Source organism: Vulpes lagopus, chromosome 6 (assembly GCF_018345385.1).
Source record: "Vulpes lagopus strain Blue_001 chromosome 6, ASM1834538v1, whole genome shotgun sequence".
In the NCBI taxonomy this organism is placed as follows: Eukaryota; Metazoa; Chordata; class Mammalia; order Carnivora; family Canidae; genus Vulpes; species Vulpes lagopus.
Genome location: NC_054829.1, coordinates 9,919,023 through 9,990,261, shown reverse-complemented (window position 1 = coordinate 9,990,261; position 71,239 = coordinate 9,919,023). Strand labels below are relative to the sequence as shown.

The window sequence follows — 71,239 nt, the reverse complement described above, 5'->3', positions numbered from 1 at the left end:
CCTGCTTCTCCCTCTGCCTGTGTCTCTGCCTCTCTCTGTGTGTCTCTCATGAATAAATAAATCTTTTTAAAAAATGCTGATTCCTGTTCTCTTCTTTCCCTCTTCTGTCTCGGTCTTTTGGTTTGTTTTGATCACAAAGAAGTAAGAGAAAAATGACATTCAGAGTATACTGTATACAGTAAGAGATTACACATGTAGAAACCAGGCATAGAAGCTTCTAGAAGGAGACAAACCAGTGATTATTCTGGAACACACACCTCCCAGCTGGAGTGACTTTTACTTCCTTCTATATATTCTTATGTGTTTATGTTTTCACGGAAAGAATGGGTTGCGTTTATGGAAAAGAACATCTTTAATTCCTTCTAACTTAACGACACCACAGAAAGATGTTATGTTTATATATGTGACAGTTTCTGGGAGGGGTTTTTTTTAAAGGTAACTTCCCCAGAATTTCTCTTTCCCTCTTTGTCTTTCCTCCAGATGCCCTCACCCCTGGACGTCAGCTGATGGAGTGGAAAAGCTTCCACGGTGAAGTCAGACAGAGTGCAAGGCTCAGATCTTAGTTGTTTACTAGCTGTGGGGCCTTGTGAAAATGACTTAATCTCTCTGTGAGCCCAGCCATAAAATAGAGATCGTATCTACCTTATGGTGTTTGGGGGAAGGCTGAATGAGATGACTGTATATGGTCCAAGCATATAGAAGCTTCTTAAGGAATGGAATGGCGGTTTTCCTCCTGGGCAATGTGTTAGATCACTGTCTTCATGGAGATGGCCTCTGGCAACCCCACAGCAGGCCTGGGCAGTAGTCACTGCTGGCTATCCTCATGTCTGCAGACGCGCAACCGAAACTCAGAATTTATTATTATTTTTTAAAGATTTTATTTATTTATCATGAAAGACACACACACACACACACACACACACACACACACATACAGAGGCAGAAACACAGGCAGGGGGTATGGGAAACTCGATCCCAGGACCTTGGGATCACAACCTGAGCCAAAGGCAGATGCTCAACCACTAAGCCACCCAGGCAGCCCTGAAACTCAGAGAATTTAAATAACTTGCCCAGTATGACCCTGGGAAACCAGCAGTGTTCCTTCTTCCCTGTATAATACAACAGTAACATTATATATATATATTATGCCTGTGTCATATTTTGACTTTGACTATGATGCTTGGACAGGCCTTAAGGTCTGTATTTGTCACACATTTGTCCTCATTTGGTTTGTACCATGTGTGTACCCTCTAACTGTAGATTGGAGACCTCCCTGGGGATAGGAATCTGGATTTCAAGATTTTCCTGTTAGCCTCATTAACAAGGAAAAACTCTGGAAAATCCAACTGTTTTGACATCTAAAGAACATTTTCCAGATGCAAAACCGTCACCCAGCAAGGTGCTTGTTCAGATCTTTTGTCATACTAATTAATTGTGTGTTGGTCATTGGGTCAAGGAGGGCAGGTTGGAGCAGTTCTGATCCAGGGGCAGCCATAATTCACAACTACCTGTGTTACAAAGGCTTTAATCATCCTAATAGGCTGATGCATCTCTATTAGGAAACTTCAAAAAACAGTACCTCCAAATATGTTATTTATAAATGATATACATGTGCAACTGTCCTGATGCATTATTTGCCTTAATAAAACAAATAAAAATAAACATTTTTAAAAGGAGACAAAAAATGAATTTCACAATATTTTCTCCTGTACTCTAATAGACCCAATGGATTCCTCTGGGCACCCCTGGATTAGGTAGGGAAGCCATGTAAGTTTGCAGAAGTCTATGGCATCAAAGAATATGGGTGGACATTGCTGGAAATCCATATGGATGTTAACACAAACGATATAAAATGTGAGTTCAATAAGCTCTATTTCCTCAAAAATGTATGGACAGAGCTTAAAGCCAGAGTGTAAGATTGGTCAAATCAATGCTTTGATTTGAGAGTAAATTATGTCCAGGAGTGTGAGTTGGTCAGGATCCACCTCAGCCTGGCCACAGCTTCCTGGCTATTGGTGGAAGAATATTCTAGCCATTTCTCAGAGTTTAGTCATGGAGCCCAACCTACCAGGACAGCTCTGGTACTTGTCTTTGCTGGCCCTTTTGCCTGGAATATTCTCCTCTTCCAGGCTATTCTCATGGATGATCCTGATTGCATTCAGCTCATGCCTCAAATAGGCCTTACAGAGAATGCTTTTTTGGTCACCTCATCTGAAATATCTGTCCTTCCACACCATGACACAATGTCCTTGACCTGCTTTGCTTTTCCTCATGACACTTGTCACTACCCAACACTATGTGGTATGTCTATATTTACATTATATGTTACTATCTATTTGTTAATTTGTTTATGTCTGTCTCTCCCACTAGACTACGTTGGCACGAACATTGTTTTTTCATCACACCCCCAGGTCCTGAAACAAAAACTGGTATACAGTAGGAGCTCAACAAATATTTATTGCATGACTGTATGAGTGGGATGAAATCAGGCATAATTTGTTTTCAGTTTCATCCTCTCCCCTTAAAACTGAGTTTGATAATTTTGGCAAAATCTAAGATCTGAACCCCAAAGACAGTTGCAAACACTCAGGGCATCTTTCTTGCCAGAGTGTAGCCTCCATGAGAGCAAGAACCATGTCTGGTTGTTCTATGCCAAGTCCCCAGCCAAGATCAGCTGCTGTTGCAACAACTTGTAAATCCCAGGGGCTTACCACAACAGCATTAGGGGGTCCTTCTCCATCTTGTAGCAATGGCTTCTGGAACATATGGCTTCCAAGGATCAAGGAAAGAGAGAATTGGAGAGGACACACTGGTTCTTTTTTTTTTCTTCCATTTTTTTTTATAAATTTATTTTTTATTGGTGTTCAATTTGCCAACATATAGAATAACACCCAGTGCTCACCCCATCAAGTGCCCCCCTCAGTGCCCATCACCCAGTCGCCCCCATCCCCGCCCACCTCCCCTTCCACCACCCCTAGTTTGTTTCCCAGAGTTAGGAGTCTTTCATGTTCTGTCTCCCTTTCTGATATTTCCCACTGGTTCTTAGTGGCACTGACCTGGAAGTCACACACTATTCTGCTTACTGTCCATTGGCCCCCATCCTGAACATGACCTTTACCTAATTGCAAGGGAAGCTGGGAGATGAAAGGGAGCATGGAGGTTCCTGTAAGTGTTCATCTTCACAGCCACATCCAACCTCTAGTACAATGCCTGGCATACATGTCTATATATAACAGCCATTGAATAAATATTTGATGAACATATTTAAAATCTCTAAATTTCATGCATAAATTCTTCTAAAATCTCTAAATTTCATGCATAAATTCTTCTGAATTAGGACTTATTTTCTAACAAATAGTTTCATAAATTCTTTTTTTAAATTGTAGTTTATTCTTTTTATATTTGAGTATAGTCGATGCATAATTTTACATTAATTTCAGGTATATGACTTAGTGATTTGACAAGTCTGTACATTAGGGTATGTTCACAGCAAATGTGGTGACCATATTACTGTTACAACAATATGGTATATTGTTGAATATATACCTCATGCTATGCTTTTAATTCCCTGTGACTTGTTGGTCCCATAACTGGAAGCCTGTATCTTTCTCTCCTCTTCACCCATTTGCCTATCCCCTACCTCCTTCCCTCTGGCAACCATCAGTTTGTTCTCTGTGTGTATAGGTCCAATTCTGCTTTTTGTTTGTTTATTCATTTTTTTAGAGTGGGATCCACTTATGAGTGGGATTATATGGTACGTGTCTTTATCAGTCTGACATATCCCACTTAGCACAATATCCTCTAGGCACACCCATGTTGTCATAAATGGCAAGATCTCATTCTTTTTATGGCTGCATAATATTCCAGTGTGTATATATACAACATTTCCCTTATCCATTCATCTACTGATAGACACTTAGGTTGCTTCCATATCTTGATTAACTATAAATAACACTGCAATAAACACAGGGATTTGGTAATTCTTGAGGATTTTCAATTCTCCTGAGCTCAGGGCAGTTTGGAAATAGGTCTCCGGGTATGATTTTCTAAGTCATGATTCCAGACTAACTGTGAGTCCCTGCATACCTGAACTTTGTTCCTATGTTCAAAAAAACGCTCTTGGTATTTTTGCCCTGCAACTTCAAGTGTAGCATGTTAAAAACCATCAAATCCAGAAGGAACTACCTGTCTGTGAGTCCTAGGACCCCCAGAGCCCTGAGATTACCAGGTCTCTGATTTGAAGAAGTTGCTGAATGAATGCCTTCAATCCACAACCCAAAATTTCTACTTTTTGCCCCAATTTCTTCCCTTTTTTTTTTGCTTAAAATTGGGGCTTGTAAGGGGCTCTTGTAGGAAACCAGTTTATATTCTTGACCGCTTGCCTCCCACACTATGCAGGAAGTCTGATAGTAGACCTCTCAGCATATCTTTTCTGACAGATTTTTCCCTTGGAGCCCAGGAGTACCATCTTGATCCTGTGACTTGCATGAACTTTTTGAAAATTATTTTACCACTTTCAAGTGTCCTGATGGGTTTTGTTTTATCAGTTGTGCACACATGATCATTTGAAATATCCACTTGCCCTTAGTTTTATGGATTATCTCATGCTTTAATGGTCTGTGAGACATTAGAGAAGGTTTCATACACTTAGTGTGTGAGTGCACACATGCATGCACATGAGTTTAGCACCTGGCATTCTGAGTGCCTTGGGAATCACAGCACTCTGCCTTGTAACTGGGGAAAATGGACCTGCTTCCCAGTAGGGATGGCAGAGAAGTGTGTAATGGAAGAAGAAGAACAGTGACATAGTGTTCTCCTAAATTCCCTACATCTGATTTCATGTTGAGAAGCTTAGCAACCACATCATGTTAAGTAAAACAAGCAAGATAGGAAAAGACAAATAAGGGATGACTGGGTGGCTCAGTGGTTGAATGTCTGCCTTTGGCTCAGGGCATGATCCCAGGATCTAGGATCAAGTCCCACACTGGGCTCCTTGCAAGATATCTGCTTCTCCCTCTGCCTGTGTCTCTGCCTCTCTCTGTGTGTGTCTCTCATGAATAAAGAAATAAAATCTTTTTTAAAATACAAGTACTGCACGAACTCACTTATCTATGTAATCATAAAAGGTCAAACTCATAGATCCAGGGGATATAACTGTAGCTACGAGGGTCTGGGGGTGCAGGAAATGGGGAGAGGTCAGTCAAAGAGTACCAACTTCCAGTCACAAGATTGCTAAATCCTGGGCTGTGGTGTATAACATAGTAACTATAGTTAAGATGCTGTATTGTATACTTGAAATTTGCTGAGAGAATAGACTGTAAATGTTCTCACCAACCCCTGACACCCCACAAAAAGGTAACTACAACTAAGTGAAGTGATGGATGCAGTAATCATTTCACATTTCAAATTGTGGTGTATTTCAAGCCATCACATTGTACAGCTTAATTATATAATTCTTATTTGCAATTATACCTCAATAAAGCTGGAAAATTAAATTTTAAGAAAGACGGGGCCATTTCAATGAGTCTTGCCTCTTGCAGAGACTATAAACTGACCCTAACAAAGAAACTATTAGTTATTCACAATCAGAGGACCAGCACCTTTTCATTGGAGTGTTCTAGAGTCCCAGTGTCAGTCCACAGATGACTGAGTAGAAATTTCCAGAAGAGGGAGGACTAAATTGAGTGTGGAGACTATACTATTGTGGCCAATGTCTGGTCTTCTTTTCTTCTAGGGGGCAACACCTTTCAGCCAACTTGTAGTTTGGTGGGTTCACATTCTGGCTGAAGAAATGCTGGTAGAAGAAATGCTGAATATCACATCTGGACTGAAGGGATACAAAGCCTCTGAGTGATTCTGTCTTTTCCTCACAATGGTCCACGTGGGGGCCTTGTGCTGAGATGTGAAGCCATGACAGAGGGTGGCCTGGATCACTGGACCACTTCATGAAGGACAGATGCCCTGGAGAGTGACTTAATCCTGGATCCAAGTGGCATGAAAGAGAACTTTTTTTTTTTTTTTTTAGTTTGTACATTTTATTTTATTATTTTTTATTTATTTTTTATACATTTATATTTTATTGGTGTTCAATTTGCCAACATATAGAATAACACCCAGTGCTCATCCCATCAAGTGCCCCCCTCAGTGCCCGTCACCCAGTCACCTCCACCCCTCGCCCACCTCCCCTTCCACCACCCCTAGTTCGTTTCCAGAATTAAGAGTCTCTCATGTTCTGTCTCCCTTCCCGATATTTCCCACTCATTTTTTCTCCTTTCCTCTTTATTCCCCATGAAAGAGAACTTTTGCCAGTAAGTCATCAACATTGTAGAGGCTATTTGTTACTGAAGCATAACTTAATCTACCTTGACTAATACAGTAAGACATAGACACTTTGTTGATGCTGTTTCATGCTACAGCCCAGTTCTTCTTTTGACCATAGAATTCCTGTTATAAAAAGTATCATGTTAAAATAATAAATCTCCTTTTTACCGGGAGGTGAGTGGGGTTATTACTTTGGTTCTCAGCAAACTCAAAATGAGCATAATGATTCCCCCTGTTTGATGTAAGATGAGACCCTAGGTCTCATTGGTCTGCTCATGGATGTAGACATTCAGCTTTTACATTTTTAGATAAAACTCAACATTATGGCATCTGAAGGTGAGATGTTTCAACTCTCCTGCATGCAGGCTTATTAATTTATTTTTCCTAAAAATTCTCAGGCATATCAGACTTGGGGTTAGGTGCCCTCTGTGAAAGTCATGTAGGACCTATTTTAACAACTCTCCAGCTGAGGCTGGTGGCCATGCATCTGGGCCAGGAGCAAATGTTTAAGAAGAATGAACCTGGACAATCTGGCTGGACAAAGTTAAGTGAGGACTGGATTCAATGGCCAGCTGTTGATTCTTGATTCGTACTGCAGTCTGTTGATCTACACTTCCATCCAAGACAACTGTTTTTCCTCTCTGCCTTCCCCATTCCTGGGAACAATGCCAGTGATATTCATCAACTTACCCCCTACACAGTTCTTATGTGCGCGTCATGGTATGTTAACCATGGGCCAACTAGATTAAGTGACCCTATAAGAGGGATAATTGCCATTTCTCCATCAATTTTCTCAATTATTTTACAAGTATCAAGTCAGGGGCTGCCACCCAATATCTACAACTGGACATCCGCTTATGAGTTGGTCCTGAATTCAGAAGTGATGGCCTCTGGCCAAATCTGCCTCCAGGTACTAGCTACCCAGCTGGAGTCTGAGCTCTGGGGGTGGGAGGAGCACAACTTAGTTCTTAGATGTGCAGAGAAAACACATCGTGCCTGGAACGGAGTTGTCCGGATCAAAAAATAACCAAGGCAGGTTTCTCAACACCAATTAGCAAAATCTATGTCTTAGACATAAGTGAGGCCTGAGGAGTATTACAATGCTTGGATTCCAGCAACTGGGGACCTTAATCAATGACTTTGGATAGCAATTGCCATGGAAATAAATGTAAACAACAGTTTCCTCCAAGCCTTGCCTTGAGAAATGCCTGAAACTCCACATATACCAACTCGGTACTGACCTTCTGTGTCACACCATGCTCTAGGTATTTAGGATATTGATCCTGGTAGCCCTTAATGGCCCCAGTGAGAATCCATGCCTTTCTTCTCTACTTTAATCCCTATCACTGCCTTGTTGGCATTCTCTCGTGCCTGGGTATAATGTTAACTCCTCCATGTTTCCTCATCTAGAAGTGATCACACCAGTCCCTGAACGCCCAGAGCATCTCATTTCATGATGTTTATGTACAATCTGAGATCAGGGACAAGATTTGGTACCAATCCCCTGGCAGACGACCCACAGCAACCCCATCTCTTCCAGGTGTCTTGGGTCTTTGGTATGTTTGCACTCAAGTCCCTGGATGCCCACCCCTCTTCCCAAGATTGGTTCCTTATTTATCTGAACAGGCTCACTTTCCATATGAGGGGTCTCCAGCTACTGAGGGAACAATGGAGATTCAAAAAAACAAAAACAAAAACAAAAACAAATGGAGAGGCCAGAGATTCAAATTGCTCAGACTTTTCAGCCATGTCGTCTGTGTTCCAGTGTGTGGCTCTGCACAGAGATGCCAACTGCCCCTCCCATCATCCCACAGAGAGAAAAAGGATCTTCTTGGTCTCATATCACAAAATACATTATCAGTACATATGGGGAAAGGGCAAAATCTGAAACCTGCTTATTCCCATCTTTGGGCATCTCAGGGCTCCTGATGCTGGGTTTGGTGGGAATATGCTGTGCTTGTTAGCAGAGGGGAATGATCAAGTAGAGAGACAATCATTGGTGGCACAGAAGTGAGAGGAGAATCACTGGGACATTGTCTTTGACATTGTCATCTCTTTGGTAAAAGAGATGGGTCTCATACATAGGAGAGTTGTTGGCCTTTGTTGGAGGCATGAATGCTTCATCCCTAGTACAAAGGGAAGGAAGAGTTTAAGGATGTACTTGCAGGAAAGTAGAAACACGTTGAGCTGAAATCTTGTAAAAGTTCTCTTTTGGTTGTTTCAACTTTCTCTGTGCAGCAAGAAGCAAAGCCATCAGCTGAGAATAAGAATGGGGAGACAGTTTTGGAAGTCTAAGGAGAGAGGAGAAGGTATGAAATTGTCATGGGAAATGGGAAAGAATGGGTTAGGGACGTATGGTGTGATGTCTGAGCAGCATTAAGGGCCCCTTGATGACAGATGATGGTGATCATAAGGTTAAAGTATGGTCACTATGACCATGTGTTCTCTCCATTGCCTTCAGCTATATGGCTATATAGGCAAGAATAGATGAACTATGGGATTCTTAAAAATATTTTATTTATTTATTCAAGAGAGATACAGAGAGAGAAGCAGAGATACAGAGGGAGAAGCAGGCTCCATGCAAGGAACCTGAGTGGGACTCGATCCCCGGACCCCGGGTGACACCCTGGGCCAAAGGCAGGCACTAAACTGCTGAGCCACCCAGAGATCCCCGAACTATGGGATTTAATTGGAGCTTGGTTTTGCTGGTAGAACAAACGGAGAATAGAGCATGTTAGCAGAGTGACTGTAAGGATGGATCACCTGGTCACTGGTACAAGACCCAGGGTGTGACAAAGTGACCTTAGTGGAGAAGGAAACATCATAAAGTTCTGTTTGTGCAGATACTGAAATTGCTAAGAATTCGGAAAGGAGGAATGTTGGAGAGAGGGACAATGAACTAGTGGCTAAAAATCTTCAAGAAAGATAAACAAATAAGTGAAATGTTATGAAGGAAACTAATAAAGTCCTAAGACAGACAATCACGGTGTGTATGGGAACCTACTTTAGGTGGAGTGGTCAGGGAAATCACCTATGAAGATGAAGTCTAGTGGACACTTACAGGACAAAGACTGAGGCTGAAAACACGCCAGGCAAGGGAAACAACAGCAAGTGTAAAGGCCCTGAGGCAGGATGGAGCTTATTCCAGGACCTACAGGAAATGTGTGTGACCAGAAGATAACAGCGAGTAGGAATATGGGGGGAGGTATTCGTTAGAACGAGGGGAAGCAGAGGATAGAGTACACATCATGAACCTCAAATACCAAAGTGATTTCTTTAAACTCGCCCACAAAGCTTAACCGAGCACTGGACCATCATTTTTGTGGCAGGTGGTTCAGGGTTCAGCAACTTGTCTTTTACCTTGGAGAGGATATCACAAAATGGCCCAGATCACCAAATCCCCAGAAGCTCCAGTGGGGTGGCAGGCCGGTGAATACCTCTGCTATGCTAACAGGCTTGCTATTGCCTGCTCATCAGATGGCAACGTGCATGTCATCCCTGCTGTGGACCAGTATGATCATATTTACAATAGTCCAGTTATGGTCCAAATTCTATCTGACTTCTGTACAGGCCAGGCAGGTGAGGGACTGGGCCTGGAATCAGAAAGTGAGGATCCCTGTTCAGCTCTGACATTAGTCTGTGGGTATCCACAGCCAGATGCTTTCCCATGCTGGACCTCAGGGTAGAATTGGCGGAGGCTTCAGTGGTCACCTCCAACTTTGCCTGCATGGAACAGCGTCCTCTGCTGGAGAGATGAGGGAAGCAGAAGGTAAATACTGCAGGAACCTGACTGGGCAAAGATCAAGATATCTGGATTTTAGCAAGACAAAAAACCAACCAAACAACAACAACAACAACAACAACAACAACAACAAAAACCCCAAACCCACAAAAACCAAAAAACCACTTGCACCCACGTCTGGTCACCATTTCCTGAATTCTGTCCTTTACCAGGAGGGTCTTCTTTTCCAGTGTCATTCCTTTTCTCCCCAGCTCCCTGCAAACCACCAGGATTCTCTGCCTTCTTGTGTCATGGACTGTTACCAGGAGAAGATCTGACCATGTGTCACACAGCAAGAAAGGCTGCAAAGACTGAAGACCCCACTGCCCCGGGTTCCGCATCCCTGGTGGCGAAATGTCAGGCATTAGTGACAAGATAAGAGGAAGGTTTTGAGCAGTAGGTGTCCTCCCAAAACAAATCTTCATAATTCCCACAAAAAAAAATATTGCCTGGTTCTTTTACATTCACTTCACTTAACCATTTGTGGACGGGGTGGATGGGGTGGGCAAGGACCCTAAAGAAAGGCTAATGGACAATATCACCCTCTGCCCAGAGAAAGACATATACATAAATGCCCATGAGTAATGCAGATGCCAGATGGGGTGTTTCTGTCCCTTGGGGGCTGTGGACAGCTGTAAAAATGAAGGTTTGAATTTGGTGAGATTAGCACATATCCTCAGAGTAAAAAGAAGCAGCTTTTAGGTTTGCTTATTCCTCTGGGTTCTTGGTTTCTTATCCTTTTGTCCTAGGAATTAATTTATCATTTATTTGGTACTTTTGAGATTTTTGTTCAAGACCAGGTTTTCTGGCTGTTATTAACAACAGGGTTGATTCAAATAAACAAGCTGACCACTACCTAGCAACAGGTGTGTATGGTATCAGTCATCTGTTCCCCAGTGAATTCGTTTCCCTTCAGTTACCAGCCCTGTGGAAGCAGGTGGCTTGCTCTTGTACTCCTCATCCCACCAGGGTATCCAGAGAACAGCCCTTCTACCAAAGCTCGCTCTCTGCTCGTTCTGAGGCAAAGCCTGGCCCATAACTGTGTGTGTGTGTGTGTGTGTCTATGTGTGTGTGTTCCTCCAGGCAGGCATTATTTTTTATTTTTAAAAAATATTTTATTTATTTATGCATGAAAGTCAGAGACAGAGAGAGAGAGACAGAGACAGAGACACAAGCAGAGGGAGAAGCGGGTTCCATGCAGGGAGCCCGATGTGGGACTCAATCCCAGGACCTGGGGATCACGCCCTGGGCCGAAGGCAGATGCTCAACAACTGAGCCAGCCAGGTGCCCCACCTTGCAGGCTTTAAATAATCTTTTTATCTTTGAATAGTTTTAGACTTACAGAGAAGTTACAAAAGTTGAGTTCCTATAGACCCAGTTTCTCCTACTGTTTAATTCTTGCAGGAGCATGACATATTTTTCAAACTGAGAAACCAATGTGGTCATATCATGGTTAACTCAATCCCAGGGTTTATTTGAATGTCCACAGGTTTTTTTTTTTTAAACTAGTCACCAATATTTAAAAATCAAGAGATTTTTCATTTTCACTTCTAAAATTAGAAGAACTGACAAATGGGTGTAGCCCACCTGACAATGGCTGGCTGAGCCAAATTAATAATAATGACAGCCATCACTAGAGCAAACATTTATTGAGCACTTATTATGTGCCAAGTTTTCTCCCAAGTGATTTGCACGTATTAACGCATTTCACCTCACTAGAAGTCTTTGGGTGATTCACAGTTTTACAGAAGAGGAAGCTAGCACTGAGGGGCTAAGGAGAATGCCCAAGGTCACCCAGCTGGGCTGCAGGTGAGCAGGTGTGCAGGGCAAGCAGTCCCGTGTTCCCTGCCACCACTGGCTACTGCCCCCTGGCCCTTTTAGACTACCGTCCCCCATCTGACTATTTCTCCAGTTACGTTTCTTTCTGGGATGCTGTGGACAACTGATTTCAAAATATCTGCTTTTTGGAACCATCTCAGGCAGCCCTTCCCAGTTGATAAAGTATGCTCACGTCAATGACCTCACCTGATCCCCAGCAGTGAGGTGACCCTATATTGGGCATCTCCCTCGCATCTGAGGGGCTGGGGTAGGTGGAGGAGTAGAGAGACTGGAACTATTACTATAATAGTTGGTGGGGTGCCCCAAACATCCCACTCCCTCTCGTTGGGGCTGAGGATCATTTTCCTGCTGCAGACTGGCAAGCCTCTGAGTGGAGAGAATATTTATTCAGAGGCATGCCTGGCCTCTTGCAAGAGCCTCCTGAGTCATGAGTAGTAGTTGTAGGAGTCGCCCGTCACAGGAGGAAGGCCAGGCCTGCACACATGCACAGGAAGCTCACCTTCACCCCAAATACCCTCCATTCTGCACAACAGGACTACCGCCCACCACACAGAATGCACCTGACCCTACTGCTTCTATGTTGGTGGAGCCACACCAGTTTCCTGGGCAGCACTGGCACAGCTGCAGGAGACTCACACCAGCCTCAGTACCTTGGTGAGCTTCGTCCCCCCGCTTCTGCACCCTGGGCATCACTCAGACACCCTGGGCTCAAGATGGGTCCAGGAAAAGAGAAAATTTCAGACAAACCAAGTTGGATTCCTACTGACCAACTCTTAAGCTGGGTGCAAGGCAGAGAAAGATCCCTATCGGAGGGCAAGGAAGACACCTTTGGCTGAATTTAAACTCTACTATGAATTTGGATGAATACCAGTTGTCCTGTTCTTGCCGTGTGTCTTTGTTATAAAAAGAACCATGAGCTGACCATTTCGGGTGGTGTTTGTTCATGGACTCCCTCAGAAGCAGCTAGAAGTGCCAGTAAATAATCTCATCTTCTCAAGGAGGACGCTGAGATCCCCTCTGTATGGTCTGTAGAGGGTTTGGCTGAAGGGGAGCTTGGTATTGAGACCACCACACACCCCCTCACGGCGCAGCTGCCTGCTTTTTTCTGTGTATTTTTGGAAACTGTTCTTGAACTTTAAAGCAGCTCTGCAGGCTCATAAGCTCTTCCTTTATGAGGCCATCTGTTCTGTCCATTCTGCTAAGAATGTGCTCCCTTATGAGTTCTACTCCTGTTGCTTTTTTCCTAGCTTGCATAGAAGAATAGATTTATAAGTGGGAGCAGAAGATTGAAAAGTTCTGGAGAAAAGAATAGAAACTGTGCCGGGAACTGGAAGGGGTGTGCGGGACACCTGGGCACACACAGTATGTGGAGTGAGTCCAAGAGGGTGCTGTGGCGCAATGGCCAGCCACGGGTCCGGAGGGGAAAATCAAGGGTTGGCTCAGCCCTCCATTACCTGGCAGGTGATGCAACTGGGTGGCTCCACTGGCTTGTGAGAGGGAGGGACACCACTGAGTAATGAAGGTGACCATGAACAAAGGAAGAATAAAAGAAAAGGACCGCCTGTAGCATGAGAAAGGTGGAGAGAAAGGAGGGTGGTGTCTCTCGTCTTTAAGCCAATTGTCTCCACTATGTTGATTGCCTTGGCCCTGGTGATGACTTCCCTTGAGTAGTAAGTTTTAAATAAATGTTTAAATGGTATTTATTCATGACTAGGAATGTGGGATGGCCAGAAATTGTGCCCGCCAGCCCACTCAGATTTAGTATCTAAAACTTGATGGTTCGAGGCGGTGAGGTCTGTGGCAAGAACACATCAGTGAGGGTCCACCAAGGATTGGTGATGTAAGGTTGCTATGGATTGTTCTAGCTCTAAAAGAAAGAAATAGAAATGTTGACCTGACACCTGTCTCATCCAGCAGAAGATTAACCATGGATGCTGGGCTGAGAACAATTTAGGTCTGCCAGGAGAATCCCTTCTTCCATGTTTGCTTGGCTGGACTTTGCTCAGAGCTACCTAGGTCCACGCTTTTCAGACTGTCATCAAATTCCCCAAGCTGGAGAGGGAAGTGGGCATATTTCCCTGGGGTCTGGAGTAGGATGGGGCTCCAGAAGCATGAGTTCCTTTGAAAATTTAGCAAATCTTACTTTTTGCTCTGTAATGTCAGTATTTTTTTTTTTTTAACATGAAAACAATGTTCTTAATCAATTCCTATTGGGCAAACTGAGGCTCTGATGATCTCAAAGCTTTTTAGGACTTGGCACACACAGTGGGCACACTGATTTTTCTGTCACAGTGCCATCCCCTGGTCTCCAACCCACTTTCTTTTTCCAGAGAATCCTTGGTTACCTCCACAGACAACTAATAGGATAGAAAGGAAAATAGAGGCAGTCTTCCCAAAGTGCTGGATTTGCAGAGGTTTTCCCAAAGAGATTATTGGCTGTGAAACCCTGTCCTCTATTGAAACCCTGGTAAAACTGCTATACACTCAGCACCAGGACAAACGTCCAGCCCCCAGCCTCTGCCATTCATTCAGTCCTTCCCAGCTAACCTTTCTTTTCCGTGCTCTCAAGCAGCTTGTTAAAGCTCTCTGTGCTCTCTTGAGGCTGCCCTCATCCTGTCTGCTTGATCTTGGCAGTCAGTGTCACCTGCCACTCCCCTGACAGACTTGCGTAGAGGGGACAGGATTGATCTTGTTTTCCCACTCACGTTCTTCCTAATGTCACTACATTCCTTCCCCTTTCTCCCCAGTGAAGACCTCTGTATTCTTGAAGGATATTTTCTTTAACTCTGTAATTCTGGGTTGAAAATTTTCTTTCAGTTGTTTAAAGATACCATTCCACAGTCTTCTGGCCTTCATGGTTCTGGTGAGATGTTTGTGGGAATTATGATGTATCATTTTATTTCTGGGGACTTTCAAGATTTTCTTTCAAAAAAGACAAAAGAGGGAGCCTGGGTGGCTCAGTGGTTGAGCGTCTGCCGTCAGCTCAGGGCATGATCCTGGGGTCTTGGGATCGAGTCTCTCATTGGGCTCCCCATAGGGAGCCTGCTTATGTCATTTCTGATTTGCCTTAAGGTCATTTGGTGTATTTTTATTTTTATTTTAAGGAGTGCATTTTTTTCAGTACCAAAATTTCACAATTGATTGATTGATTGTAATCTCTCCCTCTTGAAATTTCTATTTCCATTCATGGTGGGCAAATTTTCATTTTCCTCATTGAGCGTTATTGTTCTAGTTGCTTTAAAGTCATTGGCTCTATGCATTGTGAGTGACTTTGGGTTGCATCCTGGACATTGTGAATGCTGTGGTGTGGAGACTTTGGATTTTTTTATATTTCACTGAGGATTGTCGATGAGCTTGTTTTGACAAGCAATCAACTTGGTTAGACTTATAACAACATAGATGAACCTCACACATATAATATTGAGTAAAAGTAGCTTGACACAAAAGATTAAAAACTGTGTTACCCCATTTGTGTAAAGCTCAAAATTAGCCTAGATTATCTATGCTCAAAAGTTAGGATGCTGGTTACCTTTGAGGGTGCTTTAGTGGTTTAAATGAAACAACATGGGCTGAGACAAGACTTCTGGTTATATTCTGTTTATATATATATATTTTTTGAGACAGAGAGAAAAAGAGAGAGTGCACACAGGGATGCACACAGGGAGAGAGAGAATCTCAAGCACACTCCACACCCAGTGTGTAGCCTGATGTGGGGCTTTATCTCACAACCTTGGGATCATAACCCAAGCCAAAATCAAGAGTTGGATGCTTAATCAACTAAGCCACCCAGATGCCCCTATATACTGTTTCTTTTTAAGCAGCTTTATTGAGGTATAATTGACATATAATATCTACATTTTAAAGCGTACAATTTGATAATTTGGGGCATATGTATATACCCATGAAATCATAATCACAATTAGTGTAATGGACACATACATAATCCCTCTGCACAAGTGGTGTAATCCAGGTGTAATCCCCTCTCATTCCAAACCCTCCATATTTCCAGTTACCACTGATCTGCTCTCTGTCACTATGGATGGATCACTCTTTGCTTTCTAGAATTTTTATAAATGGCATTGTACATAATATACTCTATTTTTTTCTGATTTCTATCACTTAGCATCTGTGTATCTGCTTTGGTGAAATGCCTTAAAATATGTTTTGCTTATTTTTTTAAATTGGGATTTTTTTCTCACTATTCAGTGTTGAGTGTTGTTATACGTTCAGGAAGGTCCTTTATCAGATATGTGATTTGCAAATAATTTATTCCAAATGTGGTCTTGTTTTTTTTTTTTTTTTTTTTTTAGCCTATTAACAGTATCTTTCAAAGAGAAAAAGTTCTTGATTTTGATGAACTTTGACTGAATTTATTGTTTTGTGGATTGTGCTTTTGGTGTCATAGCTAAGAAATTTTTGCCTAATTCAAGGTTATCAAAGATTTTATTCTTTGTTTTCTCATTGAAGTTGGTGGTTAAAGTTTTAGTTTTACTTCGGCAAATAGATTTTGAGTTAATTTTTGTATAAACGCTAAGATATAGATCAAAGGGTTTTGTTTTGTTTGTTCTTGCTATCAAGTTGTTTCAGCACCATTAGTTGAAAAGAATATCCTTTGGCCCATTGAATTGCTGGTGCAACTTTGTCAAAAATCAATTAAGCATATCTGTGGGTTTATTTCTATGCTTTCTGTTCTGTTCCTTTGATCTATTTATGTATATTTCTGCTTATACCACATTGCTACTATAACTGTGTGTTGTAGCTTCGCCCTGTTGCTTTATAGTAAGTCTTGAAATCAGGTAGTGTAAATCCTCCAACTTTGTTCTTTTCTTTCCAAGTTGTTTTATCACTTCAAGGTCCTATGCATTTCCATATGGATTTTAGAATCAGCCTCTCAATTTATTCATTAAAGCGGAGTGGGATATTTATTGCAATTGCACTGAATCTTAGATCTATTTGGGAGAATAGACATGTTAACAATATTGAGTCTTCTGATATATGTAGTTCCTTCTGAGAAAAAAAGAAATAGAGTGAAACATGAAAAGACAAAGTCTGAGTATGGGTTTTTCAATGGCCTTGAGCATGTTACTTCCCCCACTCTGAGCCTCTGTCTGTTTCTTTTCTGTAATTAAGGGGAGAATATGCTTTGTGAGATCAAGCCAGATAATGAGAGAGAAGCAGACAATGTTTTGGGGTAACTAAGAGTTTTTGTTACAGTGGATGTTATCATCAGGCATCTGGTGGGTTTGTCCATATAAATGTCCAATCTAGAGGGCACGGCACTATTTGCATATCAGATTTTATTATCTTTCTCCTCTTCATTATAATCACAATGAACATCACTGTCAGCCAGTACTAAGCCTTCCAAGTGAGGCCCCACGTACTCATGAAGACAGCTATCACCCTGGTTTGGTGATTACCCCCATCCGATGTCCGTTAATTGGCATTCACAGCATCTTCTCTCTCATTCGAAGTGCTCACTGTTTTTTCAGTATGATTCCCAAGTCTGACAATTTCCTTCTACCTGCTGCCAATTTTCAGGCTGCTTCTGTGGACTCTGGTTTCTGTCTTGTCTCCTTCCCTGGTCATGGTTTTTTTTTTTTTTTTTCCTACTTGACTTGTTGTTTCCAGGGCCCACTTAGTCTAGCCCCACTCTTATCCTTTATTCATCAGCCTGGGTTCAGTGCCACTCACTGGCTGCTGGGACCAGAGAATCCTGGAACAAGCGTTCTGGCCACTACCTGTGACCAAGCTCTGACCAAGTCCTAGCACCTGTCTCAGGTGTCAATGGATCCTTTCTCCTTGCTCACCTCAGCCAGTGCCAGCTGCTAATGTGAAACAATCTGTTCCTGGCTGACTTTGAAAGATCTGGTAAAAAACATTCTCATTTCTCTATCACTACCAGGGCTTAGGTCTCAGATCCCAGATGTACCAAAACCCAGCCCAGATTCTTCTATTTACATTTCATGAACCTTGCTATGTTAGGATTGACATTTACATTTTCATGTGCTTTTTAATTTTTCTATTTAATGGTCCTTTTAGTCTCCTTTCTTGTCCTGTCTAGGATTGATATTTTTATTATTCCATTTTTTTCCTTGCTGGGGGAAGATAAACACTTTGACTACTCTATTAGTGCATATCCTAAAACCTACACCCTGCCACCTTTGATTTTTCAAGGTACAAAACTAATTAGTACTTTAACTCTCCTCCTGGACAATGCAAGGACCTTAGAACACCTTAATTTCATGTACCTGTGTCTTAACGTACAAGCTGTGGTGGTGGTTGTGCATTTTCAATTCCATATAAATGATGCAATTATATTATTATTGTCAGGTAAGCCCACGTGTTTGCTGGTTTGTATTCTTCACTCCTTCCTGCATTTGACCTTCCTCGACCTTCCTTCTTTCTTATTCTTTCTCTTAGTGAGTTTGCTGTTGGCAAATTCTCTTTGCTTCTCCTCCTCTGAAAACACTTGATTTCACCTTCATCCTAGGAGGTTAGTTTTGCCAATTGAGAGAATTCTACTTTCTCTATCAGCACTTACTTTCATATCATCTTATATCTGTTCCCATTGCCTTTTGGTTTGCATCCTTGACCTTGAAACATTAGAGGTTAGGGTCCTCCCCCTTTGAAGATAATGTAAACTAACTACCTGGGCTGCTTGAAAAATTGGCTTTGTTTTTTATTGTCTGCAGCTCAAAAAGATGTGCATCTGTGTTTGGATTTCCTTTTTTAAAAATTTGATTCCCCTTGGGATTTATTAGGTATCTTAAATTTCACAAGAGCTATTTTTGCTCAGTTCTGGAAAATTCTTGGCCATTATTAGAAAGTGCTTCTGTACATTCTTTCTTTTCTGTCTTTCTGACATCAGTTATGTATATCTTAGGCTTTCTCATGACACTGTTTATGCTCATTGACCCCTCTTTGTATTTTTATCCTTATCTCTCATCCTGCACCCTCGAGAATTTCTTCTGATCTATTTTCCAGTTCACTTAATTTCCTCTCCTCTTTTTTTCAGTGCCATAAAATTACTTTAGTATCATCCTCCTGAGATTGAACACATAGTAAAAAAAAAAAATAAAGGGAATAACATAACATCTCTTACAATCTCAAGTGAAAAGCATCAAAATATACTAATTAAACTTTCTTTAAATAACCCTCTCAAGCAACTGGCTAAAGAACAGAGGATGAGCTGCATTTACAAGAACACTTTTGTGGGAGGACCTAGGATGAGTTAGATGAGTTTGTGCTTAGATGCTATGTCAGAGAATACATTCCTCATATTCTAAATATTCTAAAACTAGTTCTGCAGAAAATTTGCTTGTGAAATATCACACAATCTCCAAGTATCCAGAGAAAAAGGTCTTTCTCCTATCACGAGGACAGTGAGCTACTCTCCAGCAGGTGGCAATGCTTTCTGCTTTTACTTGATTCTCTATGTGATCTGCATGATGGTCTTTGGTATCCATTTTCTCTTGCACAGGGATTCTTCCCAAGAGCCAACCCCACTAAATTTCTTGCATGCCAATCTCCGAGTCTCAGGGTGAGTTCGCTAGGAACCCTGAACTGCAACCATAAGTTATAGAGCTGCCCTGAGCTTCTGTTCTTTCACCTGTAAAGCAGAGATGATTATTGCAACTATGTCAGAAATTAGTGTGGAGATTAAATGAGATAGTGCATGCAAGGTGCCCGACACACTTAGCACTCAGAGAAGTTCGTTATGAAGATTATTAATAAAATGGAGATATTATTGTCTGCATTTTACACATGAGGAAATAGGCGTAGAAAGGTTAAGTAACTTGCCAAGGTCCCATAGCAAAGAGTGGAGCTGGGGTTTAAGTGTTAGGTATGTACGTGTGTGGTTATATATATGTAAGTGAATATATATGTGCTTATAGTTATATATGTATGTAGGGGTATATGTACATATGTGGGTTTTTTCCTTTTTTAAAAAACATTTTATTTACTTATTTATTTTAGGGAGAGAGAGAGAAAGCATGTGTGGCAAAGGGAGAGGAAGAGAGAGATCTCAAACTCTATGCTGAGTGCAGAGCCCCCTAAGATCATGATCTGAGCTGAAACCAGGAGTCAGAAGCTCGACCGACTGAGCCACCCAGGCACCTCTGTTTTTCTTTTTCTCTGCTCCTACTTTATGATGCCTATTGTTCTATGGAGCCAACACAGAAGTTTGAGTAGAAGTTTAGATAGAATAAACAGTTTGTGGAGGAAGTTGGCAAGGGCAGAGAGAAGCTTGTCTTTTGGGGCTTTTGAAAAATGTGTGACAATCAGCTTCAAAGAGGTAGAAAGAAGACCCAGGTATACAATAGATCTGTGATAAAGGGATTAAACTAAAAGGATAATAAAGCATGGGAGTGAAAGGAAACTATTGTTTGAGATTGCCATTCATATTGCAGAAATTGAAAAGTTGAAGCAGTGTATTTCCCAGAAATTTTGATGGTTTTCAGAGTTATTTTAAACTAATTGTCAAATTCTTAAAACTGGGGGAGAAAACCATTAGAGTTTATGTTCTCTAGGCACTTTGCACAATCCACATGCAGTTTTTATTTTTCTTGTTCCATTCCAGAATAATGGAAATAATACTTTTTATGAAGGATTCTCCAGAGCACCCTGGAGGAGAATAGAAGGAATATAAAATGAAAAGTAAAATGAATAAGAAGTCCTGGCTATAGAATTGGGAATCAACAGAAAGAAGCGGATGAGGAGACAGTATTTAAAACATCAGTCATGCCAGCTCTCAACATCCACCCTTCTGAGCATTTTATTCTCCCAAGATGCTTATTGTGGCCTGAAATCTTGCCATTGGTTTGGGATAGAGTGAGATCCAAGAGAAAATTGGTGAAAGCCTCTTGGTCTTTTATAACTCTTTCTATTCTGTCAGATCTCCCACAGACCTTTTAAAGAAAGCAACGCTTCACAGTAACAGAGCACATGGTAGAAACACAACTGTCCTGAGATACACCCCAGGGACAGGAGAGGTTGGGCAGTGCAGTGGAGCACAGATGGCCATCTTCCATCTAGAGGAGAGGATGGCTCTCTCCGGCAGAAGCAAGCAGGCTCAGAACCTACCAGAGTTCATGTGATAGAGGAATAAAAGGGAACTCTTAATCAGGAGCTGTACTGTGCACAAAAATCATGTGTCTGTAGGTGCAGATAAATCATGGCTTCTACAGCTAGAGAATTGGAAGCTTTGGGTCAAGAAAGTAAAAATCTAATCTTAGAACTTCCCAGGCAAGGCTACCTTTTGTGGAGATAACTGCTCAGCTCTGCCCACCCCCTGCCCTGTTGACAAATCCAACTTTCAAGATTCTTACATCTCTGGCCCTGAGTGGAATAAACGTTCTGAGCAACAAAATAATCATTATATGTAGATGGCAATAGTAGATGTAGATGGTAATGGCAATGGAAAAGTGGAGAAAACCTGAAAAATTGTTAGACACAATCATCCTGTTCAAAATGTTCATTGAGATGGTCAGTTAAGATGTGAGCCTTACTTTTCCTGTATGTGTAAAAAGCAGCCAGCCAATGGAAGAAAAGATTGTATGCACAAAAACAACAAAATGCACAATATGCCCTGAATGATGTTAACAAGAAATGTGCAGGAGCTCTAGGAAAAAAAAAAAAAGAAATAACAAAAAGAAAGCCTGGTGAGGGCTGCATAAAGATAAGGGTAAGAAGAGATTCATCTTGTTCTTAGATGGGAAGACTCTACGTGTTATAGGGTATAAATTTCCTTGTGATTGATTTATGCATTCAGGATAATTCGTATCAACATTCCAGCAGAGCTTTTATTGGGCTCTGACAAACAGTTTCTAAAATTCATCCAGAAGGCTCATTTTACTTTTTAAAAATTCTAGAAAAGTCTTTCCAAAAGTAAGAATCAAACGGGACACTTGTTCCATGCAGTCAAACCACAGTATTAACAAGTATGGTACCCGGGCACAGAAACATAGACACTTTGCTCTACCCAAGAAAATCGAGAAACAGATCCATGTGTATATGAGAATTCGATTTACAAAAGATCACAGTTCAAATACTATGGCTATCTTGTTGATCCAATATAACTTTTGGGGAAGATAACTTGCAAGAAAATGCTTCAATATCCTGTAATCTGCATATCCTTTGAGTGAACAATTTGAATTCTACTTACAGAGTTAAAGGATATGCATTGTAGTATTTTTAAAATTTGATGACAACCGAGAAGCCCATTCAAAGAGAATTTTAACACTAAAAATGTATGGCGCACCTCAAATATGGAATATGATACGGTCATTAAAACAATGCATTATTACATCCAAAAAAATATTTAAAAAGCAGTGTGTTGAGAAGGATTCCATTTTGGCAAGAGTGTATTTGTGAGTGTGTGTATGTGTATGTGTGTGCGTGCACATGTGCACGCATGTGTCTATTTCAGCATGGATGTATTAACATAAAATAATAAAAGGCTAATAGGATTCACTCTGGGTGGTGGATTGTTGAGTGACTACATTTTATTTTTCATATTGCTTTTATGGCTTTTATGAAGTGTGTATAATGATCGTGTAAGACTCATGTAACCAAACAATAAAGGCAACTTTTGTAGAGGGGATTGAAAAGCTGCCATTGGTAGAATAGTTCTGTCTCCTTCGCTAAACCCTACAACTGACGACATCAAGTGTCTCACTCATCTAGCCATGGAGCACATTAGTCCCCAGGAGCAGAAGTGTCTTGGAGGGCAAGCGAAAAATCTGCACCCTGATTTAGCTATTTGTCTCACTTATCCGGACTTGAAATTCAAAGCCCAATTGTTCACATGGTCTTATCTCATTCAGCTAAGTCAGACATCTATGGACTTGACCTTTTTAAGCGATTGTAGGTGCCACTCATTTGAACAATACAGTGTCTTTTAAATCAGAGCAGAAAGAATTGTGCTAATGTAAAGCCCGGCTGGAGCCGGATTCCAGGAAGAGACAATAAAAGCATTTTATACCCACAAACATCCGTGCTGTCTCTTGTCACTAAAAGCTCTGTAGGTTACAGATTTCCCTTTGCTTCAAAAGCCGAGATCTTATAACTGAGTTCAGTGTCCAGTGTACGTGATATAAATGATGGGCAACATCGATTTCTGCATTTTTTCATAAAAGGCCTTCCTGGTAATTAGTTTTAATCTTGAGATACATTCTTTCATATCATTGCATTCTGTAAACAGCCTCAAATCTTTTGGGAAGGAGCTTAGATTTGAAACCCCTTTCCAAGGAGGCCAAGATGACAAGGACATGGTGACCTTTGGAGACATGTATAGCCTCCACCTTGTAGGAGGCCCGGTGTCGCAGGTCCAGATTCAGCCCCTAGGACTAGTGGGGATCTGGGGGTGGGGGTCTTCCTAGCAGAGACATTGGCCTATGCAGTGGAGTCTCTCTGGTTTCTCTCATGCATGATGCCTGAGGGGAACTTTCCTGAGTACCCCTAGCCTCAGAGACTCAGGCACCAGCCTAGGGGGGTTGACCTCAGAGAGGGGGCCCTCCAGTGGGTGGAGGCGGCCGAGCCAAGGATGATGTTTCCTGAGGCTCATGGAGGATTGCAGCCACAGACAGCAAGGCTCAGTGGTGGTGGCCACAATGGGGGCTCTCACTCCATCACTCAACGACAGTAGACCTGGCACTACAGCCTATCCTTGGGTCCCAGTCTTCTGGCTCCAGGGGCTCTGATTCTCCATCAATACCCCTGGCACTCCCTGCCCATCTGCCAATTCATTCAACCTGTTGTGGCTTGAGGGCGCCCCGGCCTCTGTGTCCTGGGTGTAGAGCCTCACATGAGTGCATGCACAGGGGGTCTGGCCAGGTGCAGAGCTGAACCTCCCAAGGAAGAGACTCTGTCCCTCTTGGATTTCACTTTTTTTTCAACCTGGAGGTTTCTCTCACCTGCCTCTCAACCCCCATAAGATCTCAAACCAGTGCCTTTCACTTAATGCTGGGCAGCGGTGACTGGTGCTCCGGGTCTTCTCTACACAGAGTCAGTGTTGCTAATGCCGCCTAGTAGTGTATGCTGGTAGGGCACCAGGCTTGCCCCTCCGGGATTGGGTGACGTCGGGCAGGACAACCATGTCTTTTGGCCTCAGGTGCTTCCTTAATAAAAGGGGTAAGGGGAAGAAAAAAGGGAAGAAGAAGGAAGAAAGGACTCTAGATGTTGACATAGGGCAGACCACCAAGTGCTGTTCCTTAGAGTGAGTCAGACAGAGCACGGATCTGTGGGTACTAAGAAATTTTATATGAAAAATTTTTTTCAGTGATCAAATGACCTTGAAAAATACTGGATTCAAAAAAGCAAAGCAAGTTTCTTCCTGAAGGACTTATCTGTGCCTTCCACATGATTATGCATTTGAAATCTCTCAGAAGGAAGTGCCTAGTGCTGTGTCCTGAAGTTATTTAGATCTAAGCCTTGCATAGAGCCCCTTGAGGGCCTTCTGTGCACACGATCCCTTTTGGGAACATGACAGCAGTGGCCCTATTTTGTTCCCCCCTACAACCTCAGTGCCTCGAGCACCACCCAACATCAACGAATGAATGACCACGGTGTTTATGCCCATTAGGAACTCAAAACATACTTTTAGGTTGAGGTGAATTGATTTCGCTGAAGTCCTTCCAAATACCATTCTGTTATTAGGGATTCGACATGGCCTCTCCTCAACTATATTCAATCCATAAACCTGAATTTCTTATGAAGCAGAATTCTGGAGGCAGGGACCTAGTCTTGGCCAGGTAGGTATACCCATGGTAATGGGGTTACTGCAGACAAGGTAAGTGGGTCAGCATAGGGAAAGCAACAGGAAGGATTTCTGGCATTGAGTCAGAGCCCAAGCAGGAGAGAAGGCGCTGGCATGAAGGTCTGCAGCTGTCTAGATCCAGAGATCACCACCAGCAAATTCCTGGTGCCAGGGCCAAGCATGAGAAGGGGCCCTCTCCCTTGGATCACTGTGTCTCTTTATGCATCCTCTGCTTCTCCATTTCACACATGGTCTTCAGTGACTGACCCATGATCTTTTAGCTCTAACCCTACAGTGCTCTGACAAATTGAGAGAAAGGCCTTGATTGGTCCAGGCCACACAACTCATAGGTGGTCAACCAATGGAGCATTGCTCTTGAATCAAGGTCTATCCCGCTATCAGTTGGCCCTTGAGTGCTAGCAGACCCCAGAGATGGGGGGCATGAACAGGTACTTCAAAAGCTGTTGCATCAGTCCTTGGGGAAAAGACTGGGGAGAATTTAGAAAATTTGGGTGTTCAGACCCACGACCTACCATATTGTCTTCTCTGTCTGGAATTCCCATGTCCCATGCCCACATATGCCCTCCTCTTTGCCTTGGTTACCTATGCTGTATTATAGACCATCCAGAAGTTAGCTCATGAGCCTGTGGGTCAGTCCAGCAGTTCTGGCCTGAGCCAAGCTGAGCTGACCTTGACATGGCTCATCATCTGCAGTCAGTTGGCAGGTCGGCTGGGCGACTGGTCTAGGATGGCCTCACTCACAGTTTTGCAATAGGCTGGATATCAGCCACACTGTTGGCGGCACTGAGCCGGTGTCTCTCATTGGTCAGCAGACTAGCCTGGATTTGCTCACACAGCAGACACAGGGCGCTGAGCTGGTTCTGCCTTGCAGCTCTCTCCTCTGAATCCTCTTTTAACCAAACTCACTGCTCTTTCTATCCTGATGACCAGGCTAGCCTGACCTTCAGCTTGATGAACTTTCTTTTCTTCTGACCCTCTCATGAGTGTTGAACATATACACCCTTCCCTGGCTTAACAGATTTCACAAGTAAAAATATAAGACAACTTGTTCAAATAATTTGAATATTATATACAAAACAACAACAACAACAGCAGCAGCAGCAAAACCACCTTTTAAAGTATAAGTATATCGGGATCCCTGGGTGGCGCAGCGGTTTGGCACCTGCCTTTGGCCCAGGGCGCGATCCTGGACACCCGGGATCGAATCCCACGTCGGGCTCCCGGTGCATGGAGCCTGCTTCTCCCTCTGCCTGTGTCTCTGCCTCTCTCTCTGTGACTATCATAAATAAATAAAAATTAAAAAAATTTAAAAAATAAAGTATAAGTATATCCCAAATATGCCTGGGATATGCTTATACTAAAAGATTATTTGTTGAAATTCAAGTTTAGCTGGGCATCCTTTATTTCATCTGGCAACTCTCCCTTTCCCAAAACTCCTGAGTCCAGCCTCAAGGGAGAAAAGGGGGCACTGACCTGCTTCTAGAATGCATCTAGGACCCTCTGTAACCAGTAAGTGGCAGGGCTAGACTTTGATGATGGAGCAGTGGGTATGGGATCAATGTCTTTTTCTCTCACTACCTCTCTCCATGTAAAAAGTAGGTGATAAAATGTAGGCTGAGGGTAACCATTGTTTGAGTGACCCCAGTTTGTTTGAGAAACCCTGGAGCATCCGTCTCAAACATGGACCTGATGAAGGTATCAGCAGGGATGCATAAGAGTCCATGTTGCCCTGCTCCTCTAACTCTGTTTGGTACTGAGGCCAATGAATTTCTCAGCTCAAGCTATCCTGGTATCCATTTAGTAGCCTGAATGTTTTATAATATTTCAAACGGGTGGCCCACAAGCTGAATTCAGGACTTGGATTGGGAACTTTGCCCATGAGTGCAGACCCTGTGGGTTAAAGTGTCAGTCAAGAGATGTGCTCTCATCTTTGGCCCTCTGTCCACACGAGAGAAGGCTGGGCTATAACACCTACTTCCTAACATCTCTGTATAGGTCCAATAGTAAGGAAGTCCAGCGGGGAGCCCTTCAAGCAGGTTTGGTCATCCCTCCCTCTAACTTGGGGGAATGCTTTCTCTTTTATGTCGATGGCCAAAGCAGACCAGCAACCCTGTCACACATTCAGCATGAGGCATTGGGGCAAACATGTGTCTGCTTCCTTAACCACTAGAATGTAATCCCTGTGAGCTGAGTTCACTGTCCGCTTTGTTCAGTGCTCTATTCCCACTGCCTGGTGTTCAGTAAGTCTGTGTTGAGGTGGCGAATGCATGTGTCCCAAGAGCAGTGGCTGTCCACACACTTTAATATAATGTTCATCTCCCCTACAAATCTGTGAGCCCCATACCAGGGGACCCATGTTTGTCGGGTTCCCTACCTCACTCAGAATCTTCCAGAATGCCTGACCTAATGAAAAATGTTCGATTCAGGAACCTCTTCCTTTAAAATCTCTGACTTGCATGGCTCCAGGAAAATCAGTCACTTATTTCTGCAGGAGCCAATTCACAGTCAGAGAGAGTTTTGGCAGATCTTCAAGTGTTTGAACATAGTTATTACTCAATGTCTAGTCCAAAGCAACAGAAAGGTATTGTGTATGCCAGGTTGCCCGGGGATGGGGTGGGATTTCTGGGGTTCCTTCCTTTCAAATAGGAGAAGGAGTGTCCACAGGGCCAACAGGCAGGGAGGGTAGGATGGGGAAGTCCGGAGGGCCACATGAGGTTGGCTGGGACAGGGGATTGTGGGTGCTGGTGGTGTGACAGAGGAGGGATATGGGATGGGCCGGGAGGACAGGGCATGTGGTGGAGTAGACCTCACAGTGCAACACCTTCTTGGCTGGCCCCTTACCCTGGCCTCACCACACTGGGTCTTATCTGTGCTCAGCTGTCAGATGACTTTTCAAGCCACACTTTGTCCACATCTACATCTGTTCGCTGGCATACAGCTACTCCCCACTGTCCACAGGACAAAGTCCACACCACTTATCAGGCATCCAAAGCCTTCACCCTTTTACCTCCAAAAACCTCTCAAGCATCACCTTCTACTGTGATCCTAGGTGATCGGTTTTCTATTACTGCAAAACTGGGTTTCTCTCTCTCTTTATTTTTTGTCAGAACATACTTTTCCTTTCTTTCCCCACTGGCTCTTCTCCACAGAGGGTTTCCTCCGCCCTCCCCCAGATTGTCTTACCTCTTACCCTTCATTTAAGACCTACTTCATTTTCAGACTCAAGTTTGACCTCCTTAGGGTGTGGGTGGGAATATTTCTTCCAATGGCATTTTGGGGATGACTCTTTCCTAGACATGCACCACCCACAGCTGCCCTCTAGGTCTTGGCACTGCCTCCATTGTGGGGATGGATATTTCCTCCTGCATGACACATAGATGGAGCTAAGTTGGCATCTCTGTGGTTTTCCCATTAGATTTGGACAGATGCCTCCTTGAGACTGGAGGGGGACACTTGTAGGAGTAGAGCCTCCAACCACTAAAGATGCTCCACTGCAACTGAATATGGACCCCAAATTCATCCCACTGACCAAGTTTGTGTCCACTTGGCCATGTTAACCCTCCCACTTTCTTTGATTTTGGGGTTGCCCTTGGCCATTTAACCTCCCATGCTACCTCGGCCTATTATTGCATTGACCTATAATTACACTCCTTTCTTTTCATAGACCATGATTTGGAGCCCCCACCCTGGTCCCAATCTCCTCTGAAGGTGATCTAGTCCCTAACATCTGTCCCATTATATTTTAGGAGGGCCTCGCTTCTCTGTACAGCCAAGGTAAGTGACTATGAAGGGGAAAAGCTGCTTACTCCTTCTAATGTCCTTTGTGCCTTGTCCTGGGACCCTCAGGAAAGATCTGCAGTGGTGGCTACAGTGGTGGATATCTCCCAGGAGGCCAAAACATGAAGCTGTTTTCATTTTTGACTTTCTGATCACAGTTGATCCTGGGTTCAATGAGACTGTAGAGGAGGTGGCTCAAAGCTGCTCTGCACATTGACCTTCCCTTGTAAACATGGCATCTCAATGTTCACACAACCCAAGGTCAACTTTATTAGGATCTTTGTTCACTAATTAACTGATCCTCACAGCAGTCTGTGGTGGAGACTTGTGCTGGCTTTCCTAATTGTTCTGGGGGGAGATGAGCCACCACCTGGCCTCCCACCATGGTCACCCAGCAGCTGGGTTGACGACTTTGCCCAGGAAGAGCAAGCTCTGAGTGGTCATCTCCCACAGGAGCACCAGGAAAGGCCTATTGAAACGAGCCTGTGAGACCGATGTTGCATTCAGGGCCTGGGGCTGGGAGAGGAGGCTGGAGGCAGCCCCTGCCCTGGTTCCCCACACATTCATGTCCACTGTTGCCTTGTGTGACACCTGGAGGAGGAGACAGGGACAGAGATGGCGTCAGCTCAGGGCACGCTCAGAAAACAGATCCTACCTTGTGTGGTTCTAGGGAGCTGAGTCACCTGCCCAGGCCCCATGGGCCCCATATCCCCAGGAGGCAACTCCAGCCATCATTGCTTCTGCTTCTTCTCTGCATTTTCTCCCCACCACCACATCCTGGGGGATGAGAGCACCTTGTTGGTGCTGTTTGCTCTCTAGCAGAAGACAGATGAGTCTTAGCAGGGCTGCACAGGAACTAGGCTGCAACTCCCAAAGGCAAGTTTTAGAGCACACCAAAAGCACCTGGGTGCTGAGACCATGGGCTGAGCGCAATTTCTGCCCCGAGCTGCACGCCCGTCTCCAAGCCTTGCTGGCTTCTTTAAAATGACTTGCTCAGCCTAAATCAATGGTTACTAATGTGAGTTCAAGGAACCTGGTTGTCCTATGTGCCAAACCCTCTACCAGCCTCTGTGAGAATTCCTTTTTCTAAACCCTCATCTTCACACTGCTTTTTAGGAAGAAAGGATTCTGAGGCTTTAAAAAAAGAATTGAAACATTCTGGCCTTGACTATCTCTTTCATTTCTAAAAAGTTCTATGAACTGGGTGGCTCAGCAGTTTAGTGCGTGCCTTTGACCCAGAGCGTGATCCTGGAGACCCAGGATCGAGTCCCATGTCGGGCTCCCTGCATGGAGCCTGCTTCTCCCTCTGCCTGTGTCTTTGCCTCTCTCTTTCTCTCTCTCTGTCTCTGCAAAAGTTCTATGAAGAGATACATCTAGCATTTAAGGTCACTGTGAAAGAAATTCTCTAAAAGGCTGTTATTTCTTTTCCTGTTCACCCTCTCCACCATGGGTGTGTACATACAATCACACACACACACACACACACACACACACACACACACACTCACATGCACACACAAAGGACTATATCCCAATTGCCTTGGTTCATGTTCCTGATCTCAGCTGGTCTTTCCAAGCAGAAGACACAATACTTCCCTTATGAAATTCACAGTAAGAGGGCACCTGGGTGGCACAGTCAGTCAAGCAATTGACTCTTGGTTTTGGCTCAGGTCATGATCTCAGGGTCATGAGATCAAGCCCCATAGAACAGAGCCTGACACTGGTCTCAATTCCAAGTCTGCTTGGGATTCTTTCTCCCTCGCTCTGCCCTGCCTCTTCCCCCTGTGTGCTCAATCTCTCTCTCTGTCTCTCTAAAACATATAAATAAACTTTTCTGAAAAAAAAAAGAAATTCATATCAAAAACTCAAACAACAATTATGACTCTATCCTAAAACATAAAAGATAGAGCAGGGAAGGAAAAGTGCAATATTATTTCCAGCTATTAACTCTCCCTTCCTAGTAAAAGGTCATGGATCCCCACCCATGTCCCGTGACTCATAATGCTTCCTGTAGAAGAACACAGACTGCCCCCCGCCAACTGATGGCCATCTTGACTATGAGACTTGCTTTAGCCAGTAGCACATGAATGGCCTTGGCATAGGCCACAGTGAAGAAAAATGTGAAGAGCCACCACACAGTTTCTCTTGCTTTTTTCCTATTGCTATGGGAATGGCATGTCCCCAGTAGGGGATTCTCCTTCCACCTGCATCCTGGAAGGGAAAAGCAGTGTGAAGTAGATCTACATTCCCTGATCATGATACACTTCTGACATGTAACATGAACATGAAATAAACCTGTTCAGGCTCTGAGATTTGGGGGATGCTTGTTTCTGCAGCAAAGCTGATGGATATATTCTTTTGTTTATGCCCCACTACTCTATCTAACTACAACAAAGACAGAGTTTCACTGCCTGCCCTGGGGGAAGTATAAGGAATGAAGACAAAACTAATCCCACACCTGTGGAAATTCTGACTCCATGGATGACTCTGAATACTTGTCTACTTTTTCAGGACTCAGTGTCCCTGCTCTGAGGAACACAGAGGAGAGGTGGAAAGGGAGCTACCCATGAAAAGAAGCCTTATAGATTGTGATCAAGACCCAGAAGAGGAAAAAGAAAGGAAAACTTGACTTTCAAATGCGCACATCAATGGAGAAAAGACCCTCCCCTCCACCCATGTTCACCACCTTACCCGGGAGATGGTTTTGTTGAGCTGCTCAGTGATTCCTGATAAGTCAGCTTCTAAGTTGAAGATGTTGGTGAGGCCAATGAGGGGAAGTATTTCTTCAAGATTATATGTTCCAGAAATGGAAAACCTTGGCAGATGTAAATCCAGCAGACTGGAGAGAGAATCAGCCAGAGAGGTGGTGCTGTCTCATTAAATATGCTGTTTCCACCCTGTCTGTTAGCAGCCCCAGCTTTGGGAAGAAGTGTTTCTCAGAGGGACGGGGAACCATCCCATCACAATACTCTCTACTGTGTCAGGACATTCTAGGACCCTGGGCCCCCCTTCTCTTCAAACCTTACAGACCTCTTGTGACCTCTTCAACCCTCCTGTGTCTGGATCTGAGAAGACTTTTGGCATGGCCATAAGTTTTCATCTCCTGCACATTTATGGAGCATTTCCTACATGCTGGATATCAAGCAAGGGATTTTACAAGTCTTTTTTTTTTAAAGATTTTTATTTATTTATTCATGAGAGACAGAGACAGAGAGAGAGAGACAGAGGCAGAGACATAGGCAGAGGGAAAAGCAGGCCCCATGCAGGGAGCCTGACGCAGGACTCGATCCTGGGACTCCAGGATCATGCCCTGGGCTGCAGGCAGGCACTAAACCACTGAGCCATCCAGGTATCCCCGATTTTATAAGTCTTAATTGATCAGATCCAAATAATAACCATGAAAGATAAATAGTGCCGACATTGTCCTATCTCCATATCCAATTCATCAGTAGGTTCTGCTGGTTCTCCTTCTGAACTCTATCCTAAGTATACCTGCTGACAATTCCATAATACAAGCCACCACAGGCTCTTACTGCCTGGACTTCAGGCCATTGTGAAGATCTGATGAGGGATGGTATGTGTATGTAGAGTATGGGCCACTCTCTGTCCTGCGGTTGACCTTTGCCATAGGATCACCACATTGCCTACAGTAAATTCACAAGTTCTTTTTGACACTGAGCAAATCTGTCCTTCTCTTCTTGGGATAGTTCTGATTGTTGTTTGACGGTTGCCAGGGCAGGGTGTCTGCAAGCCTGGCTAGGTAATAACCAGCTTGGAAACTTTGACCTCTAATGAATTCAGGTTAGATACCCTAAATCAGCTTAGAGATTCATTGCCAGTTAACTTCTAGGATTATGTGAGTGTCAAAATGTCTAATCAAAGTGAGAGGCATTTGGAAGTCATGGGTCAAACACTGAAGACAAGAGGCTATGGAGAATAGAAAACAAGGCTATCTTGGCCCACTGGGCAGATTTTCCACAGGCAGCACTTGTGGGCAGGCCCAAGCCATGGAGGGGTCTGACTGGAGTCTAGGAGACGAAGTCTGGTAGAGACCCAGAATATGGCAGGTGTTCAACCCACGTCAATGAAGAATGAACAGTTACCAGAGAGTGCATGAACCTTCCTCACAGCTGAGTGGAGGGAGGTCTGGCAGTCTGACATTTTCATGTTTGAAAGCCCATTAAAGTGCTGCTGTGATATTAAAAATCTATGGCATGAGAAATAATAACAGAGGACATCTGCGATTTAAAAAAATAACTTGGGTTGGTTTTGCTTTGTTGAAGGTCAAAGTGAGAGGTCAAAACAGACCTTCCTGGGGCACCTGGATGGCTCAGTTGGTTAAGTGTCTGACTCTTGATCTCAGCTCAGGTCTTGATCTCAGGGTCATGAGTTCAAGCTCTGCATTGGGGTCCATGCTGGTCATGGGATCTATTTAAAAAACCCAAAACCTGGGCAGCCCAGATGGCTCAGCAGTTTAGCACCGCCTTCAGCCCAGGGCCTGATCCTGGAGACCTGGGATTGAGTCCTACGTCAGGCTCCCTGCATGGAGCCTGCTTCTCCCTTTGCCTGTGTCTCTGCCTCTCTGTCTTTGTCTCTGTCTCTGTCTGTGTGTGTGTGTGTGTGTGTGTGTGTGTGTCTCATGAATGAATAAATAAAATTTTAAAAATAAAAACCCTCAAAAACCCCAGACCTTACAGAGGGAATATCCATCAGTCTAGAAGATTCTATGGTATTTCTTCCTATGCTGGAAGAAGGGACAGGCTTACCTCAAAGGAGTTTGAGAATATGGGGCTAGAATCAGAAACTGACCACAGCTATACAGATTCATAGACAATAGGGATAGTTTCTTATCCTGACCTCTGTCCTTGACCTGTATCTCTTTTATTTGGCACTCAAATCTCTGCCCAAACACGGGCACCTTTTCCTATCCCTCACTGGTTGTAAAGCTGAGGGAAGGCTCCTGTGGGCATGAGGGCAACTGGTGTCTACCAACTGCTGATGGGTTTAAGATGAAAGATGGCCATCAAGAGGTTTGGTCTATACCCCGCCCCCTCCAAACTGAGGTGGGTTCTGTGACTGCTCTGACAAAAAGCATGTGACAGAAGACACACACTGGAGCCCAGATCTCAAAAGAGCAAGAACTTTCACTTCCTGCCTTTCAGAACACTCCTTCCTGGAGCCCTGAGCTGCCATATGACAACATCAACTATGCTGCGCTGATGTGCAGGAGCCCATGCTAGTCTCATGGAGATGCTGCATGGAGAGAGGACACCTGCTCAGCCTTTATCTGAGCAGCCGGCTAGACCATGCACCAGACATCCAGTAGAGGAGTCCTCACTGCTCCAGCCTTGGCCAGCATCTGACTCCAGTGCAGGAAAGCTCCATGTGAGAACCACAAGGCTGAGCCCAACCCATTCACTGGATCAAGAGTGATAATAGATATTTTTTTCAAGCCATTCCATTTTCAGGTGGTTTATTATGCAGCAAGAGATAATTAGAACTCAAAGCCAGATTCCATACCAGAGCTATCATGAGACAAGATAGATCCCAGGAAGAAATTAGCTGGAAAATGAAGTCTAGGCATACCAGAAAAGGTTGAAACCATAGTAAGAAAAACCACAAACTGAAAAATGAGATAGAGGTGGGTAGGGTTGAGATCCCATGAAATTAGCACTTTGATTTTTATTGTACTCCTCTTGGTATTTAATTTCTTTAAGAAATGTTTTAATTAAAATAGGGGTACTTTTTTCAGAGAAGCTCTATCAAAAAGACTGCTAGCCATCAATAATTGAGCAATGTTAGCCAAATATTGGGCAGGGGGAGCCTCACAGCAAGGCAGAGATAAAGTATTTGGTCTAACTTTATCTTTCCTCTATATTTCAGGAATGGCAAATTGAAGATATACCCACCTAGGACTTTAAGTCCTTCTTCAGGACCAAGTTAATAAATGATTAAAAAAAAACTCCTGATTAAACTAGATATGGACTATTTTGTCAATAAGGCTACACATTTCATCTTTGTTAGATTTCTGCATTCCTGGATAACATCTCAGAGCTGAAACATTCTATATTCCCCATCACTGTGGGGACCAACTCAAATTTACAGTTCTGACAAAATCACCCTGCTTCTAGCTTATCCAAATCCTTTGCCCCTTACTCTTATTAAGCATCACATTACTCACGAGGTACACTAGCAAATTGTGCAATTGAATAAAACCTATGCTTTTGTTTAGATCTTGCAATTGTAATATGTATAGTAGTATCATTTTTTCCTGCATTTTGGTCAAACTAATTTTTACATAAATGAAAGAAGAAGAACTCTTTTAAGAAATATACACTGTTTTGTGGGAGTCATAATTATTCATAATAATTGTCCTTAGTCTGATCTTTTGGCTCTATGTCACTACCTTCTGGTAGTAAACTATTCTGGTAAAAGGGAGAAACAAGAGGAAAGAAGGTTGACCATAAAAACACCCAGGAAGAGATAAGAATGATTAATGCCTGATAAGCACTTATCATGACCAGTCTCCAACTTCGTATGTGCGACTTGATCAATCCTCCAACCAACCCAGTGTGGCAGTGATTATAGTCTCACTTTACTCAAGTAGTTATTTAAAGGGCTGAATGATGAACCAAACCTAGGGGTTGGGCATTTGAAGTTGTCATTGATCAAGGCCTGCCTGGGTTCTTGAATCAAGTTGCCTGGAGTCCTTCTGCTTTGACACTTACCTGGGCAGAAGCCACTGATCCCATTTTCTCAGGGTCTCTGGCTGCAGAGCTGCCTCCACCTGCTCCATTTTTCCTGGGTCAGGTAGGATCAGCAGAGCCATGGCATTTCCACTGTATTCTATCTGGAGGACAGTGCAAGCCATTTCTTGGTCATAGAGGAATCTGTGCATTTCCTTTTGGTGCATCATGGGGATGTGGAGGGAAGTCCTCTCATTCACAGAGAAACTCTCTTGCTTCTGGGTCTGGTAGCGATTGAAAGGATGCTTCCACTTGGCTTAAGACACAAAATTCATAAAACTATGAGAACATACTCTAAAAGAGCAACTCTGGGCAGACAGACACTAAGCCACACTGACTTCCTCTTGGGTATGCATAAATATGAGGTAGAGAAGTGGCATGGATACAGAACCAGCAGGCCAGAACTTAGGGCTGGCTCAGCCACTAGAGTCAGTCCCCAGAGGTAGAGTTCTAATGGTCTATGATTTTGTTCTATTTCAGAGAAACTTAGCTTTCAAGAAGCTAAAAGGTATTTTCCATCTACTAACTACCTTCCATGTGCAAGGCATTATCTTTTTACTTTTTCATGAACATAAATATTAAATAAGTATTATGATCTCCATGTCAGCAATTAGAAACTAAGTCCCTGTGAATTTATAGAAACATACCCAGTCTTCAGAGCCATTAGGTGGTAGAGCAGACTGGGGCTTGACTGGCTCCATAGATCATGTTCTCTGCAAACACTGATTTGACCCCTCTCTGCCATGCTGCCTCTAAACAATAACTTTCTATAGAGAAGGTCAAGAGCCCCCTCTACCTCTGAATTTCCTAATATTCAAATTGAAAAAGGAGAAAGAATTCAGTTAATAAAATGCTAAATATAATGCAAAAGCTCATTAAGACAGTTAGAAATGCATAACAATGTCACAGCATTGTTTTTGTGTGTAGTATCTTCTCTCCTACTTACAATCTCCACATACAACAGCCTCCAGATTTGGCCTCCTGAAAGTGCTGGTCTTGGTTATGGAAAGCTGGCTTGGCCTCTCCCTCTTCTTCACAACTTCTCAGTGACCAAGCATTGCTGATTCTACCTCCAGAGCTGCACCTTTATCCAAGGCTGCCATCTTACTTACATTGAACTACTTCAAGAACCTCCTGACTTGTCTCTGCTCTCCCACCCTTCCTCCCCACAAAATTCAGTTTCCAAATTGTGACCAGACTGATCTTAAAACAGATGTAATCATGTCACTCCATTGCTTCTAACTTCTTGATAATTCTGGAGCCCTACAGGTAAAGTCTAGGGTCCTCAACAAAGTTCCTTCTTACCTTTATTAAAAAAAGATTTTTATTTATTTATTCATGAAAGACACACAGAGAGAGGCAGGGGCATAGGCAGAGGGAGAAGCAGGCTCTCCTGGGGAAGCCTGATGCAAGACTCGATCCCAAGACCCTGCAATCATGCCCTGAACCAAAGGCAGATGCTCAACCACTGAGCCACCCAGGCATCCCTTCTGCTTACTTTTTTATTGCGACTCATGGCGCTGTCCCCCAAGCATTATGCCATTGTGTTCTGTGTTCTAGTCCCACTAAATCATTTCAGTTCCTTGAAAATGCAATGATTTTTCTTTTCCTTGGACCTTTGCGCATGCTGGTTTTTCAGCTTGAACCCTCTTCTCCCCACCTCTCTCACAGCCTCTGCCTGAGTAAATCCAACTCATTCTTCATGTCTCAACAGATGCCCGTTGAGACGCCTTCCCTTCCAGAAAGCCTTCCCTCACTCTTCAAGTCTGGAAAAGTGTATCTTTTGAGAACTCCATGGCATCCAGACCTACCCAAACAGAGCATCACTTTTCCATTGAGTTACAGTTGCCCTTTTGCTTATTTATAGCACACGTGGGACTGTGAGCTCTGCAAGGATAGGAAAATAATCTTATTCACAGATTTTCCCAAGATGTTAGCAAAGTCCCTGAAATCTAATCAGTCTTGATAAATGTTTTTGAGTAAATTAATGAACATCATCCCTAGAGACCTCAAACATGAAACCTAACTTCAAATTGAAATCACTCATGTAGCAAACATTCAACATATACTTGACCCTCTTTCTCTTCAACAAGGTGTCCAAGTGGTCTGGTGGTAGCAGCCTTGTGTCAGATGGAGAAATGCAGATCTTTGTGAAGATCCTGACAGGCAAGACCATCACCCTCAAGGTCAAGCCCAGTGATGCCACTGATAATTTCAAAGCCAAAATCCAAAAGAAGAAGGCCGTCTTGACTCACCAGAAATGTCTAAGCTTTGCCAGAGGATAGCTTCACTTGCTTAGTATCCAGAAAGAGTACTCCCTGTACTTAGTACTTCACTGCAAGGGTGACCTTGTGAAGACTACCCTCTGCCAGCTGGTCCAGAAATACAACTGTGGCAAGATGATTAGCACCCCCACGTTATCAACTGCCCCAATAAGAATTGTGACCACACCAACAACCTGTGCCCCAAGATGAAGGTCAGATAAGGCCATTCCACTGGCTCTTCCTTTGTCTGCAGATTGGCCTCCTGCCTGAGGTCCGAGGCCCTGGAGCCTTAATAAAGTTTCCCTTTTATTGATTGGAAAAAAATAAAACATACTTGACCCTGTGTCAGACTCTGGAGAACCAATAACGATTAAGACTTAGGTCCTTGAGTCTTCTGATCAGTATCACAGACTAAGTTAAAGCAGAAAAATCTGTTTTTTCTTTTTCCTGAGTAAACACCCAGAGAAGCTGGAGAAAAAGAAAGAAAGAAAGAAAGAAAGAAAGAAAGAAAGAAAGAAAGAAAGAAAGAAAGAAAGAAAGAAAAGAAAAGAAAAGAAAAGAAAAGAAAAGAAAAGAAAAGAAAAGAAAAGAAAAGAAAAGAAAGAAAGCTAAGTTCAAAAACAAGAATCAAAGCTTCTGGTTACAAAGCAGGAATGCACATCTCTGATTTGGAACCAAAGTCATCTGGTTCATGGGTTATCCAAATCAAACACAGCCCTTGGGGATGGGATTTAATGTCTTCTCAGGGGAACTAAATAAAACTCAGGCTTGCACTTGAAACTGATCTCTCTGCAAATAGTCAAAAGCTATGAAAGGTAATCCCTTCACCATCTGGGAAGCCTGGATTAAAAAACTCTGCCCCACAGCCCAGGGATGAGTTAGGACAGGTCACTACATTTCCAGGTGGAGGGTGGAGGAGAAGAGTCACCTGGTCTGGGTTCTTTGTTTTTATTACTCATTTAGTGTAGGAACTCCCCAACCTAAGACTGGTCTATGTTCTCATTAATCATTCAGTGCAGGGACTCCCCAACCTAGAAATTAAAATAGAACCAGTGAAACCAATAGAACTATAACAGAGGCAAATGTGAAATTGTCTCCTGGAGACCCTTCCACAACAGGCCATCAGAAACTCACGAAAAGATAATTTCTACTGAAGATGAGCCCAAAGCTGAAAATTTCAATCCTCTCTTGAAAGAGAAACAGTTGGGGCAGCAAACCAAGAATTCACAGTTCAAGACCTCCAGACAATAGAATAATCTGAAAGACATTTTTTTTAAAGTGTGTTTTTTAAAAAGGAAGGAGTACAATTCATAAGAACAGGTTGATTTGAGAAAAATAGGTCAACAAAGTGAGAATACAATCAGTGAAATTAAAAACTCAGTGGATGAGTGAAATAGTAGATATTAATTGTTCTGAGAGAATTAGTAAAAGAGAAGTTGGAGCTGAAGAAGGGGCAGCACAGAGAGACAAAAGGACATTTTTCAGGAAGCAGGAGATATAAAAGATGAGCCTGGAGTGTCTTGTAGTGCCAGAAAGTAAGGAGTGCTCCAAAAGAAAAAAGAAACAGGGGATCCCTGGGTGGCTCAGTGGTTTAGCGCCTGCCTTCAGCCCAGGGTGCGATCCTAGAGTCCTGGGATCGAGTCCCACGTCGGGCTCCCGGTATGGAGCCTGCTTCTCCCACTGCCCGTGTCTCTGCCTCTCTCTCTCTCTATGTCTATCAGGAATAAATAAATAAAATCTTTTTAAAAAATCAGCAATGATGGAGGCATATCCAGGGACATAGGAACCAACAGAAGGATCTTCTGATCAATGTTGGAAAATTTTAAGCCACAAAGCTAAGTAGGAGTGCCTTACAATTCAAAATATAAAATAAATATCCTTGAGTCCATAATGATGTAAGTAAATGATTGAATAAATAAACATGGGAGAAGAGACAAATGTCGCATATGGAAAGAATTCCAAATAATTTAGGTAGATCCTCCTTTCTTAAGGAGATGAGCATAACTCCCCACTCCCTAAGTGTGGGATGTGACTTCCTCCAAAGAGCACAGTGCGGCAATGGGGAAAGGGTATCTTCACAACAGGGAAATCTGACAAACATGCCCTTAGCCAGATGGTCAAAGTCAACATCAACAGTGATAAGTCACGCTGATAGTATGCATCCTTGACTTGATGTGATAAGAAAGAATGCCACTTCCCCTCTGTGGCTCTCCTCCCCACGACCCATCACCCCTGTCTTAATCATGGGAAAAGCAGGCAAATCAATCCCAGATGAGAGACATTCTGCAAAGTAGCCAGTACTCTTCAAAATCAGCAAGGTCATGGAGAGCAAAGACAGTCTAAGAAACTGTTGCAGCCCAGAGGAGCCCACATTGATGCAGTGACTAAATGTAATGTGGAACCTGGAAATGACAAAACGAGTAGGTAAAAACAAAGGACATCTGATCATCTGATTGGGCCCAAGCTTTAAAAAAAAAAAAAAAAAAAAAGAAGAATTCATTTTCTTAGGACCAGAATAGAGATTTATGCTGCTAAATCCGGAAATAACAGCAGTAAAGAAATGGGCCCTGCAAGTATGACATGTTCAATGCAACAACAGTCAAAATAAACTAAAACGCTGTTTGTACAAATTAAGATACGGAGCACTTAGGTGGCTCAGTTGGTTAAGCATTCAATTCTTGGTTTCAGCTCATGTCATGGTCTCAGGGTTCTGAGGTTGAGCCCCACGTCAGGCTTCTCACTCAGCATGGAGTCTGCTTGAGAGTGTCTCTTTTCCCCTCTGCCCTCTACACCCCCCTCTCTCTAAAATAAATAAATAAAAGGATGTGGTGAGGACACTAAAACATAAAGTGCAAGGTAAGTTGTACAGTATGATACTATTCTTGTAAAATTTAGAACACATACACTGGGTTAGATGGGATTATGGATATAAACTGTTCATGGTAGGAGCACATGGGTGAGAAGGATGCACACCACTCCCAGGATAGTGATTGCCTCTGGGAGGGATGGAAGGAGGAAAATGGGACTAGGGAAGGATTAAAAAGGAACTGAACTCTCCCTGCAACATTGTATTAAAAAAAATAAAAATCTGAAACAAATGGTAAATTGTCAATATTTGTTCATTCTTGGTGGGGGAGTGTATGGTGGCTTTATAGTATTCTCTGTATATTTTTTTCTATGTTCAAAATAGATACTAATATAAAAATAAGATTTTTCTTAAAAAGGAATTATTCCTAAAAGAGTATGATTGAATGTATAACAAAAGGAAATCAGGATAAAAACTGAACAGAAGAAACATGGCAAGAGAAAACAAATATTGATAAATCAAGAAGCAGTCCTATAGGAAGATTATTTAAATATATCGAGGCAATTCCCTGAAGGAACAGCAGTAAGACTTGAAGGCAGGTGCTTTTCAGGGGCAGGACTAGAGGTGGTGGAGGTGTATTTCTGCCCCAGCCAGCTCTCACCTTTGAAGAAGATGTAATTCAAGAGAACCATGAGCGTGTCTTGTGTGAACTCCTGGAGGCCATCCGCCACCTGCCCATACGTCTGCTTTCTCACGTACTCATTAATCTGCCTCCTGGTTGTGGCGCAATCCGTGAAGTTGGCAGAAAAAGCAAAAGCTCCATACAGCTCCCTGATAGTGTCCAAAAAGTGCTGCTGAGGCTTTAGTTGCTTGTCCAGGAACAAGGAGTTGCCTACTTTCAGTTCAAGTTTGGAACTGGGCAGGTCAAGGGTGTGGATGAGGCTCTGGAAACCACGGTGGATGTCAGCCTCTGGGGTCTCCGTGAGGTTGAAGCCAAGGCCTTCCAAGATCTGAGTTGAGGTGTTAACTTGGGCCCCAAGAGAGAGCAGGGCCAACGAGGTAGAGATGCTCACAGGGGAAAAGAAGATGTTTCCTGAGGTTTCTGTGGCCAGCTGCTTGTACAGATGCAAGGCAAAGTTGGTGATGGTGGGTGTGATTTTGTGGTAGGCGGGGTCGGGCGAGGAGAGATGATCCCTGGGAGCGTGAGGCACCCCCAGACTCTTATCTCCATGGGCAGAAAAGGGCTGACAGTGGACAGAGGGCAGGATCCCTGCTCCCAGCAGCCACAGCCAAACTGGACCCATCCTCTGAAAACAAGACGTTGAACATGTCATTCTACTCATACATAACTTCATTGCTCCCCATTGCCCATATATTGAGCCTCGTCCAAACTGTACCCCACACAGGTGTCATGAGGGGCCCTACAGAAGATGGGGTGGAGGGTGAGCCAGCAGGGCTCTGACATTTCCCTCAAGGCTGCAGTCCAAGCAGCAGCCCTAAATCTGCTTGATGTATTGATTGTTTGTCTATAAAGTTTGGTTGAGAAAAGGACTCTGGGCTCTAGAAACAAACTTCCATGGTTTATTGTCCCTCCCTCCCTCCATCCCTCCACCGTTTTTTCTTCCTTCCTTCCTTCCTTCCTTCCTTCCTTCCTTTCTTTTTCTTTCTTCTTTCTTCTTTCCAGTCATTCTTTGGATCATTCATTAAGTTTCAAAGATTGGGGTGGCTATGGAACAGATGCTCAGGACACTGTGACAGTGAGTGACGCTAGCACCCAGGTGTGGTCATTAATGTCACTCTTGCCAATTGGAGGAGAGAGGATGGTGTGTGCAGCTCCTGGGTCAGGTCCTTGAAGAAAGGGGAGTACCCTCTACTCTTGTGGTTTTTCATTAGCTGGAGTGTTGATGTGATGATGAGTCATGGGGACCTGGTGGATGGGGGCCTCTCACAAAGGATGGCAAAGCCATGGGAAGGATGGAGCCTGGGAGGATGGGTCAACTCTGTCTTGATCAAACCTGTTACCCCAAGCTCCCCTTGTCACATGTAGCAGCTGAAACCTGTATCTTAATTGATCCAGAGGTTTGGGGAAGATGTCCATCACGGATTGAATTGCTACCCCCCAATTTTGTATGTTGAAGCTGGAATCCCCAATATCTCAGAATGTTTGTTTGGAAAAGGGGTGGTTGAGGTGTAATTGGTTAAGATGAAGTCATTAGATGGGCCCCAATTGAATACGACTGACATACTTCTAAGAAGGGGACATTTGGCCCCAGACATGAACTCAGGGAGAAGGCACCGTGAAGACAAAGGCAGAGATCGAGATGATGGTTCTACAGCCAAGGATGCCAGAGATTGCCTGCAACGCGCAGCAGCTCGGGGAGAGGCCTGGAGCAGGTTCTCTCTTGCTTCCTGCCCCCACCCCACCCGACCCCCCAGTCTCAGAAAGAATCAGCCCCACCACCAGCATCTAGATCTCCAACTTCCAGCCTCCATGACTATGGGGAAAATACATTTCTGTCCAGTTTGTGGTGCTTTGTTAGGGCAGCCCTAGGAAATGAATATCATCTCTCTCATAGGTTAGGTTATAAAATGTGCCAGAGAAGCCTTCGAGGTACCCCTAGGGAATCAAAGTGGTGTAGGAGTGGGAGACTCCTTCCTCAGGGCAGGGAAGGCAGCTCCAGCTCCAGGTGGAACTGCAGTGTAGACATGGCTTATTTCTGCTCACTCTGCCCCCTGTCTAGTGCCCCTGTCCCTTTCAGGGCCTCCATGCACACCTCCACACATCCTCACACACTGTCGCATGGCTACTGGGGCTCCCCCGCACCTTGACGTCCTCAGTAAGGAGAGTCCTGCCCCCTTGCTCCTTTCAGAACTGACCCTTCCACTGCTGACCACCCTATCCCTTGGTTCATCTGTCTTTATAATGTTTGTGTCTTAATTGGCGCCTTTTGCCCAAACCAATGACCTCTGGATCAATCACAAATGCCATGGTGGTGTGGGACAGAGTATATTTTGTAGATGGTTTATAGGCCCTCAAAACCCCACAGGCCAGTTGTCAGGAGGGATGAATACAGCCTGGTTATCAGTTATGTTGAAACAGTTTGCTGGGCAAAGTACTGCAGGCAATTTCCCGAGGCCACGTCCTCCCTCCCTCCCCCAGAGCTCTGGGGGGCTTCCCTAATGACAGGTTCCATTCACATTGGGAAGCAGAACAATTTAAAAGTCGGTCTGCTCCTGGGGAAAACTAGAAATGCAGCTGTAATAAAACTGGTTCTGGTTTATTCTTTTTTATCCCATTGTACTCACCATTTTTACCCTTCCGCACCCCAACGATTCCCAGACTTGCAGAAGGCTATATTTCCCAAAGTGGATGGAACATCAGAGGGCTTGGGTTTGAAATAGACTCTGCAGTATCTCACTGTGGGATCTGTGCAAAGGAAACTCTCTGACCGGCAGTGTCCTCATTTGCAAAATATAAAGGATAGTGCCTACCTTCCAAGGGTGAGGGGCACTAAAGGATTACAGGGCATGTGGTGTGTGCAGCACCTGACACACAGAAAGCATGCAAAGTTAATTTTCACCCTTTTCTACAGAGGTCTGGTGTAATTACATCCAATTTATTTCTTTATTTCTTTTCCAGAAAGATCCTGGGGGAAACTGAAAACTCCATTAATTCATGGTAATATTCCCATCTATTGTTTATCTTGTGTGGGGATAGTAGGTCCATTGTATCACAGGCTCCCAACCAGATGTGTTCTCAAATGCAGGGAGGGGGGGGAGTGGGTGGTATTTAGGATCATCTCAGAGACTGGAGAAGTTTGGTGGGAGAGAGAAAGCTCTTGAAATGCCAGAGCAGTCACATGCCCTGAAGAATGGTATTGTGCAAATGCCAGCGGTGACTTTGTTGATAATTGATTCATGTCACTTAATTGAATCCCTATGAGAACCTTAAGACACGGGTATTAGTACCCTTGCGGTGCATATGGAGAAACGGCTCAGGATCAGGATAAGTACCTGTTAAGTGGCAGGAGCATGATTCAGATTCTAGACAAGGGCTCTGGAGTGTGAACCTTTTGCTATGAGTCTCTAGTAAATTTGCTACAGCAACGTCGTCATTTTGCTTTAGGTGATACTAGTGTCTAATCACTAGGAGTCCTGGGAGTTCCTCTCTTAACTTTTTTGATGGCCAAGTTTTTCATAAAAATGTGTAAAACCTGAAGTTCCTACCTAAAGCCTTAGAAGCTGTATATCATTGCATTTCTCCTTTGGGGACCCAGTTGTCCCATCCCTGCTGCCAAAACCAGAGAGAGGGAGAGAGAGAGAGAGAGAGACAGAGAGAGAGAGACAGAGAGAGAGAGAGACAGAGAGATAAAGGGGGAGTAGGGACAGAGAGAAAGTGAAAGGGAGAGAGGGAGAGAGAGAGAGAGAGAAAGAAAGAGAGAGAGAGAGAGAAGGAGAGAGAGAGAGAGAAGAGACGCAGCCACCCCTACCTCCACCTGGGACATAGGTATGGTACTCACAGTGAGCTCCCCGGGTTGGGGACCCCAGGTCTTCAGCACTGCGTGGCCTCCTACCCACAGGAAATGGTGTTTGTAGACCAGGGCGGCCCGTCAATATTTGCCCGGTCAGTTCCTGGAACCGGCCGAAGGCAGTGTGCCGCAAACAGGAAGGGACCTATTTATTTGGAAGGATCTGTCCTGTCTGCCCGTCCTACAAGCCGAGTGGATTGTGATTCTGGACCCAACTCCATCTGAGGATATTCCAGTGCTGGTGACAACAGAAGTCACGATGTTGGTTGCTTCCGAGCCGTCACTGATGTTTCATGTGACCCAGACAGTGTTCTTTCCAGATCACCCTAACGATAAGACCGGGAGATGCTGACCCAACCTGTCATGATCATCCTATCACAGTATGTGTGAACCAAACCGCCTTGCTGTTCACCTTGAATGCATACAGGGACATGTGTCAGTTATTTCTCGATAAAACTGGATGGAGAAAGAATGTGAGTGAGACACAGTCATCCCCACCTTGTAGACAGGACACAGGCTCAGTGAGGTTCAATTACCTGCTCGAGAAGTAGGTGGTGAGGCTCCAATGTTTTACTGATAATTACCATTCCCATATTTTACTGATACTTTATTCTTTTAAAAAGATTTTATTTATTCATGAGAGACACACACAGAGAGAGGCAGAGGCAGAGGCAGAGGCAGAGGGAGAAGCAGGCTTCCTGCAGGGAGCCCGATGTGGGACTCGATCCCAGGACCTCGGGATCATGACCTGAGCCAAAGGCAGATGCTCAACTGCTGAGCCACCCAGGCATCCCTTTACTGATACTTTAAATAAATATCATCCACATATAGAAAAAAAGAAGACTGAAGGAAATTAGAACATGGAAGAAAATCTTCTCTCCTGCTGTTTTGAATCCCCATAAAATGGATCATTGACTCTTGTTCACCATGAATCACCCAGGATCTAGAATGAAGGCTGGAACTGATGGACTGTTTCTTATGAGTTAAATTTTGGTGATGGCAGGTCACCTCGGGGTGACTTCTGTTTTCTCCTTTGTAGATTTTTGTACTCTCCTAATTTCTCACAAAGAGCATGTATATTATTTATATGAGAAAACAGTCAAATGTTGTTAGAAAGTAGAATTATTATTTTAAAAAATATTTAATTTATTTATTCATGAAAGATACAGAGAGAGAGGCAGAGACATAGGCAGAGGGAGAAGCAGGCTGTATGCAGGGAGCCTGATGTGGGACTCGATCCCAGATCCTGGGGTCACACCCTGAACCGAAGGCCAACGCTCAACCACTGAGCCACCCAGGCGTCCCTTTCTGGGTGTTTTCTAAGGTCCCATTTGCACTACTAATAAACAAGATAATTGAAATACATGGCCAGAGTTCTCTTCTCACCAAATAGGAATCCAGTTCACTCTTGGCTTGCACATAAATTACTCGGCTCTTTACAGTAATTTATCACATGCAGAAGAGGAAGATCCAACTCTGGGAGTCTCACATTTTGGGTTCAATGCCACACACTGACACAATAGAGCCCACCTCACACATCTGTGGTGGGAAGCAAATGTTATTGTATGTGCGCAGCTGTCTCTGCAATTCCTGGCCCACAGAAAGTAGGAGTGAGAACAAGAGGGAGAAGCAGAGGGAGAAAGAGAGGGAGATTTTAAGGAATTGTTTCATGTGATTATGGAAGATGGCAAGTTCAAAATCCGCATAGTAAGTCCATCAGGCTGGAGGTCAGGAAGAGCACATGTTGTAGTTCAAGCACTAGGGCCATCTGCTGGTGGAATTCCCTCTAGCCTGGGGCAGGTTGGCCGGTGAACCTTCACCTGATTGGATAAGGCCCACCCACAGCATCAAGAACGTTCTGCTCTACCCGAAGTCCAACAATTTAAATGCTAATCTTCTCCAAAAACATCTTCACAGAAACATCCAGAATAATGTTTGACCACATATGTGGCTACTATGGCCTAGCCGAGTTGACATAAAATTAGCCAATCATATGCATGGTACATCCAGGTGGGAAAGAGGACTGAGCACCATCTCTTAGGGGATACTTAGCTTTCTTCCTGGGGTGAAAATCTTTGACCCTGGTGCACAGACATCACACCTGTACATGCCATCTCAGCGTCAACATAAAAGTGTGCTTTTACACACTTCTAATGAGATTAAACTCATCTCACCTTCTACTCTTCCTTGCAATCACCCCCAGCTCATAGTGAGCATCAGGAAAAAGCCTGTCCTGGCCTCCCCTGAAGGCACCACATGTTGGGGCACTGTGGTCTGTGAGGTCCTCTGACATGTGGGCAGCTAGCCTTTGCTAAGATCACTGCTCGTTCTTCTTTAGCATGTGGGACACAAGGCCCCTACCATCCCCCATGCTCATCCTTCAGCATATGGGGCATTAGGACCGAATGGAATCCATGAGCGCCCTTCAGCATGAGGGACACTATACTCCCTCTGTCATCCAAGGATGCCATCTACTCTGTGGGACATGAGGCCCTCAGTGCACCCTCTCTGCTTTTGCCGTGGATCTGCTTGGACATGAAACATGCACAAGTGGGGATCTGCAGGCCTTCCTCCATCTGGTGATGCTGTGACACCACTTCCTCTGCATTTTCTAGAACAATCTACCTCATTGCTCTTCTCTCAGGGGAGTGTCTTTTCTAAGCTACTCTTCCAGGCTGTTCTTGTGGCCTTTTCCCAGGCCTCTCCTATCTTGGAACTCATGTGGTAAGTGGTGAAAGTTCAAGGCCTGAGGTGACTTCTCTGGTAACAAATGGAGTTCCCCCAGGGTCACATCATCCCCAGAAAAGAAAATGCTTGTGTTCTATCATAGACTCCATCATTGTTGGACACGCAGTGGATTTTTTTTTTTTTTGGCTCTGCCCTCCCTCATTCCTCCCCTGGGTCTAAGATGCCCCCACACACATACACACAGGTGACCCCCACTTGGCCATGGCCTTACATGGCTTAGCAACCCCTCGTGCCCTCTTCTTGGCACCCAATCTCATTCCTGGCCTTGCATCTTCAGCATGGCCCCTTGGTTCTCTACTAGAGCAGTTCTATTTCACACTCATCCTTGGCCTAGTCCTCTCTGGGTCACTGCTCTGAACTAGCCCACCTAGGTGAGGTCCAGCCTTGTGGGTGTCATTCTTGGGTCAGCTTATTTGGTCAATGTCTTTGCCAGCTATGCCTATGGCCTCTGGGTCAGACCTCTGTTGTCAAATGACCTGCTGCCATCAGACACCATGGTCATAGGTGTATGGCCAACTAGGATACAATCCAAGTCCCAGACTCTCCTACACACACATACACATACACATACACATATACACGCCCACACCATTCTGTGCATGACCATCCTCCTGGCTCCTCCCACCTCATCCATGCTACTTCTTATACCATGGGGGCAATAATAACTTTCTCCTAAGTGGTATGGGCAGAGAAAGTGCTGCCAAAATATTTTAGTGTCTTTGCTTTCCTAGGTACCCTATTTTCCCCTGGAGCTGGGTGGACACACAGAGATTCATTGAGGCATTTGTGGGTATTCCTTTTTGGAGAGGGACCTTGCCTCTGCCCACCCAGCTTCCTGCCTGAGGCTTCCTGGCAGAGTCATATGGTTTCCATTGAGTAGATGAGTGCACAGGCTCTGACTTTGAGCTGGGCAAGAAGCAAAGCCAACGAGATAGCCCTACACTAAAGAGACCCTCTAAGTCCCTGCTGACATCCTTCAGAATCACTTCCCTGTGTATATTATCCATTTTCAGGACAGAGGTACACCTGCCAAAGTGTCCAAAGCAGGCCCCCCACCTCTCCTTATCCTGCCCTGTTCCAGGACAGAAGACCAGCAATGACCCATTCCAACTCCATTCTCAGCCCACACTTCTCAGACTCAGCTTCTTTTGATTCAATAGCAGTTAGTTTTATTCACTTTATTCAGGAACAGCTGAATTCCAACTCTGTGGAACCCGGCCCCATTTCTACTCAGCTATGGGGTTGAAGACTTTGCCCATGAGGATTGCTCTTTGAGTCATCCAATCCTCCACAAACAGGAAGAAAGGTCTGTTGAATTTTACAACCAAAGGGGTTGCTGTATATGTGTGACAGGCGATGGTGTTCCTTGAGTCCATGTCCTTGGAGGTGTCCATCTTGCCTTCCTTGCTCACCTCCATTGTGGCTTCATGCATCGCCTGGGGAGAAACAAGTCTTGTCTCAGCTCTGGGCATGAGCTCTCCTGGCTGGCCTGAGAACAAGCCGGGGCCAACTGGGCCCAGGGCAGGGAGGAAGCTCCTTCCATGGCTGATGGTGGGTGTGGAAACACTGGCTCCCATTCCCGAGGAACCACTGAGTCTCTCAGCCATCAGGATCCACCCTTGAAGGCCAGACACCTCAGGAAGGGGTTCACACTCACTGCTGAGTTCTGTCTCTCCCAGTGCAGGCAGAAAGAGTTAAGGGGTTTAAATGAGAGGAAAGAGGAATAGAACTCAGAGGGAAGCTGGGTGGTCTGAAGGCTTAGGAAAAGATCCCATTGAATCATGAGGATGGGCCTGTCTAATGCTTTTTGAGTAGGATGTGGTAGAGAGAAAGGGAGAGAGGGAAGGCTCTAGTATTTCATATTTCCATCCAAGCGTGGACAATTTTCCCTCCATGTGGATATGCTTGTGCCAGAAAATCCATGCCTACCCCTCTGATCTACAGGAGGCCCTACCCAGAACATAGTGACTTTGCTCCCATACTGTGAGGGATACACCATCCATCAGTGCCAGCCCAACACCCCACACTCAGTATGTGCTTGCCCAGAGGATTCTGTGTGAATTGAACACAATAGGGAAAGCTGTGGCCCAGAAGAGCCACACCCCATGGGGTCTGGGCCTTGAGAACTCCATCCAAAGTCCTCTGTGAGTGACATCTCACTCATCCCTCAGAGAACAGACTCTGTCCCCTCCCCAAGGTCAGTGGGAGAATCAGGTAAGAGAAACCTGAAAAATTGCTCTGTAATATTTCAAGTGCTGTACCATGATGAGGGATTATGATTGTTAGTGATGTCCTGGGCAGTATGTTACAGGGTGGCCACAGAGCAGCCAGCCAGTCTATGACCTTGGGGGAGTAGTCAGAGGACACTTCCTGTGCCCACAAATGTTCCCTGGCATCTGGATGTCTCATAGGCATCTCAAGTTGACAGAGCCAGTCTCTGCTTGCTCATCTACACCCTCTGTTTCTCCGTCTTTCCTGTCTCAGGCTGGTTCCAGCATCTACAGAGCTGGCCTTTCTGCACACAGGGCTTCCTCACCACTGCCCCATCAAACCACATTCACCTCTCATCTGGGTTACTGGCCACATTTCCTCCACATTGTGGAGTGTCATCTTTTATAAAACACAAGTCTGTTTGCGTCAGCCTTGGGGGTCTCCCATGTCAATCAGAACAGCTCCCAGGCCTGGCAGGACCTGCAGACCCATGTAGCCTCCTCTACCTGTTTTTTTGACCTTACCAGCCACCTCTCAGGGTCACATGCACCATTCAAGTGTGTCGGCCTCCCTGGAGTATCTCAAGGATGTCAAGCCCATGGCCCCCTCAAGATGCACTTGAACATGCAACCCCTAAATGTGTTCTCTTGGTCTCTTATTTCTGTCTTCAGACCTTTGTTTGAAGACCAACCTGACCTGAGGACTTTCCTGGCCAACCAACCCCAAGCCAACCCACTGCACCCCAGCATGCTTTTCAGTTTCTCCATTATCCTGCCTTCACAGAACATATCACTGACTGACATGGTATATATTTATCTATTGGTTGGCATGTTCGTTGTCTGACCTCATCAGGAGAATGGAAGGAACCTTTATGAGGGTAAGACTTAGGCTCATTCGCAACTATATCTCCAGAGCCTCTAAAAGTGCTTGGTGCAATTGTTTGTGTCTGAAACACCCAGGAACCCCAAAATCCAATGGACCAGGACAAGATTTATAACTTCTATCTTTTTAAATTGTTTTTCATTCAGAACTGTTGTGGATAAAACAGAAATTCTAGAAATTGCTCTACTCACCTCAAAAATAGTTGGGAAATCCTCCTTTGTGATGCCTGAGAAGTTTGCTCCTGTAGTAAACACATTACTGATGCCCATCTTGGGAAGAATTTTTTTTAAGTCTATCTTGGAGGAGATCTTGAACTTGGGCATAATTATGTGCACCCATCTGTCAGGAGTGAAAACCACAGGGAAGCTGGATACATCTCTCCATAAACACTTTGCTTATGCTTTCATGCCTCTTCCAAAAGAGAGTTAAGGAAAGATGAGGCATGGGTGCTTGCATGGGGAGAGGTTAACAGTCCTGGAGCATGAGCTCTAACCTTACATTTCCAGACAAATCACTTGCCTAAAATACAGCTTACTATTCAAGCTATGCTCTTCACAGGCTTCCCATCTAAGAGAAGATGAGGGTCAGGCCAGGGGATCCAGCCCTGAGTCCCTCCATCCCTCCAGCTATAAACAGGGATTTAATTGAGCAGTGATCTGAAATGCGGCCCAGGAGATCTAGTGCATAGGGCCATCCCTCTCACTCAGCACGTTGTGTTGCTCACAAACCAATACATTTTCACCTGTGTCCATGTGATATTAAGCTTCTGAATGGATTGTAACCCACTCAGTTGGGCTCCTCTATTGGTGTAAACCCCTGTTCCACTCATGACATTGTGTGAAGTACAGCTATGGTAGATGTTAGCAGACATGCTCCACTGTGGCCCTCAACCACAGAAGATGCTGCATAGGCAGGAGCTTGTGCTCCTACATGGCATGTGGCGAGCACTATTTGGAGATTTTTTTTCCCCAGACTTCACATTTATTGCCTGAAGACTGCCTCTGCTCCCCCCAAAATCAGTGGGCCATTGGAAATCATACTTTCATTATGTGATTTGTCCATATTTGATTGGAGCGTGGTGGATACTGTACCTAAGCTGGATCAATCCAACTCTCCCTTCTAGGGAACAGAAATGTGTTAGATTCAGTCTGGAGTAGAGCATTTGCTTGAGTGGAAGAGAGCCATGTCTGTCCACAATGGACTCAGCTTGAAATTCACCTCTTAGGATCCTTCTCTGATCATCATACCTAATTAAGATCCCCAATGAATATTCTACTTCTGAATCTTCTATTCTATCACCCTACTCATTATTTCCATAGTTTTACTGCAAGTTGAATTTATACATTTATTAGTTGACTTACTGCCTCTCCCACCAGACTGGAGATCCCACAATGGCAGACATGTGTGGCTAGCCATTGCATTCCCAGCACTAAGCGGTGACTGGCATGGGAGAGATGCTCTGAAGATACGTGTTGGGTGAGTAAACCATGAGCTGAATTGGTGGAAGCTGGTTTGCTGAGCCAGAGAGGTGAGGAGTAAGGATGAGTGGTATCAGGGAGATAGACTTCCCAATGATTTTGCTGTCCCCTGTCCAACCCCTCATGACACCTGGCTGTGTTTACCCCCTTATATGCATCTTTCCAATACATTGTTTTCTCCACCCCCTAGAGCTTGTATGAAGTAGATTTTTGGTGTAACCAGAACCATCATTTAGACAGCTTCAGGGGCATCTGGCTGATAAAGGAAGCCAGGCCACCATTCTTCCCACTTGGCTTATTTCATTTTCCACAAATATGCTAGGAAATAACAGATACTCAATTCCCCTGAAATAAGACTTCTGTTCAGAGGAAGTGAGATCTGAGCAAAATTTCAATGTGAATCTAGAATGACCCTCTAGAGTAACATACCTCATATTACTGGATTTCAGGAGTGTAGCCCTCTGAACAACCATTTCTTTTACAGCAGAGTCAGGCTGTCCCACGTCTGGGAGCACAAGGACTATGGACATGTTTCCAACGAAAGGAATTTTAACCATTGTAGCAAACAGCTCCTCCGATCGGCTGTAAATCATTTGTCCCGTCTTCCATATCATGTCCACTGGCACAGTGGTGTGCTTATCCACAAAGAAGTCCTCCTTGTGCATGAGGTTGCTATGAAAAGCCATTTCCCAAGTGCCTAGGGGAATCAGGAAGGAAAAATCTCCAAGAATGACCTATTGGAGAAGGAGTCAGCACCCACGTGACTGGGGACCCCAGCGGTGAGGGGCTTGAGAAGGAAGCAGCCTCCTTCCAGTGATCCCTGAACCTCAGAGAATAGAGCATTTAAAAGTCCAGACAGATGCAAAGGAAAGGAAGGCAAAAACATGGATTTTGAAGATATTTACCATAGGATTTCTTTACATCTGTATTTCCCCAAAAGATGTTTCCCAAAATATTGCCTGCCTCTGCCACTATAAGACCAGGACAAAATTTTGTTGTCAAATAATTTGGGAAACAGTGACCACAACACCCCTTCTTTGAAAATTCCTGCCTATTTTAGTGGATTAAGAATTCTAAAAAAAAAAAAAAAAAAAAAAAAAAAAAGAATTCTATACACAACTAATGAATCACTGAACTCTGCAACTGGAACTACTGATGCACTATATGTTAATTCATTGAATTTAAACCAAATAAGACAATTTTTAAAAAAGAGTCCTGAGAAGTCTTATTACAAAAAAAATCCATTTAAAATTGTTGAGCTTATTCAAGGAGGGAGAATTTTAATCAGAAAAACATAAGCCTGAACCCACATGGGTACACACATACTCCTGCATGGAATCTTTCTCCCATCAAGAGCTACTCCATTTTACTCAAAAATAGCTTAAGTTTGGCAGATGATATGATTGAAAGGGTTGGGAACAGAAACACTTAAAAAATGCTTGGTAGTACAATGAAATAAAAGCAAATTAAAAGTTTTGAATTTACCAGCTTATGGGAAATGGGATATAATGACCAAAACTATATTTTTTTTTTTCTAGCTGAAACCTTTCAGGAAACACAAGGGGCAGATGTTACCACTAAACAGAAATTGATGCCCTTGATAAACCTTACCTTTGAAGAAAATGTAGTCTACAAGAAACAAGAAAGTGTGAGGGTTCAGAGAGGTGATGAGTTCCTTGGTTCTCTTGTGCGTTTTTTCAGCCACAAAGTGATTGATTTGCTTTTTGGTCTTTACTACATCTCGGAAGTCAATCATCCGGGCCCTCACGTCATACATCGCCTGTGTGTCCCACAGAAACGGTGAGTTGATCTTCCTATTGCTATCAATAAAGAGCATGTCCCTATGCATCAGGTGGCCTGCCCTATTTAGCTGCTTCAGCATCTGGATGACACTCTGGAAGCCATGGTGCACGTCCCATACCTTGATGACTTTGAGGTCAAATCCAAGGCCCTCAAGGAGGTTGGTGAGCGTTGTGGATCTGGTCCCCAGGGAAACCATGGCGAAGGAGGCAGAGATACTCAGAGGGGAGAAGATGATATTCTTTCTGGGATGCTCCATTAACAGGGTTTTGAACAATTTGTGGGCAAAAGCCTTATTGCCAGCTTCGATCTTGTGGTGGACAGGTGAAACTTCCCATGACGAGACTGGGTAAATGCTCCATTTGGATCTTTGTTTCACTTGACAGAAGATGCTATTAAAAAGGCCACAGAGGATGAGGGCCAGAGAGAGAGCCAGGTGCATTTTCCTGTGGGACATTTCTGTGGCAATCCAGGGAGCTGTAAACAGAAGTAAGAGGTGGGGATGGCAGTGAACGTTCTATGAAATGTGTTCTCCATGCTTAGGGGCTTGAGAAAGGGTCCATTATTACCTGAGTGCTGGGGTTACTCTTAGTCCTTGATTGGAGGATGCTAACTAAGGCTAATGAGAAATGGCTAAACCATTTTGGAACACTACTTTAGACAAATTGAAGACGAATGACCTGATGACAAGGGATCCAATCCTGCCTCTGGCCTGTGCTGCAAGTGGGTCCTTATGCAAGTTGCTTCCCCCAGCCTAGTCCTAGCGCCCCTTGTCACTATGACATTCTATGATTTCGAGCACCGCTCTACACTGAGGCTTCTCTTTCTCTCTCTCTTTTTCTCTTTCTTTCTTCTTTCTTTCTTTCTTTCTTTCTTTCTTTCCTTTCTTTTTTTTTTTTTTAATACAGAGCTCATGACAACATCCTGAAAAGTGTGGAAAGAGAAGAAGAACCAAGGAGAGATATAAATCAAGGAGTGTAGATTCAAATGCTAAAGAGATGTGGCCAGAAGTACACCCAGACAAGGCCAGCAAGTATCATGCAGTAAGAAGCATTGGGGACTGTGGCAAAGGGAGATGTGTGCCCAGGTCAGAGGCAGGCAGGTACCACTCAGCTCCAGCCAGGCTTACTGTGTGGGAGTGCTGGCTCAGTGGTGTCAGAATTTTTTTTTAGGTTTCGGAAGAAGCTGGAAACCTAGATTTTTGCATGAACAACTCAGTCTTGTCAAATGTGCTTGCTAACATCATCTAGCCCAGATGGAGGCCATATCTAGCTTCAGGGCTACCAGGTGTGATTTCTGAAAGGAAGCCCAGATGGTGGTGTTCAGGTAACTAGGCCATGAGCTGAACTAAGGGCCTGGCAAGGTCATCTCAGGAAATCCTGGCCACCTCCCGTGGGCCCTCCTGGTCCTCACAGCTACTGCCCTGACCCATTATCAGGGTAAAAACCTCTCTCTGCCCCCAGATATGCCCCCCATGACTGACTGGGACCAGAAATCAGGCCTGGAATCTGAAGGGTGCTCTTATGGTGGGATTTCTGGCACCCCACAATGGGAAGGGAGAAGATGTGAACCATGCCCTGAGTTTATGTTCAGTTCAACCATCTCTAGGGCAGGGCCCTGTCTTCCCTCCCTGGTTTTCCTACAGTTCCTGGCACAACTCTGAGACAGAGTCCATTTCTCTGCATGTGTCTGGTGATCCAACATCATGGCGTCTCTTGTCATGGCTACCGAAATAGTATCTGCTGTGGATTAAGGTTTATATCCCTCAAAATATAATGGTATCTGGAGGGGAAACCTAGGGGAAGCAATTAGGGTCAGACAAGGTCATGATGGTCCCTTATAAATGGCCATATATTACTGCTCAGGCAAGAAGAGACACCAGAGCATTGGTTCTCCCCTGTCCCTACCCATGTGTATACCCATGAAGATGAGGTCACGTGAGGACACTGCCAGAAGATGGTCATCTGCAAACCAGGGAGAGGGTTCTCACCAGAACTCAACCCCGCTGGCAGCCCGACCAACATATTTCTGCTGTTTAAGCACCCCCGACCTCGCCCTGGTCTGTGGCATTTTGTTATGGCAACCAAGGTGACTGAAAAACATCTCCTGGTTCTCAGTCTTCCTCACCACTGACCCTTCCAGCCACTTTGCAGCCATGATGGGTTCCTTAAAGTATAAATCATGATTTCCTCTCCCTGGTTCCCCATGAGCCTCAAGGGGCTGGAGTACAAATTCTTCATGTGACAGAGAAGCCCCGTAGACCTTGGTTCCTGTCAACTAGATTCTTGGCTCTGAGCAGCCTGGCCCATGCCCTCATTGTCCTCTCCAGCCCCCCAGCAATGTCCCCTACCTCCCATTTCCCCACCGCCTATCATTCCCCTCCTTCCCTGCCCCCTCCAGGGGGTGGAGAAAATTGTGCAGGGATGAGATCCCAGAAAATGCACATACACGCTTAGCCCACTGGGTTTTCCATCATCTTCCCTAAGGCAGGTACTACCTAAAACATGGCAAAAAGGAGCAATGAAACACACACTCAGGTAGAGTCAACTCTGTCCCCAAGAGAAAGGTGACTTACCTTCCAGAGGAGTTGCTGTTGCCACGAGCTCTTTGTATCTGCCCCTGCCTTATTTATATTGCCGTGAGGGTAGCGACATGGATAAACCAGAGTTAATATTAACAACCAACAGATCATGTTCAAATACTGTCCAAAGCAAACAACAACTGAATCATTTCTGTTATTTTCCCTTTCACATCAGTCCCCAGTGAGACAATGAGCAAAGTAATGGTTATGGCGCCATTTGTGTTACTGGTCATGAATTTGCTCAGGCAGGATTTCTGCAAACATCCACTTAACCCCTCCTGAGAATCATGCTCTGGCCTAGGTATTTGAGGAACAAGATGCTCAAGGTCTGGCCTTCACCTTGAAGAGAACCCTTGGCCCCAAGGAACTCGGTTTAGAGGGAGAGATACACATGTCAAAAGATGGTGGGGCCCATGTGACTAGTCAGGAAGAGTACACATTCCCAGTAAGGAGCTGTGCAAGGGAAGGAAAGGACCCAGTAAATGACCTGGGACCATCAGGAGAGGGTGGGTACCTTTCATCTAGGTCTTTAAAAGATAGGCAGGAGTCTACACATTCTCAGGAAAGTCTGAAGAGGGAATTCTGGATGATGGGGTGGGGTGGGGGTGCCCAGGACTTGGTGGGGAAGGTCAAGGCTGTATGTGTAGGATATTCCAAATCTAGAAGGAATTTACTTCTCGCATGATGGAAAGAAACCACTGACAAATCTTTCCCCCAGTAACAGCTAAGAAGCTGGATGCAATTGTCAAAAACCAACCATTTCTGTGCTCTAGTAATCCACCAAAGATCTATGACAGAGAAGCTTTCATTCATGAAAAGTACTAAACTTTGGGGTCTGTGTGTCACAGAGTCTGTGACATTTTTGTCTGAGGCTGCTTCCTTCAGAACCGGCCTTGCTGGTGGGTAGTCAAATTCACCTGATTTGGAGTATTGTCTATTGAAGTGATGATCCCAGTGGCAAGCAGTGTGTGTGTGCAGGGTGGGTGGAGTTAGGGGGGGCAGTGGTTCCTCTAGTCTGTGTTTGGGTTTGGGACAATATATAGGCTAGTGGAGTAGCAGGAGGTTAAACAGGGAGTCCCAAGAAGTGTGGCAGCTCTAGGGGCCTGTTGAGCCCCCTGCCTGCAAGCAGAGGGGAGGCTCTGCATCTGGACACAGAGACTGGAGCAGGTTCAAGCTACACATACCTCTCTGGTCCATGGAGAAGCAAGAGAGAAGAGTGAAAAGTAAAAATCTGGGTGGTACTTGAGAACTGCCTGAGGTTTGAACAGACTCATCAGCCTACATCCAGATCCATCAGTGTAGAGTAGAAACTTTATTGGCTTAAGGTATTTGAACACAATTTCTGAGCAACATGTGGCTGAACAATAAGCAATACGATCATAAGGGTGACCTCTAGGAAGCAGGTTTATGCATAAAATAAGGAAAATAAAAACAAAAAACATCAGTGGCCAGAAGTGGCAGGGGAAACATGTTTTATAGATTTAGTCTAAGCAAATACTACAGAAACACACAAAACCAAAAACCCCCAGGAGGGAAGATTCAGGATCCCGAGTAACTATACCATATTTTGTAAAATGTCCAGCACTCAAGAAAAAAACTCAAGACATGTAAAGAAACAAGAAAGTGTGACCTTACTCAGGAGAAAAGAAGTCAATAGAAACGGTCTACAAGTATCCCCAGATACTGAACTTAGCAGCCAAAGACTTCATAGCAGATACATAATAATAATGACAAAAATTTTTTTAAATGGGCAAAAGACTTTACCTGACATTTCACTGAAGAGGACATATACGAACAGCCATTAAACACACGGACATGCAGATTAAACCCACAATGACATAGCATTACACACCTGTTAGGTTGTCATAAACAAGACAGAAAGTACCAAGTGTTGGCAAGGACACGGAGAAACTGGAATCCTCATCTGCGGTGGGTTGGAATGCAGAACACTGATAGTCTGCCATTGCATGGACAGACTCCGACAGCGTTACGGTGAGAGAGAGAAGCCACTCACAGGACTGCATACTGTCAGATTCTATTTCTAGGAGAGGTCCAGAAAAAGCAAGTTTTTAGAGAGAAAGGCAGATCAGCAGTTTTGCCTGGGGCCAAGAGAAGGTGCCCAGAAAGACTAAAAATGGCTTTGAGGACAGGTTTTGCTCTTAGAAGTATTCTAAAGCTGGGTTGGAGTGAGGCTGAATTTACTAAAATCATGAAATTATACACGGAAAATGGGTGGATTTTATGGCATGCAAATTATTAGCTCGATAAAGCTCTTCAAAAAAAAAAAAAAAAAGATGAGCCATGGCAATGAGCTTTGTTGGAAGGTTGATGGGCCTGGGGTCACATGGGCCTGGAGATGAGCAACAGCACCCCCGCTGGGATCTACGGGGCTGGAAGGGGGGCATGTTGAGCAAGTCATTCATCTCCCAGAGCCTTAGCATCCTCCCCTGTAATGGAGGAGATGATACCTATTTTGCAGATTGTTCTGAGAGCTTAATGAGATATGGCATGTGCAAGTAGGCCCCTCATCCAGGACGCCCTCCCGGCTGACATCTGAAATTCTATATGGTTCTGAGTCTCCTGATAGCCAACTTGATTGGAGAATCTGCTATGGCTGGTGATCTCTTTTGCCCTTGGCCACTAGATTCTCCGGGCTCCTTGTGCCCCAATTTCTAGAACTGGGTCTCTGCTTTTGTTGGGCTGCCTGTTGCTGGGGCGGCTTGGGCCTGACCTCCAGTTGGGTCTCACTCTCCTCCTCCTTGGTTCTGGCCTCCCAACGGACCCTCATGTCTGAACTACTTGCCTTGTGGCTTATGTCATCTGCCTCCTTGCCAGGCCCCTGTTTGGACAGGCACTCCCACCCCTTCTCCATTCTGGGATATAACAGGCTGCTCTTCCAATCCCAAAGCCCTCAGTGGCCCCTTTCTCCCGGGAGCCTCAATGCTGTGCCTCTGCCAACCCACCAACTTCATATCTCACCACTCACTCCTGGGACCTCCCCTCTCCATCCAGATGGAGTCATTGCTGATAAGCAAACAAGCCCAATAAGGAAAAACCTTGTTCCTCCTACCTAGGATTCCACTTCTCCTTGTCAGGCCACCGCAGCCCTTGTCCACCCTTCAGGATTCAGCTCGGATCTCTCCTTGAGAAAGCCTTTCCTGTCGGCCACCTCTCTCTCCTTCCCCCTTGGCAGAGTTAGGTTCTGTGGGCTGCCACAGTACCATGTTCTCACCTCTCTCTTAGCGTTCTGGCCTGCAGAATACATCGGTTCACTTCGCCTCGGTCTGTGAAATCTTTGTTGGGGAAATCTGTACATGATATGATGGCCTCCTTCGTCCTGGTCCACGGTAGATGTACGGATGTTCAGTAAATGAACAAATGAGTACATTATATTCCCCCGAGGGACGCTGTCTTCTCTACAGGGAAGCCCCCATTTCCCTTTCTGTATGACGTGGGCCACTTGGGGCACTTCTTCTTTGCTTGGGGAGCAGGGCCTGAGCCAGAGAGGGGAGATGATACGGCTTCCAATCCTATCTACATCCCTCCACGGTGTTGTAGGGCAACAATGGTTGGCCCCGTGCTGAGTGGAACCCTGTACTGTTGGGCTCCTGTGTCACACGCCTGATCTTCAGTGTCTCACATAACCTTCTCACAGCAATCACCTGCACAGGCGCTATTATTACTGGCCCCATTTTAGAGGGATCCAGGCTCAGAGAGGTTCAGCAACTTATCCGTAGCCACACAGCTAGTGGGGAGCCGAGCTAGGACTCACACCTGTGTACACCTGACACCACAGCTGTGCTCTTGACCCAGAGCTCCCCGACCAGAGATCTCCTTGCTTTGGTAAATAGACCCTGGACTAAATGGGCAGTGGACAAACTTTTATGGGCAAGCGCTTTTTTTGTTTTGTTTTGTTTTGGTTTTTTTTTGTTGTTGTTGTTTTTTTTTGTTTGTTTGTTTGTTTTTGGGCAAGGGCTTTTAAAAATTCTTTAAATGCTGCCTCTCGACTTTGTAACTGTGTTATACTATATAGTTATTGTACTAGTTATCGAGAATCACAACATCAGCATCCTTCTTTTAAGTGCCCTGGGCTCTGGGAGATTTTACTTTTTGATCTTAATGAATAAATATGCACCATGGTGGGATATTTTAAAGCTGGGCCTCTGAACATATTCTGGGTGGGACCTCGTGGGCAGATGGGCTGGGGGTGTGATGGCACCAGAGATCAGTCACACCTCAGGGAACAAAAGGGGGCCTCCATTTGCACACGGTCCTGAGTTCTGAGTGGGACAGAGGATGATGGCCTCACCCTGTGAGTGATGCTTTGGGGGAGAGGGGGGGCATTTTGCAGGAATGCCTGCATTGTCTTCCCAGCTGTTAGCTGGGAAATGAGCTAGAAAGGAACACACCTTTTTTGGAAGGGTTTCCAATATGAATAACAATAATCGGCACAATGACATTAACGGGTACTGAGCACCAACAATGCACAAGGCATTGTCCTAAGTGCTTTCTGTGTGTTTACTCCCAGGACAACCCGATGGCACAGGGACTGTGTGTTTATGTTCTCCAGGAGGGAGAAGCACAAAGAGATTTTTAAGGCATTGAAGGTCACATGGTTACAGGATGGTGGAGCTGGGCTTCTGGAATGGGAAACCTTGTGCAAGCCTCTTTTCTGAGCTCTGAACACTTTACCCCCCCCCCTCTTTTTTGATAAATTTATTTTTTATTGGTGTTCAATTTGCCAACATATAGAATAATACCCGGTGCTCATCCCATCAAGTGCCCCCCTCAGTGCCCGTCGCCCAGTCACCCCCACCCCCCGCCCACCTCCCCTTCCACCACCCCTAGTTGGTTTCCCAGAGTTAAGAGTCTCTCATGTTCTGTCTCCCTTTCTGATATTCCCCACTCATTTTTTCTCCTTTCCCCTTTATACCCTTTCACTATTTTTTATATTCCCCAAATGAATGAGACCATATAATGTTTGTCCTACCCTCTCTGAGCCTGCAACTGTCCTGCACATGAGGTCCCCGATGCCACACCCCCCAGGAGCAGCTTCCCCCCCACCTCCACCTGGGCAATGACTGCACTGCACTCAGAGGACTTCCTGGGCACGGAGACCAAGGGAGTGTTTTGACCAGATCAGTAGCTTCAGTTGCTTGTCCTGAGATTTAGTGAAGGGCAGTGTTGGAAGTGTCACATTTGCAATATGTCCCCCTCCTCCTCCCTGGATTGTAAACTCCACAAAACAAGGAGCTCTTGCAGCTCCAGCCTCAGTTCCATTCACCTGAATGGCTGCACACAGATTCACTGGCAGATGACTGGGCAGGTGGAGAAGCAACGCCCACCTGGAAAATGGAGATTCCCTGGGCAGGGGTGGTGGGGGTAGGGGTGGGGGTGGGGGTGATGGTGCTGGGTGGTCTACCAACATATGGTCTCTGAAGCACTTTAAAATACTCCAGCACAGGGGCTCCTGGGTGGCTCAGTGGGTGAAGCGTCTGCCTTTGGCTCAGGTCATGATCTCAGGGTCTTGGGATCGAGCCCCACATTGGGCTTCCTGTTCAGCGGGGAGCCGGCTTCTTCTTCTCTCTGCCGCTCCCCACCACTTGTCCTCTCTCTCTCTCTCTCTCTCAAGTAAATAAATAAAATCTTAATGAAATAAAATACTCCAACACAGACATGAAGGAAGTGGTGATTACTTCTATTTACGTCTAGGAGCAGTGAGTTAGCAACCTGATGGATGAGCAATATACTTGGGGAGTGGGGTGGGGGCAGGTACTTAGTATTCAAAAGACTCTAATCAGAAACCCACACTCTGGAGGGGGTCACTACAAGCTCTGGCTACCAAGAATCAACACTAGGTTGATCTAGAACCCTGGATTAAGAATCAACACTAATAAGTCTAACAGGTGATTCTTTAAAAAGTGATTTTCCAACAATGCAATGACTGCTGTGTAGGGAGTATGGGTTGGCTAGAAACATTCTGTGGGTACCTCCGTCCTTGTGTGAACAGTCCCTGGACTCAGGATTCTGAGCCTGTTTTTTGTTCGTTTCTTGAAATGCTTTTAGGGGGTTCTGTCACCTGGCTCTTATGAGAAAGCTCTCTGAGTCTGCCTGTAGAACATGGTCTCTTCTGCCCTGAGGGGAAATCTTTATGCAATTCTGAAAAAAAAAAAATTGTTCCTGACTATTCTGATGTTCATGATCTGATCCACCCTCACGCAAAACTCCTAATACAACCTTCCAACCGCTGCCTCAACATCTGTGTCCCGCCTCCTGCCCACGGGCCTGCTGTTTCCACCTGCCTGCTTCCCCCCCACGACAGTAAGAAAGGTCTGTGCTTTCCCCTTGCTCCTCCTGCCTCCTGTCCCCCGCCACCCCGCGCTGCCCCACGTGGCTCTGTGTGGCAGACATGCCTTCTCTGCTTGGGAATTGGAAGGAACACCAATTCTTTTAAAGGCACTTGTTTGGGGATCCCTGGGTGGCTCAGCGGTTTAGCACCTGCCTTCGGCCCAGGACGTGATCCTGGAGTCCCTGCATGGAGCCTACTTCTCCCTCTGCCTGTGTCTCTGTCTCTCTCTCTGTGCCTCTCATGAATAAATAAATAAAACCTTTTTTTAAAAAAATGAAGGCACTTGTTCTTCCTTCTTTTAGAGGCAATCGTCTCTGTGTCTCCATCTGATTCAAACAGTCTCCACATCTGATCAAAACAGTTCCTGCACTTGTTTCAAAACAAAGGCAAGGGACAGGCAGCTGGAAAAAAAAAAAAAAAAAAAAAAAAAAAAAAAAAACCCAGGGAGCTGAGAGCTCACCAAGCTGGAAAAATGTGTTTTATGATCATTCTTGGCATCTGCTTGCTCATACAAGTCTGAGCGGGTGCTGGAATGCTGCGGAGCCAGGCCTTGGCTGTAGTGGGGCCCCCGGGGTCGAGGCCATGGGAGGGGGAGGCTGGCAGCCCTCAGCGCCCCCTGACTAGTGGATGGCCCGATGGCCACAGAACTAGTGATCTTGCACAGTGGAAGCGGCCTGCATAAGGGAGTGGGGCACCCACCCTTTGTGCGCATGGAGCCTGGTGCCACCCACTCTGAGGAGAGCATCGTGGGGTCCACACGGTGCTTTGATGGCATCATGCCTGTGGCGAAGCTTGGCACCGGCAGTCTAGTGAAAGTCAGCATGGGAGTCCCCAGTAGCTGGGCTTTGGTCCTGGGTCTGGTTCAGTCCAGGGGGCCCCTGGGGCCTGGGTTGGTTGCCTCTGCCCTCTGTTCCCCAGGTTGTAAAAGAAGGTGGGAGGATGGGGGAGGTGTAAACCCCCTTTGCTTTGTCTCCTCCTGTGTCAAAGGGCACAGAAAAGCCAGCGTGAGGGCCCTGGCACATTGAGGAGATGTGGGGCACCCGTGCACCCAGGAAAAGAGTCTCTGGATCTGATGGGTGCGGCGGCTCCAGCAGGGACTGCAGAAGGAGGAAATGAAAGGTGGAGTAGAAGGAGCCAGAACAGCCCGTCTGGCCCAAAGCACGAAGGAACAGGGAGGTGTGAGGGGGTGTCTGCCTGGTACAGGTGTGGCTCACTGTACCTTGTGGCGGCTCTCGGGATTCGGGGTGAGGGAGCCAGGCTGCTGCCACCAGGAGCCAGCAGGGAGGAGGCTGAGCACCCTGAGGCCTGCGTGTGCGTATATGACAGCATCAGAGCCAGGAGGGCAGCCAGCCTTGACAGAGCCCAGCTGGAAAACCAAGGCGCCCACTCAGAGAGGTCATCCAGCCCAGCCTCCCGCCCTTCCTCTACCTGTCTGAGACTCACCTGGTTTAGTGGAGTCCCCCACCAAACCCGGGCCGCCCTCCTCGGCCAACAATGCTGACCTCCTTGTACTTCGCTGGCTTCGGTTCCACCATGCCGGGCTCAGGGCCTCCTTGTCTCAGCATGCCTGTTCATCCCTAACTCAGGCTTTATGCTCACAGAAGCCCCTCCTCTGTCCCACCCTCTCTTGCAATTGTCCTGTTCTATGCCTTCTCAGCCTTCCTCGTTGATCTACTTATAGGTCTGGTTGTGTGGTTGTCGTCGTGCCGTCACCCCCGTCTAGGCCCAGTGGGGCCAGGGACCTGGTCTGTCTGACTCCCTCCCAGCATCTACTAGGTGTTGAGTGAGTTTTTGTTGGAATGGATGAATGAAATCACTCAGCCCCTGAAATGTCGCATCATGACAACCTGGCCACTAGGAGTTAGCCCATAACCATGATCAGATTCGGACTCTGAAGGCACGGGGGAGCATTGTTCTTGGCTGGATCCTCGTTTAGGGCCTGTTGATTTTTTTTACTGTAATTCTGCAATAAAGGTGACTGCCCTGCAGATTACCCTTCCCAAGGGCTCCGAGGAATGGGAATGTGTCAACCAGAAACCTCCATGAAGCTAGTTACCTGGGAGTATTTGTGGAAAAGAGTGCTGATGGAGGGTGATGGGGCTTTGGATTGTGACCTGGATCCCTGCTGACTTTTACTGGCCCCTCAAAGTGGCATCCCGGCAGCAGATGCATCTCCTCAGAGCAGGAGGAGACACGTCCGCAGGTCACACCAGGATTGTCACAACGTGATTTATTTCCTTGGGGTTTACAACATGTACTGAGTTAGCCGGAACTTTCCACCTAGAATTTGGTGGGATTTTCCACTTTCCCTAGGAAGAGAATGGCGTCTGTGGCCCTGTTGATCAGCAGCAGAAGGAAGGACCTATTGAAGCGGACGACGGTGTGGGAGGGGCCATCCTTTGACCGCACGATGAGCTTGGTGGCGGTGGCCGCTGCGGCTTCAGTGCCCTCCTCGCTGACATCCAGCACAGCCTTGTGGGTGGCCTGCCGAGGGAACAACAGATGTCAGCGGTCCCTGTGGAGGTGCCTCTGCTTCACTGAGCTTTGAGGTTCTGCCTAGGAACAGAGATGCCCCCCTCTGGGGGCCTCAAGCTCACTGCACCAGATGCCGGGCATTAGGTGCACAGGTGTCACTGATACTGGTCAACTGGGTCCCTAAGTGTGGGGCTGAGTGGTTATAAATGCACATCAGAAAGCCTGGGGTTGTTGAGTCCTGGTCCTGCCCCTTTACTGTGGCAAAAATTCTGGGTGCTGCTGCCTGCACTCCAAATCTCTGAAAGGGCCATGGTAACGGGGTAGAGCCCGCAAGATCATTGGGTGACTTAAACGAGATCACACAAAGTGCGGTGTTATGAAATATTGGATCCCTTCTGGTCTTCTAGGGAAGAGACTTACCCAGGGGGCCTGAGAACTCTCAACAGTTGTTGTTCACATGTGCACATAAGCACATAACGGGAAATGGACCATTACACTCAGCAGACTCCATTGAGACCTCTGTATTCTTTCCCCAGACACCAATGACAAAAGTCCCTTCAGGGACCCAGGATCACTTCTGACCATCCTAATCTATTATCAAAATACATTTTTAGGGGCACCTGGGTGGCTCAGTCGGTTAAGTGTCTGCCTTCTGCTCAGGTCATGATCCCGGGGTCTTGGGATGGAGCCCCATGTCAGGCTCCCTGCCCAGTAGGGAGTCTGTTTCTCCCTCTCCCTCTCCTGTTCCCCCTGTTTGTGCTCTCTCTCTCTCTGTCAAATAAATAAATTAAATCTTTAAAAAACACATTTTTCAGTCAGGGATCAGAAACCCATAGGTAGACAAGGACCAGACTGCTTGTTAGAGCTGGGGGCACACAGGACACCTGGAGGGCCCACTCTCACTAATGGGGACTCATGGCTCAGCTCTGGCTAATGGATGTTACATAGGGTTTGGGCTCACTGTTGCCATGTGGGAATTGGACTCTGTGATTTCTTTCAAGACAATCAGAAATCTATACTTTAAAGTGCAATGTTCTACATGTTAGAAATTGGTTCTCTTTTTTTCTTTTTAGCACCGCAGACCAAGCACAGCACATCTATAGGGTACAAATGGCCCATGGGCAGCCAGTTTGACTTCAGTGTGAGGACCTAGGCGTCAGGGAGGTGAGGTCGAATACCAGGTGTGTTTCTGCTTGTCTGTAACAGTTGTTGAAGCAGAAGTGCTACCTTCCCAGGAGAGGCCTGGGAGGCCATAGTTGGATCTTAGGAACATGTGTTTGAGGCATAAAAAAGGGGTAAAACTTGCCTGTGTATCAGGGGGATGGTGGCCATAAAGCCACAGGCCTGGCAGCCATGAAATTCAGCCCTACGTTTGCCACAGAGAAGTCACTTTTCCTCTCGGGGTCTGTGTTTCCTTATCAATGAGAGGCAAGGGTTTGATTAGCCATTCACTGGAGGCCCTTCCAGCTCTGGCAAATGTTCTCATGGACCAACTCACTTTGGAAAGCTGCAGGAAGTCTCTCTTTGTGATTCCAGAAAAATCAGCATTTTTATCAAAGGCATCCCGGATGCCCATCTTCGGGAGGATGGTTTCCAGGTCATAGGAGGCAGAAAGGGAAAATTTTGGAATGAACACCTCTATCCACCTATGGGGATGGGGAAAAAGGAAAAGGTGATGTCAGAGGCCCCTTGGTCTCTATCTATGCTTCTAGGTGGCATTTCAGGAGGCTTTCTTCTTCATCTAGCTAATTCTGGTTGCTGCTAAAGTAGTCCACACATCCCCAACAACCAACCCAGGTTGCTCTGGAGGTAAGCCCCCTGGATGAGCAAGTCTGGCACTGTAGATGAATGAGAAGGAAGGGGACCCCCTAATAAGGTAATAGAGCACAGATGAGGGGCCAGCAAGGGAGCCTGTGGCAGCAACCCATGGGGGATACCAGGCAGTGATGATGGAAGCCTGTCTGCCATCCCTGGCCTGGCATGCCCCCCACCCCTGCCAGCCCTTCCTGAGACAAACCCTGCTGAGCCCTGAGAGCAGCAGAGTCCAATAGAACTTTCTGCAAGGCTGGAAATATTCTCGTGCCGTCCAGTAGATTAGCCACTAGTTGTACATGTGGCTTTACATGAGGAAAAATAATCGTAGTTTTATCCAATTTTAATTAATGTAAATTTAAATAACTACATGAGGCTAGAAATTAATCAGCACAGCCATGGCGTTCAGCAAAAATTTTCCTTCCTTTGCAATGGTTTCCCTGAACCAAGAGTGAACAGCCCACATTTATTGAGCTTTTAGTATGCCCCAGGTATCATCCCAGGCACATTCATGAGCTTCATTTCCATTTTAAAGATGTTAAGATATAGTTTTAGTGCTTAGACTGAGGTCATGTATCTGGTAAGTCACAGAAAGGAAAGCACAGAAGTGCTGGGTGGACACTTGCGTTCTCATCGAGGGGCATCTAGCACAATGGACAGCTCTCTCTTCCCTGCAACTGCTCCCTGAGCTGGCCTGGCCAACCCCTCCCTGCTCTGTCTGCCAATCTTCACAGATTGCCCCTTACCCCAGCCTCGGTGCTGACTCCTCTGTCCAGCCGTGGCTGCTATCAGAGAAGAAACTTCTGTAGGATCAAGGAATCCTACAAGTGTTCCTTGATTCCCAACTGTGCCTCTTTGCCGGTGTTGACTCCTTTACCAAAAGTGCCCTTCCCGAGCCTCTATGCCCTTACTCAGACCTCCACATCCTATCTATGCTCCTGACTCAAATGCACCACCTCCTTGAAGCCTTCAGTGGGTCCCAGTTGAAAGCCATCTCTCTTTGCTCAGAAGCTCCTCAGTGCACTCCCTGCCTCACCACCCCCACCCCCTGCCCTGAGAAACTGTAATTCTTGAATTACAGTTATCCCTGATCCTGTCTTTGTCTCCTCCTGGGCTGTGGGCACCTGGGAATGGTGGCTGACAATGGCTGAAAATGCCAAGAAAATATTCCTAAGAGATTGTACCTAAGATTTTGACATCCCTTTTTATATTATGGTTAACAACCTTTTGATAGTCTAATAGTAATCTTACTATTAGGTAACGTTATCAAATATGCACAATCTTCCTGGCACTGTTCTAAGCACTTTATAAAGAGTAACTTGTTTTTATCTTTTCAACAACTTATGGGTTGAGTAATATTATTATCCTCATTGTCAATGCTTCTCTTGCCTGTTTATTTTTATAGAATCATTCCATGGAATTTAACATCAGACTGACTGATAGAGTGAGTGCTGTTAGCGTGGAATTGCTAATGACATAAGAGTGTTGAGGGGACATATTAGCTACATGCCCTTGGGCAATTTGCCTCCCTTACTAGAGCCTCTACTTCCTGTTCTGTAGATGGGGGGTGATAGTGCTCTTCATCTGTCAGGTGGTCATGAAGTTCAAGTGAGAACACAGCCCAAGTTCATTATCCAGCAAGTAGCTGGCACTCAGTTGGCATTCAACAGCTGCTATCATGGTCTTTCCCCTGTCCTTAGAGGTACACCACCACCCGCCTCAGGTCTCAGGAGACTGACACGACTTCCCACCTCTTCTGGAGTAAGTGATTCCATTTCCTCAGCGTCCTAGATGACAAGGCCTGCTCCAGTTGCCTCATCTTGCCCTGGCCAGGGAGGACAAAGAAGGCTGCAGTGTCTTCATCATAGTCCATCCGTAGCACAGAGCATCCCAGCTCTGCATCCACTCCAAAAGCAAACTCTTCCACCTGGTGCATCATTGGGACCTTCACTGTGGTCCTCTTACCCACCAGGAATGGGGAGCTCTTACTCGTATATCCAGGGTTAAAAGGCTTCTCCCACTTGCCTAACAGAGAGAGAAGAGAGGTCTTTATGTCTAACTCAGTGAGGTGAAGACAGCAAACATGAAGAATGAGGGATCTCTGAAAACTCGCTCCTCCATGAAAGCAATGAGAAAACTGCCCACAGTGGTCAGAATTAACTTTCTTAGAACTCTAGAAATTAACCAAACTCTTTCAGCCAATTAGGGAACAGTTCATTAAAGTGAAGCAGCTAAATCTTGGTAAGAAAGTGAGCTTTGTGGTATTTTAACTTGTCCTACTTGCATTCCTCTTGTCCTAACTCTTCAATAATAGCCTGGAAAAGTAATAGCCTGTGTTTGCAGTGAAATCCAGCAGGCTAGCAGCCACTGAGGGGGGAAAAATAGGGCTGGAACCCTTTCAAAGACTCATTCCCAAAAAACTGTTATTTGACCTGTCTTGTGCTTCCCTGGAAGGCATCACTTGCTAAACTGTCTGTATTTGATCTGTTTTGGAGCTCAACCAGTAAAAAAGGCTATTTCTCAGAGGAAATTAGTCAAAAGCAGTCACAAGCTGTGATAAATTTTGCAGCTGCTGGAGGCAGGAGGTAACAGGGCAAACAACAGACTAATCACAAAGGTTAACAGGACAGGCGGGGCAGGACTGGCATGTGCAAATGTGACAGAGTAAGGACCTCTGCATATTTCCCCCATCAAAAAGACAATGAGAAAAACTGGCAAAGATGTCCAGAATCAACTCTTTTGGAACTCTGAAATTAACTAAAGACTTCCAGCAACCTGGGGAGAGTAAATTCAAGAAAAATGGCCAAACCTCAATAAGAACAGTCAATTTCATGGTCATTTTAATTTGTGCCAATCCCATCCCCTGCTCTCTAGCTCTGCAGTAGCCTTGAAAAACGCCAGCCTGTATTCCCAATACCATTGGAAGAACTGATCTAGAGGTCTTTCAAAGACTCATTTTCAAACAATTATTATTACTTGACCTCTCTGGTAGTTACCTGGAAGACCCCACTTACAAGGTTGATTGGTGCTCACTCAGTGCCTAAGGCCTTCTTCCCAGGGAGTTGGAACTTTTTGTTAGAAAGAAGTACAGGTGAAAAAAAAAAAGGCAAAGAAAGAAAGAAGTACAGGCAAATGTTTTAGTATCATGGTTGTCTGAATGAGGATAATAGATCAAACAATAAAGTGATCAAAAATTCTGAAAGGTAAAGCTAAGGAATAAGATGTCTATAGGAGACATATTTGGAAAGTTTCAATATATCCTGGGCATTTAGAAGCTACATGCAGGTATAAAGCTGAATGTATATTTAAAAAAAAATGAGAAGGCTTTAAGTGCATACTTACGGCTGACCTTGAGGGTCTGCATAAACAGAAAGTGAAGACTGAGTTGGAGTTATAAACTTCCTGGCTGAGTGTTGATGGCATACTGTATTGTGCACACAAAAGTCTTCAGCAAAGACTTTTATTTGTTCTAGGCACTTAAGAAATTTCTGCCCAATCATAGCTAACCATTTAACTAAACAAGAAGACACTTCGGTGACCACACATGACGAACTATAGACTTTAAAAATAATAATAATACAGAAAAATCACTGAACAAACAACAACTATTGTAACAAGTGAAAACAACAAATCTTTGGAAGGGAAGAATCTGATTTTCAGAGTTGTCACACTACATAATTTTAAAAATCCAGCTTTTACAAAAAAAATATGAGACATAAAAAGAAAGTATGGACCATACCCAAGGAAAAAAACAATCTACTAATATCAGAAATAAAAGAAGGAACAGGGATGTCTGGGTGGCTCAGTGGTTGAGCATCTGTCTTCTGCTTAGGGTGTGATCCCAGGGTACTGAGATTGAATCCTGAGTTGGGTTCCCTGCAGGAAGCCTGCTTCTCCTCCCTCTACCTGTGTCTCTGTCTTCCTCTCTCTCCGTGTCTCTCCTGAATAAATAGATAAAATCGTTAAGAAAAAAAAAAGGAGGAACAGTGCCATAGATCTTATGGACATGGAAAGGAAAATAAAGGAGTACTATAAACAACTCTATGCCCACAAATTTGATAA

At 45.0% G+C, this 71,239-nt stretch overlaps 3 protein-coding genes across 3 annotated transcripts in view; all 3 read right to left on the bottom strand.

Annotated features, from left to right (window-relative positions):
- Window positions 1-28,742: 28,742 nt before the first annotated feature.
- LOC121493723 (serpin A11-like) lies at window positions 28,743-45,090 on the bottom strand. Its single transcript, XM_041759933.1, has 5 exons — window positions 44,833-45,090; window positions 40,974-41,619; window positions 35,225-35,498; window positions 31,188-31,335; window positions 28,743-29,087 (listed from the first exon to the last, which is right to left on the bottom strand). Exons 2-5 carry the CDS (start codon window positions 41,614-41,616, stop codon window positions 28,884-28,886), a joined length of 1,269 nt encoding a protein of 422 aa, XP_041615867.1. The 5' UTR covers window positions 41,617-41,619; window positions 44,833-45,090; the 3' UTR covers window positions 28,743-28,883.
- Window positions 45,091-48,788: 3,698 nt separating this feature from the next.
- LOC121493927 (uteroferrin-associated basic protein 2-like) lies at window positions 48,789-56,544 on the bottom strand. The gene is made up of 5 exons (XM_041760279.1): window positions 56,536-56,544; window positions 53,772-54,437; window positions 52,590-52,857; window positions 50,874-51,021; window positions 48,789-49,025 (listed from the first exon to the last, which is right to left on the bottom strand). Exons 2-5 carry the CDS (start codon window positions 54,415-54,417, stop codon window positions 48,816-48,818), a joined length of 1,272 nt encoding a protein of 423 aa, XP_041616213.1. The 5' UTR covers window positions 54,418-54,437; window positions 56,536-56,544; the 3' UTR covers window positions 48,789-48,815.
- An 8,590-nt stretch (window positions 56,545-65,134) lies between these two features.
- The window catches only part of SERPINA9 (serpin family A member 9), a 10,523-nt gene continuing 4,418 nt past the window's right edge, over window positions 65,135-71,239 (bottom strand). The window contains exons 2-4 of the mRNA XM_041759962.1: window positions 68,929-69,202; window positions 66,864-67,011; window positions 65,135-65,374 (exon numbers count right to left, since the gene is read on the bottom strand). Of these exons, the coding sequence (XP_041615896.1) occupies window positions 65,171-65,374; window positions 66,864-67,011; window positions 68,929-69,202 (626 nt within the window). The 3' untranslated portion in view covers window positions 65,135-65,170. The remainder of the gene's footprint in view (window positions 65,375-66,863; window positions 67,012-68,928; window positions 69,203-71,239) is intronic.

Coding starts and splice junctions, on each gene's coding strand:
- LOC121493723 (XM_041759933.1), bottom strand. CDS start 41,616: ATGGGTCCAGTTTGGCTGTGGCTGCTGGGAGCAGGGATCCTGCCCTCT. Junction 31,336..35,224: donor GATCAGTGGCTTCTGCCCAG/GTAAGTGTCAAA, acceptor TTCTCTCTCCAG/TCTGCTGGATTTACATCTGC. Junction 29,088..31,187: donor TCAACAAAACCATCTCCCGG/GTAAGGTGGTGA, acceptor CTCCTCCTCCAG/GTGTCACACAAGGCAACAGT.
- LOC121493927 (XM_041760279.1), bottom strand. CDS start 54,417: ATGTCCCACAGGAAAATGCACCTGGCTCTCTCTCTGGCCCTCATCCTC. Junction 52,858..53,771: donor AGACTACATTTTCTTCAAAG/GTAAGGTTTATC, acceptor TGATTCCCCTAG/GCACTTGGGAAATGGCTTTT. Junction 49,026..50,873: donor ATTTCCCAACTATTTTTGAG/GTGAGTAGAGCA, acceptor GTTTCTCCCCAG/GCGATGCATGAAGCCACAAT.